General features: G+C 33.7%; 5 protein-coding genes and 4 pseudogenes across 6 annotated transcripts; 2 read left to right on the top strand and 7 right to left on the bottom strand.

Annotated features, from left to right (window-relative positions):
* Positions 1 to 7,020: 7,020 nt before the first annotated feature.
* LOC120208539 lies at positions 7,021 to 7,693 on the bottom strand (annotated as a pseudogene).
* An 8,427-nt stretch (positions 7,694 to 16,120) lies between these two features.
* Positions 16,121 to 49,044, top strand: LOC120208551 (phosphatidylcholine:diacylglycerol cholinephosphotransferase 1-like). 2 transcript variants are annotated; one of them, XM_039207785.1, is made up of 6 exons: positions 16,121 to 16,548; positions 18,785 to 18,922; positions 19,282 to 19,587; positions 30,619 to 30,628; positions 39,656 to 39,669; positions 48,997 to 49,044. In XM_039207785.1, exons 1-3 carry the CDS (start codon positions 16,162 to 16,164, stop codon positions 19,567 to 19,569), a joined length of 813 nt encoding a protein of 270 aa, XP_039063716.1. In that variant the 5' UTR covers positions 16,121 to 16,161; the 3' UTR covers positions 19,570 to 19,587; positions 30,619 to 30,628; positions 39,656 to 39,669; positions 48,997 to 49,044. The 2 variants fall into 2 exon arrangements, with proteins under 2 accessions (XP_039063716.1, XP_039063715.1); XM_039207784.1 differs by lacking the exons at positions 30,619 to 30,628; positions 39,656 to 39,669; positions 48,997 to 49,044 and having other exon boundaries at positions 19,282 to 19,805.
* Positions 19,858 to 21,901, bottom strand: LOC120208553 (annotated as a pseudogene).
* On the bottom strand, positions 27,413 to 28,473 carry LOC120208538 (probable disease resistance protein At1g12290). Its single transcript, XM_039207775.1, has 2 exons — positions 27,885 to 28,473; positions 27,413 to 27,762 (listed from the first exon to the last, which is right to left on the bottom strand). The coding sequence occupies exons 1-2, from the start codon at positions 28,471 to 28,473 to the stop codon at positions 27,413 to 27,415; spliced, it is 939 nt and encodes a 312-aa protein (XP_039063706.1).
* On the bottom strand, positions 30,752 to 33,614 carry LOC120208537 (annotated as a pseudogene).
* LOC120208536 (probable disease resistance protein At1g12290) lies at positions 39,394 to 42,927 on the bottom strand. The gene is made up of 3 exons (XM_039207774.1): positions 42,871 to 42,927; positions 42,641 to 42,731; positions 39,394 to 42,167 (listed from the first exon to the last, which is right to left on the bottom strand). The coding sequence occupies exons 1-3, from the start codon at positions 42,925 to 42,927 to the stop codon at positions 39,406 to 39,408; spliced, it is 2,910 nt and encodes a 969-aa protein (XP_039063705.1). The 3' UTR covers positions 39,394 to 39,405.
* Positions 47,727 to 48,989, top strand: LOC120208535 (phosphatidylcholine:diacylglycerol cholinephosphotransferase 1-like). Its single transcript, XM_039207773.1, has 3 exons — positions 47,727 to 47,925; positions 48,192 to 48,328; positions 48,686 to 48,989. Exons 1-3 carry the CDS (start codon positions 47,727 to 47,729, stop codon positions 48,971 to 48,973), a joined length of 624 nt encoding a protein of 207 aa, XP_039063704.1. The 3' UTR covers positions 48,974 to 48,989.
* A 400-nt stretch (positions 49,045 to 49,444) lies between the features above and the next one.
* LOC120208534 lies at positions 49,445 to 50,739 on the bottom strand (annotated as a pseudogene).
* Positions 50,740 to 54,057: 3,318 nt separating this feature from the next.
* On the bottom strand, positions 54,058 to 56,751 carry LOC120208532 (probable disease resistance protein At1g12290). Its single transcript, XM_039207772.1, has one exon. It carries the CDS (start codon positions 56,749 to 56,751, stop codon positions 54,058 to 54,060), a length of 2,694 nt encoding a protein of 897 aa, XP_039063703.1.
* Between the last annotated feature and the right edge of the window lie 382 nt (positions 56,752 to 57,133).

Genomic DNA, 57,133 nt, shown 5'->3' with positions numbered 1-57,133 from the left:
TGAATCAATTCTGAACGTTGGGGATGATTAGTGGAGTCAATAGAGTCGTTATTGTGTGAAAACAATTAATTTTCTAGGTGGGAGCGTCTCATGCATCGATGCATGACCTTTATGCATCGGTGCATCAGTGTAAAATTTCTAATATTTTGACCGTTGGACTCCTAGTGCATCGGTGCACTAAGAGTGCATCGATGCATGAAGTGCATTCGATGTTTGAAAAATAGCCTGGTGCATCGATGCATGTCTTGTGCATCGATGCATCAAATGCATTCGATGTTTTAATTAAATCAGAGTGTATCGATGCATGGAGAGTGCATCGGTGCATTGAATGCATTCGATGTTTCAATTTATTCATTGATGCATCGATGCATGATATTGATGCATCGGTGCATGCCTTTGAAAAATTGATTTAAGGCTTGATTTTGGTTCAAAATACTTTGTGAAAATTGTTTCAAAAATAGTTTAAGTACAAATCACAATTTTACACATTTAGTAAGGATTAAAATTGATCTTCAAAGACTTGGAGTAATAATTGGATATTCGATAAATTGAATCGAATATAAATTGTAAAATCATTTGTAAAATCTTAAAATTCATTTAACTTAATTTGTTATATCGAAATATCAAAAATGTTTTCAACAGTTTGAAATTTCCATGACATTTCAAAAAGTAAAAGTTTTGAAAAGGTATTATGACACCTCAAATTCGTATCAGGGTCGGGTACGGGTTGAGGGTATTACACGACCCGACTTGAAATAATATAAATATTATTTTTATTCAATAAAAATAGGGATTTAATTGAAAAATAATATTTAGAGGAGTATTATTGTAATTATTCCTAAATATATAATGTAAAATTATATTTTTTTGGGTCGGGTCGAATCAAATATTTTTCATCCTAAACCCGAACCCGACTGACCCAAACATCGCCTTTAAAAAAACTCGAAATTTTTAAAAAAAATCCAACTCAATTGGGTCGAATCGGGTCGGAATTCGTCGGATTCAGGTCCCAAGCCATCCCTAGAGGTACGTACGTTTTTTAATTTTTATTATTATTTTTATTTATTTGTTTATATAAATAAAAATAATAAAAAATATTGAATAAAAAATTAATTAATAAAATAATAAAAATAGGGAAGTCACGTCCTAGGGGATGCGCCTTCCAAACCAGGTAAAATTCTCTCTAGGGTATGCGTATGCAAGGGGATGCGTATGCAAGAGGAAATCTGACAATTATATTCTCTCTCATCTTAAGGCAATTTTCATCAAACGCGCTTCATTCTCTCTCCTCTAAAAGGGTGTAAGATAGGAAAATATTTGAGAAATGACGACTAATCGAGAATATTTTGTTTTTAGGATGAGTTTTGGGAAAAAACCCAATTTGAAACCACAAACCCATCGTTTATCATGGATAGAACTCATAAGCAAAGAAAGAAAACTGACTTCGTGTTCATCCTCGGAAGCTGATGACATCGACAGTCTAACATCATTGACTTACTGTGTCTGGACATCAAAGGTAGCAACATCGACAGAGTTTGAACCCAGAAGATGCAACGAGAGCGATTCAAGTAGGACACCATCAAATAGATGAAAGCTTAAGGGCCTTATTCAAGTAACAGTGACGGTGAAGACTCATATGTTTTCTTAAGATAGAGCAAAAGAAACAAAACTTGTAACGATTGTTGTTAAGAAAGAAGGTGATCGACATTATGGCTATAATCGAGATGTGAAAAGGGGAGACATGAGAAGATCTCTTATGCCTAACCGACAGGACTTGATGAGAATATTCTTTAATATCGATGGCTTGAGCAGGATTTTGAATCCATTTTCAAGATGTTAATAACTTAATATTATTGTGTGAGGTCTGCTTATATTTCCTTGTTTGTATTTGATAGTTTCATATTCATATAAGATTGTTCTTACGGGTTTTGTTGCAGAAAAGGTAAAATTTTTAATGGGTTTAAAGGTTGAAGATAAAGAAAAATTTATTGGAGGGGCATAAAGAGAGACACACAAGAGGGTTGATTTTTTGCAATAATGCAGTCGAAAAAAAATTGTTGAAATAGTGTATCCGAGAGATTATTTGCTCGAATTGGGTAAATACTACAATATACAACGGAGTCGCATTGGGCTCCCCATGTGTCCTCAATGTCGCATGGAACACCATGTGACTCCCCCTCTAAACGTAGCAATTATTGTGCCTCCACCTCTCCAAACACCAAATTTTAGTCTTTCCAATTTTAGCCTTCCCAATTTTTTTCATCTAAACACTAAAACTTAAATAAAAATCAAATATGAACAAAATATGAGATACGCATTGCACTTCATGTGTCTCCCTCAAATTTATATTAGAATCGCGTTGTAGTCTATGCATCTTACACTATATTGTAGCAAATATCCTATTTCATAAAATATTCCAATTGTTCATTATTCGAGTCAATAAAAAAATTCAACACATTATTTAAAAATTTACCCGGTAGAAGATTTTTGTTCGCAAAAGAAGTCGTGAAACTTTGATGCTACCTTGCTAGTGCCATATTGATTAACTATGCAAAAATAAAGTTATTCGGATTCGAGTACGAGATACATAAATATATCCATGTACCAGCTATATGTACTTGTTTTAAAATTTTATTTTTGTATATCTGAAAAATTATCCGAGGATCGTATCTGTACAACCGTATCCAAATATATTGGTAGGAAGTACTTAAAAATTAAACCTTCAATAAAAAGTATTGAAAAATTAGATTCATAACAACAAATAAATATTAGAAAATATTGAATTTTAAAAAGTATGCCTCCAATAATAAATATGGAAAAAATAGAACATATTGACAAAGTTTGAGCCTTTAATAATAAATTTTAGAAAAAATATTGGAAAAAAATAGAATTTTTTTACAAATATTTAAAAAATAAATTATAAAAATATTTTTTCCTTTTCTTTTTGTATTTTAGTTCATCTCGAGAATTAACAATTGAATAAAAATTAATTAAGAAAATAATAAAAATTGAGCATTTAATAATGAATGTTAGAGATGTCTGAGCTGGACGTTAACCTATTGATTGAGATGTGATAAAATTTAATTTCAGAATCTTAAATGACTATATAATTCAAACAAATTTTATCATATCTAATTCAGCAGGTTAACGTCAAGTTTAGACTATCGTTAATATTTTAACGAAAAAGAATGAGTTTGAAACATATAAATAAACAGATGGTCATTTTGTAACTTTTAATAGTAGATGAACTCAACAAAATAATGTCTTATAATCGAGGACAATTTCGAAAGAAGATTTGTGTACTTCAAAAAAATAATTTTAAAACTTACTTTAATTTAAAATAGAAAATGTTAGGGAAAATATAGGAATTAGATAATTAAGTAGGCAAACCAGAGTTGGTTTTATTGGAAGAAAATATGGGGATTGGTATTGGGAGCAAAATATTAAAAGCTCAAACGATAGTAGGTCGAAAGACATTAAAGGTCATGATGAAATTAAATTCCCATTTATTTTGTATAGGTATATTAATGAATTGGTCTAGTAAAAAAAATGGTTGTCCCTTATTCCCATATGTAATGAGGTAAGGGGGAGATAATATAGTAGATTGCCCCAACACTAAATTGAAAGCAGCTTCCGTAGGTATATCATGATGAAATTAAATTCCCTTATTATGGTTAGGTATATTAATGAATTGGTCTAGTAAATAGCCTTTAATTAGCTATCATCCAACAACCATAATAAAGCTCATTGTTTGACAAAGTTTAGGTGAATGCAGTTTTCAAACATTTATATGACTCAACCATATTTTATTTTATTTTCTTGGTACGTCACTATTGATATTAATGTAGTATTATTTTTCCCATTATAGTTCCAAAATTTATAGTATTTCTGTTTAGTTTGTTTCCCTTTCACTTGGATCAGAATCCTTAAATGAGTGGCCATGAAATTTAATACAATTATTATAAATATGAGTAATATAGGAACTTAATTAGGTGTAAAATATAGGGATAGATGCGTAATTTTGTGTGAGATCTACAAACATTTAGGAAGTTAATTTAATAATTTGGAGGAAATGAAATTAGTTCATAAATATGAAAATTTAAAATTTTCGAGAGATCCGGTCGCACTCTAACACCTCTCTTAATCTATCCCTAACACCTTCCAAACCTAATTCAACTTGAGTATTCTTAAGTAGCGAAACTGTTATTAGCTTTCAAATCCGAATATGTATATTATTAGTGAATGTTAATGAAGAAAAAAAATGGAGAAATAGTGGAGGATATGTATATTACTAGCGACGACGCGAATATCCCTAGCTATAACTTCACATGCCAATATTTTTGATAAATTACGTGTTTAATACTTAAACTATTAATTTTAGTTTTTTTTAGTATCTAAACTTTCAATTATTTTAAAATCATATATAAAGTTCAGTTTTTGTTTTATTTTAGTATCCTGCCGTTAAAATTTTTAGCTTTTGTTAATTTTAGTACCCCGTTCAAAATTTAACGTTAAGTTTTGAAAAAAAATAAAATTTTAGGTACTAAAATAGATCAAAACTAATTGTTTAAGTACTAAACAATTTAAGTTTTTAATGGTGAGATACTAAAATGGAATTAAAACTAAATGTTAAGTATGATTTTAAAAATAAATTAAAAGTTTAGATGTCAAAACAGACTAAAACTTATAACTTAAGTACATAATACATAATTTACCTCTTTTTTTAAAAAAAATGCGCCGCAATATTGATGGAACAAAAAAGGCGATGATTTTTCATTAAAAAAAATGCTTGAGACAATATTTTTAGCTTGATTATTTTAGTACTTAATTCAAGTAATTAGTAAATTTAATGTTTTGTTAAGTTAATCGACTATTAAAAATTATAGAATGTCATCTAACTATAGAAAGTTGCTTTTTTGAGTAATTCAAATATTAAAAGTTACAAAATGATCATCTGACTATTCATTATGTCCCAAACTCTATCATTTTTCGTTAAAAAATTAACAGTTATTCAAGCTAGACGTTAACATGTTGGCTGAGATATCATAGTCATTTGAGATTAAGAAATCAAATTTTTATCATATCTCAGTTAGTAAGTTAACGTCTAACTCAGACTGTCATTAATCTTTTAATGGAAAATGATGAGTTTAAAACATAATGCGTAGTCGGGTGACCATTTTGTAACTTTTAATAGTTAAGTACTCAACAAAACAACTCCCTATAGTCGAGAGACTATTTTTTAACTTTTAATAGTCAAAGAATTCAACAAAGCAATATTTTATAATCAGAAAACCATTTATATTCTTTACCCATTTTGTAATTAGTATTAAAAGATTTTAAAACCTAAATGCAAAAAATGAAGTAACTTTGAATTGATTTTTCTTTAAAGACCCCTTATCAAATTAACTGGAATTTGACAAACTGGATCAAGTGTGTTTTCATGTTTTTATTATTATGTTAATATTGATGTTGTCTAATCTTTGTCACAAATAATTATATTTGTTTGTAACTTTTTTTTTATTACTATTTTATTAATATTTTAAATAATTCCATTGTCTTACTTTATGAATGAATGAATTGCTCATTTGCTCCATATATATATATATATATATATATATATATATATATATATATATATAGGGGTGTTCAAAAATATCCTAGCCGGTTATTCTAATTCGACGATCTGAATTAGAAAAATGGGTATTTTTCTAAAAAAAAAATCCGATCGGGCCCGGTACCCGACTCAAAATTTTTTCGGTCGGGCACGAATCACAAAATTTCATTTTTATGGGTACTCGATTACCTAAATACCCAGTTATATATATATATATATATATATTAATATTACATATTTAATTATTAATAATTTTATATATTAAATTAAACTAATAAAATTAAAAACCCCACCCACCAATAATTGTATGTTCAATAATTAATATAATAGCTGACCCTTTATTCCCATATGTAATGGGATAAGGTAAGATAGTAGGCTGTCCACAACATCATGTTGAGAGCAACTTCAGTGGGAGACCTTCGAATTATGAAATACCCTCCATGGGACTCGATCCCACGACCTCAAGGTTAAGAACCTTGCGCTCTATCAACTGAGCTGGACGGTCATTTCAATAATTAATATAATATTTTTTTAATAATATAAGTTTTTTTTTTTAAAAAAATTAATAATTTAAAAATTAAAAACCGGGTACCCAAATTACGGATATCTGCCCGGATACCGAGGATCTGGAATTTTTGGTGAGTGGAAGAAAGCAAATGAAACTGAAAACAATAGAGAAGAAATCAAAGTTGCACAAAGGAATTGGTGCAAAATAAAGGATGCGTTTTTGGTTTCGTTTTGGAAGGAAAGTACTGAATTTGTGGTATGAGATTACTGCAGACTGCAGAGAAAACCCTTCAACAAACAATAATTAAGGGATCCAAAGTACGGATTTTTGTTCTCTTTTTGCCCTTTTTCTGTTGTGCTACAGTGGATTGGTGAGGAAAGAGGAATCTTCCTACGCAACTAGTTGGTCTGTGCATGGCCCCATGACAGGACATGAAGACGACTTAGAAAAATCATGCAGACCTGATGAGAACCAATACAAACGGGAGCTGTTTGATTGAGAAGAAAACAGTAATCCGCTCTAACACTTCCCTTGAAGTTGATAATGTGGTCTCCTTGCATTTGGGCTTCACAAATTCTTCTACCTCAGGTGATTCATTAGTTCTTTTTGATGGAGGGCATTTCATAATTCGGAGGTCTTCTACGGAAGTTGCTCTCAACTTGGTGTTGGGGCAGCCTACTATCTTACCTCGTTTTATCCCATTACATATGGGAATAAGGGACAGCCTTTAATAAGCATGCACTCAGAAGAGAGTTGATAATGTGACCTCCTTGCATTTGGGATTCACTAATTTTATTGAATTCATTCAACAACCCTTCACAAAACCAATACCCCACTAATGCCTTCTTAGGAATAGGATAATCTTCGGGATACAGACAACAATATAGCAAACAACATTTCATTGTGGGAGACAGATAATCATAACCATTTTGGGTAACATCGATCGCTTCAACTTTTCAATTGCATATTTCCATTCCCCAGGTGTTGTCTTGCAAGCCATGGCTCGAGCGATCGTAATCAGTGCAAGAGGTAGTCCACCCCACTCTTTGGCTACTTGTTCAGCTAGATTTGGAATATTTGGATGGCTGTTAAAGGTTTCATCTCCAACTTTGTTCTGAAATAATTTCCAAGCCTCTTCCGGTTTCAGACACTCCACTTTAATTTTCTTTCGAGCTTCCATTTTCACCACAAACGTCCGACGACCGAGTAGTGAAAGTAAGTTTGCAACCATTTTCTTGGCTTTGTTTTGGAATCCCAACTTTGTTCAAATCCACCATCTCCCATAAATCATCCAATAATACATTGAGTTTTTGTTGTGCAACACCCCATATATATCCTCAGCTTTCTGCTCAACATTTTTTATTCTTCCATGATTCATCCGAAAAACCAATATTTCCACCAATCTTATCTTGAATCCTTTCAACATTGTAATCTTTAGACACCATAGCCCAAATTACAATGTCGAAACCCTGTGGTGTGGTGCTGAACTTGTTGGTGATTTTGGTCAAGAGTATTGTCTTTCCAACCCCTCCGATGCCGTATAGGCCAATGATCCCCACATCTTCATCCATGATGCAGCTCCAAACCTTGTCGGGTGTGGATTAAAGAGTAACAGTCTTCTCGTCAGGTTTTAATACCACTGAAGCTGCGGGCTGAGTCTCCGCTACCCTTGAAAACCCCTTTACTCATGTGATCCTTTATGTCTTGATGCATTTTGGCCACCTTTTTCCCAAACTTGTAGGTAAACAGGCAATTCTTGGAAACGCAGCCGCCGAGACACAAGTTATTTATTTGTCGAGGGGCATCTGCATTCAAATTTTCCTCCTCTGTTATCATAGTTTCCGTTTCTGAAAGCCATAGCCGTACTTGCTCGAGTCGTTGGTTATTTGCCTGAACCTAGCCATCGGATTTCTACCTCAAGTCGATAACTCAGCTCATATATGAGGGTTCATCTCCGGACTACTAGCTGGATTTGTCCTTCTAATACGACCTCAGTTCGGGTACATAAGCCCGAGACACATTCCAGAGGGATATCGGGTAAAACATAAAGTCCCAAAGCACAGATTGTACCAATATGTGTTATTCATTTTCTCTTTAGTTCTTGTGATTATCGGGTAAATTTTTTGATCTGCCGAAGATTTCAAAACCGGAACTAACCAGACTTTCAGCTTACTCTCTGCTTCTTTTTTGCAGATTTGTAGTTGGCTTAGAGAGGCGACTTGCGGGCAAAACTATTTAAAACATACCTTGCAAGATGCATTAGGAGACCATTCCATGTATGATTATGTGCAGTGAAAAATCGAGTTTTAGGTACATTTATTTCACGAGGCAGAGTTAGAACTCTGGATCGCTATAGGATTATTATATGTTTAAACACCAGGACTCATATACAGCAGGAGAAAACAATGTAATAAACACGACACAAACACATTTAAACACGATAAATGCTTAATATATGTATCATATTCATAGTGAGACCTTTCATAATTTACAACATAAACAATCAAGAAACAAGATGAAACATCAGGACTCATATACAGCAGGGCTTATCATGATGCCCTCCATTTTTGTGTGATATATGACTAACTATTCATTGTATTGCTTCATATCTCGCACGAATCCAAATACCCGAAAATCGCATACCGGTTGTTCGCGACGTTGTCGTACATGAAGTCCCTTACGAGCCTGCAATCGGCGTAAATCAAAAACAAAGAAATGATGACAGAGATAACCATTGAGAAGCAGAAAGGAACGACTTACAAGGGTATGAATTGCATGAAGAATGCAAGCTAAGGGAAAGGCAATTCCAGATATTCCATGATCTTCAACACCGCTTCTGATTTAATATATGATCTGAAATTCCATCAAAAAATTTAATGATTAAAGACGGTAAACCAAATCGAGTCGGAAAGCTTAACAACTTAATGACCGGCGATGTACTACTACATGTCTACATGTCCATAAGCCGCTATTATCCTTTCCGGTTGTCCATAAATCTCGAGATTAAGCGGACGATAAAAAGAAACAACAATATTGTGCTTACGATACCGACACAATACGATTCCGGAATAGTACCTTGTCGTTTGCGGTTTATGACATGAATCATTTTACCTATCTTTTTCAACAAGAACAACACTGGAAATATCATCAGGAGCTCTTCCAGATCTCCTCAGTAGCTTCTTCCCTGCTTCACTTTGAAGAGCTTCGAACAATATTCTCCTATTAACATTGAAAAGGTGAAAAATTCTAGTTGTTGAGAATAAGAAAGTATTGGTACTATCAAAAACAATTTTTTTAAAAAAAACACAAGTTTAATTTTTAAAAGTCTCGATTTCAAATAATTTAGTGACATGTTAATGATTAAACATGATTCGAGGAGTCGCCACCAACCTTTGATTAGGGTGTGATTGGGCACCAAAAAACGTATTTATCATTTTAAAAAATATTCATTTTAATTAAAAAAAAATTTGTAGTATGCGTTACCAAAAAGTCAAGTTCAGGAGTAAGTTACGCGTGGGGGAAAATTAACAACCCGCAGCGCCCTAAATTGGTAACTAGTCGATTAATTAGTTGTCTTTGCAATGAAATTTAAGAATTCGATTCTAATTTAATTTAGGATCCCATACACATAAGGGTTTTGGTTTTCGGGGGAGATGAAGTTGGGTGGAGCTTCATCAACGGAAAAGGGCGACGGTCGACATGAGTTTAGGGGTTCAAATGAAGGCTTTCAAAGTTTTGAGGTTATCTCAAAATGTTATTTTTTAAAATAGGCTAAACTACTTTAAATACTATTGATCTTTAAGCGCGGACTCGAAAATGTCACTGACGTTTTAATTTTGTCAATTTTAACACTGATGTTTATGTTTAGCTCCAATTATACCATCCAACCATTAATTCATTACGGCACGATGACATGACATGACATCTCTATGACGTGACGGTGATAATGTGACTCCCTCATCAAAACGACATCGTTTTGGTGCAACCATTTTGATGCTTAAAAAATCCAAAACGATGTTTTATTAGAGTTATTTGATTAAAAATTGCTTCTCATGAGATTTGAATGCTAACTTAAGAACTTGTTATATTCTCAACAAAATTAATATATATATGTTAAATAGTATTTGTATATTTTCATCTTTCTTATCAATCCAAATCCATAGACGTTTCAGTAATGCTAATCAATTGCTTGTCAAAATGCCAAGCTCAAGATTTTCAACAGCCAAGCTCTAGCTTTCCAAGATTTTTTTTTTACACTGAAAAAGCATCAAGCTTTATAGAGGGCAAAGATCAACGTATAAGATGGCAAACAAAATTCGTTCAGACTGATCAGAATTGCTTTCGTAGCTATCACCAGTGCCATAATTGTTACCACCACCATAACTTCCTTGGCCTCCATAACCACTACCACTGCCAATATCCCATTTTGAACATGTCTGCACTGCTTGTATGGGGTTTTTATTATTTGAAGATAAAGGAGATAGAGAATTCATATACATATATAAAGAGGAAAGCTTTGGTATCATATTATGTGAGATGACAATGGAAAAAGCAAAAATATAATTTTGCACACATAATACGTTAGCCGAAGGGTTCTTGATCAATATCTTTCTTAACAAGAACGTCGAGTATTGAATTGAAAATCTTCAAGGAAGATTGGGTATTCAACCTGGAAGCCAAATCAAAATCTTGAGTTTGGCATTTAGTCGAATAGTTGATTGGCATCACTGAAACGTCTATGAATTTGCGAGGAAGATGAAAGTATACCACTATTATTTAACATATATATTAGTTTTGTTAAAAATAGAATAAATTCTCAAGTTAGTTTGGTGGTTGGGTACTTAGCATTGGTTCAAATCTCATGAGAAGCAATTTTTAATCAAATACCTATAATAAAACAACTTCGTTTTGGGTTTTCTAAGCATCAAAACGATCGCATCGAAACGATGTCGTTTTGATGAGGGAGCCACATCATCACCGTCACGGCACAGAGATGAAATGTCATCGTGTTAAACATAAACGTTAGTATTAAAATTGACAAAATTGAAACGTCAATGACATTTTCAAGTCCGCGCTTAAAAAGATCAGTGGTATTTGAAGTAATTTATAATTTTAATTTTTAAATGTTAAATAAGATTTTTAAAATTACTAGATTGTGACACGTGTGACTTAACAATGAAAATTATTGTCGTTGACGGCTCGAACATCTAAAATGGTAACGTTTGTATCATTAGGCACCGAAATGAATCAAAAAATAGTTTGGGAACTTATTCGAAAAAAGTGGTATAATTTGAACACTTATTTTGATATTAAACCTTTAAGTAAAGTCAAAGCTTCGAATCTTAACATTATGAATAAAAAATTAAATTGAGAGAGACAAGTCCGTAATAAACTTACACAATATCTAATCTAAATTAGTATCTCAATAGATCAAACACCGATAATTATATAAAAGTATATTAATAAAACTCCAACTATAACACTCATTGATGTACTTGTGGTTATTGAATGAGGTAGTACAAGATGGCATTTTGTGCACCGCACATATGGTTCCCCAATAATGCCCCCTTATTTTTGTAGATGGAACCTCATCATTTGTCTGTACAACTTCAGAGTTTTTTCTTAATTAATATTAATTGATTTGCGTCGTATAATTAATTTGAGTGAGTGAGTATTTTAGCGAAGATTTTTTATATGTATAAAACTTTAAATTCAAAACATACTTAATTGAAAGTAAGTTGTTTATTATTCGAACCAATCCCGTAAGTAGGAATGAGAAAATTTTGATAACAATAAAGAGCAATTCAACTAATTACTAACGATTGCCATGACTGCGCAACATTGATAAAGTGCACTAATCATTCAACCCAGATTTTACTACTAATCGCGAGTGACCATCGCGTTGGCCACCACCTACATGATTGATGAGTTCCAAGTTTTCCATTGCTCTTGAAGACAAATATGGTGGCCGTTTGGCTGAAAATCAACCAAAACCCCATAAATCTAGCACTGACCCACTCGCGGATGTACGTAAATATGTCCGTCCAAAAATTTGAATTTCTTTATATTAGTTGTTCACTTTATTAAATGTGTCAATCCTAAAATTTTATTGTGCACACCCTTGAATTCAAATTTCTTTATATTAGTTGTTCATTTTACTGAAAGTGTTTATTCTGAAATTTTATTTGTGTTTGTCCCATACGGAATTTTTTTATTATTAATACATATGTGCTCGCCCTGAAAAATATTCCCGGATCGCGCCATTGCATTGAACGTTTCATGTTCTTGTTCTCCGATTTTCATTGTCTAATGTTGGATGGAGCCCGAACAAACATATATTGTTCCCTGTCTCAAGGGAGGTCTCTCCGCCATTAAGGTCTTCAAATGGAGGTTTTGATCGTCATATATCCACCAAAAATCAGAGGAAAACTTTTCCCCTCTTATTTAGTGACCAAAACATAAATGAGGTTAAAATGGAGTGATAAAAATTATAATTTACCCTGTTTTAAACATTGGAAAGCGACATATATCCATTTTTAAAATAACCTCTCTTTTTTAAAAATAAAACAAATTAAAAGCCAAACATTAGAAAGCTACGTGGAATCTTGCTCTTTTCACTAGAAACAATCTCACCTTTTTTTATTAAAGTTTGTGTCGATTTATATATATTAGATTTTTTTTAATTTTTATTAGCTTACGACGATATCATTGTGATGTTGATTATCGACCATCCATTCTCTTTTTTTTAAATTTTTTAATAAGAATATTTTTATATTTGTGATATATTTTTCTCTTCGATCGTTTGACTGCTCTTTTCGCTTCATGTTTTTCAGAATAGAATTTGACGATTCAACGACCTATCAAAATGACACTTATTTATAATCTTGCTGATATTTCTTGCTCTGAAGTCAAGTTTGTCTACACACCTTCTTTTATTGATTTTCTATCTTTTCATCCTATTCTATTTTCATTTTCAATTTTCAATTTTTTCGTTAGATCATAATATGATTTCACTTTTGATTGTATTTGATTCTTTTTAATCGATAGAATCAAAATGGGATATATAAACGAAAGTTCTGTTTATACGAAAAATCTTTCGATTAACCAACTAGTTACGAAATTATGTTGATAGCCTCTACTTGTGTCCTAGCCCGTCTGAGAGCTAAAATTGCCTCAATAGTTTGCCTCTTGCCTTAAACTTTCCTCAAGTTAGCTTCCTCTGTTTCAAGAGCTTGTTGAGCCTCTTGTGGATCAATGCCACTACCCTTCTCTGCATCATTTAATAAAATAGTGATTTCATTGTTGCCTATTCTAGCAAAACCACCCATCAGAGCCATCATTAACCATTGGTCATTAAGGTGTATTCTCAAAACACTATATCTACAGCTGTGGCAATAGGCGCGTGATTTGGTAATACATCAATTTGTCCTCTATTAATAGATAAAATGATTTCTATCACTTATGAATACCAAAAAAATCGATTAGGGGTAAGTACGCAAAGATTTAAGGTCATTTCTTCAATTTGTTCTCCATTTCTAAGTTTCTTACCATGCTAGGTTCTGATTTGCGGTTCTCAGTGGTCTTTCAATAGTTTAATCTCTTTTTTAGTTCGTCTACGGATGCAATTAAATTTATTCGTATCTATTTATCGTTCGAGTCTTTTGGTTGAGGTTTTAACCTTTTTCATATATGATTTTATGTGATCTAAAGTGACTAGTTTCTTGTTTCAACATTATTGAAAATGTCCAAATTATATATTTAATTTAAGATGCTAGTTATAGACCCTTATTATAATTTTGAATATTTTTACATTTTAATAAAACTAGGAACTTTAAAAAAAAAATGTGATGGTTTTATTTAATTTTTTTTGTAATGCTAATTAGGTCATGTATTATTAATATTAATAGAAGAATATGTTAATAAAACTAGGATCTTTTCAAAAAAATGTGATGATTTTATTTAATTTTTTTTTTGTAATGCTAATTAGGTCATGTATTATTAATATTAATAGAAGAATATGTTAATAAAATTAGTATATTTTATATTTAATCCTCGTTACTTATTCATTCAATTAATTTAATTTTATTTAATTTTTATTATTAACTTAAATCTGATTTTTCCCTCGAATTCTTAAAATAAAAATCATTAAATTTAAACAAAATACATTTTTGCCTGCATATTCATGTAATATATTCTCCGTTTTTATAATCCAATTTTTTTATTGATTTGAATCAAGATAGGTTGCATCAAGCTTCAATAGGGGTAAAGGTTTCTTTGATACATTCAAATATACTGAGTTGTTCGATGATCAAGTGATCTTGTTCAATAAAAAAGTTTTTCGATAATAAGGGTAACTAAAAATGGATCGATATATTATGATAATTTAAAGACAAGATAGATTAGTTTCACTCTAAAAACACAACGATGATATCGTTAAATTCGATGGGAGAAAATATATCAAATATTAGAATTTAAATTTTATAAATATATGGTTTTATTCATGTTATGGTATGATATAATATTGTATTAATAATATTGAAAGTTTTTTTACCAAAAAAATAATATTCAACGTTTGATAAAATATCAAAAAAAATCATATATTTATTTAAATATTTTAGTTAATTAATTGACTGTTTTATGTCTATATAAATTTATTTATTAAATCAAACGAATAAAAAACTAACAAAAAAAAGTGAGAAAGTTACACTAAAGTCCACGAAAATATGCACTTTGGATTCCCCGAAAACGGAATCCATGATCATTGTTTTTATTTTATGGGATAATGACCTTTCGGGTCCCCTAATTTTACAAATTTAATTATTTTAGCGAGTAAGCTTTTAATATATATTTTTAATTCTTAAACTTTTATTTTTTATCAAATTAATTCAAATATAATATAAAAATAGTCTTATTTTATTCTTATTGAGACACTGACGTCAACTATCTCATCGTTTTCATCACTTCATCGAATTTAAAAAATATATATTTTTGAAAAATAAAAAGTAAAACAAACATTTCATTAAGGATGAAATAATTAATATTTTAATGACATGATAAAGAGAAAAAAAAGATTATTGATGATAGTTTAAAGACGTAATTATTGTTTTATCATATTTGAATTAATTTGTTAAAAATAAAATTCTGGATTTTATACTCATCAGGGATAAAATTCTTCTTCTCCTCCTTTAAGTAGAAATTATTCAAAAAAAGAAATGTATTAAAAGTTTAAGGGCTAATGTAACTAAACCAATAAAGTTGGATGCCGAAATGGTAATTTTACCCATTTTTATATTTTATAATAAAAACTTTTAGAAGTGTTTATAATATGATTTCTATAGGACTATGATTCGATTCTCTGTTACATTTATTGGTGCACCGTGTATAATAAAGCAACACATATTGGAAAATCATTTTGTAATTTTTATTAATCGAGAGACTCAATAAATGATTTTGTAATTTTTAATAATCGAGAGACTCAATAAAATATCACCCTATGGTATGAAAATCATCTATTTACTTTACTCTTTTTATAAGTACACTTTAATGAAAAATGTTTGTTGAATTAATTTTTTTATACGTTATAAACATTTTTAAGCTATAATATATATTCTAAATACTCTCAATTGTTTAATAATGAACCCTCAAATATCTTACAATCGTTGTTGCTCGAACCCGAAACCTCTAATGATAACAATGATTCTTTTAACTATCGAAACGTTTGATTCGAAATACAGTGACTCGAGCATTTCAAGATCTTACGTTTATTTTCAATTTAATCCTCCATATTCACTCATTAATTGATTAGAAGAGTCACATTAGTTTATCGCAATAAAAAGGCCAAAATAGTGGACAAAGAAAATTTTAAGATCTATATTAGAAATATGAATATAGTTTAGGGGCTAATATTTTATTATACCAAAAATAGTTTACAACTTTGTTGTCAATAGTTCCTTGTAAACCCCGCCATTATATTTTTCTTTGTTGTCACTTTCTGCTTTCATTTCTCCAAATCTCCTCTCTCCGACCAACATTAGCAGCCATGACCGCCGCCGAGGCAACCGTCGCCACGACAACCCTTCTCAGCCCCCGTCACAAGCGTTCCGGCAGAGCTAACGGAAAAGGAAACGGCGTTAAAGTCACGGCAAGCAAGAAAACCGGCGTTCATCACGCCGACGGTGACATTTCTCACGGGAAGGCATCGTTCATAAAATGGACACTGGAAGACGTCGTTTATGTCGCGAAATATCACCGGATACCCTGCTTTTTTGCGGCGGGGCTGTTGTTTTTCATTTACGTGGAATACAGGCTCCGGATGGTGCCGGACTCTTCACCGCCGTTTGATCTGGGGTTCGTCGTCACACGCTCCTTCCATCGCGCATTGGCTTCGTGGCCGGAACTTAATTCCATTTTAGCCGCTCTTAATACGGTATGCGACTGTTCATTTCCTTTTCCTTTTGAAAAGTTTAGATCGATTCGATTCCGAATATAATCAGAGATCACGAGACGACTATGAGATATCCGGAGATCTCAAACCAAAAACAACAAGAAAATGTGGGTTTTGTTTTTGAACTCAATTTGCTGAGTTCAATTCGTGGCCCCTGAAAGTTCTACAATTGAGCTCGGACCACACAAAATACAAATGAGCGCTCTAAGCTACCTTCAAAATACAAGAAATCAGCGATCTTCCTTTAAGAGAAGTAACAGCCTACTGCAGCTCCTGATCCCATGCCATAACAGGCCTAGGAATATTACACAATCTCAAAACTTCCGCTCACACCTCCTTCAAGTACGGGCAGGAAAAGAAGATATGATCTCGAACCTCACATAGGCAGCAGAACACACTAGAATTGTCATCAACAATACCCCAACGCAACAATCTATCCTTCGTGTTAAGCCGTCCCAAGACCGCAAGTCAAACAATAACCGAGTGCCTAGGGACCCTAAGAGGAAACCATATCAACCTATGCCAGGGAACAATGCTACCCTTAGCCCTTATCTCCGACCAAAGCCAAGAGGGAGTAATCATGTTCCAGTTCGACACACCACCAAGGAGGGGAAAAGCTTGCTCTCTGCATTTAAGGACCCTTCTCATAGGCCAACTAAAATGACTTTTACTCTCAACTTGCTATAAACTTGTCCCCTTTAGCACATAGCAATGAATCCAAGCAACCCACAAGGATCCCTGTCCAGCCAAGATATCTGGCATAAGGGGAAAAAAGCACAAATATTCCAGTACTTTAAATCTCGCAACCCCAAACCCCTCTACTTTAGAAAAATAAACCTGAGCCCAGCTGACCTTTGCACCCGCAGCCGAGGAATCAGACCCCTTTCGGAGAAACCGTACACAAAACTGCTCGATGCGTTTAACAACCACTTGGGGAAGAATGAGCCGCCGACACCAAAAATTAACAATGCTAAAAATAATCGAAAGAACAAGCTGCAAACGACCTGTATAGCTAAGGTGAAGATGACCCTAAAGTCCCAATTTGGCTTTAATCTTCTCAATAAGGGGATAACAGTTCTTCTCAGATAATTCTGAACTCCTAGATACCTAACAAAGAGATGACCCATCTTAAACCCGAAAAGAACCGGAATCTCTTCCAACTGTTCAGCAGTGATTCGTGTAGCAAAAAGCTCACTTTTGACAGCATTAAGCCTCAACCCAGACCACAAATAAAATTGCACCAACACACACTTAATCCCAATAACAGAACTAAGAGAGCCCTTACAAAAAATAAGTAAGTTATCAAACACAATCGAGACGACAAATAAAATCCCTACCTGATGCTCCTACCACCCTTAAAAAACCCAACAAGACTGCCATTTAGAACAATCGAGAACCTAGGAGTGGTCAAACAAACTGCAACCCATCCCCTAAACTGATCAAGCATACCCAAAGCCTCAAGCACAGTCAAAATAAAATCCCAACTCAACGTGTCAAAAGCCTTATGAAGGTCAACCTTCAGAGTACATCTAGGCGAAAGCGACTTACGAGAATATACCTTTCACAAAAGTAGTTTGATTAAAAACAATCATATTAGGAAACAAAGGGTCAAGTCTGCCAACCAAAATCATAGTAACAGTCTTATACACGAAAGAGCAGCAAGAAATAGGTCTAAAATCCTTAGGCAAACACGGATTAGAGACCTTAGGAACAAGGATCAGAGCAGTGGCATTAAAAGAAGGCAACATACACGTGAAAGAGAAGAAAAACCGAATAACAGAAACAAAATCCTCTCCCACAACAGGCCATGCAACTTTGAAAAATAAAGAAATATACCCATCAGGTCCAGGAGCATTGTCACTTCTCCGACTGAAAATAGCTTCTTTTATTTCAGAAGCAAAACCTCCCGACAAAGAGACTCAGAATCACCAGCAGGCAACACACACTGGAGCAAATCCTTACAAAAAATTTACACTAACCCCACGGACCTCTGGATCAAGCGTGCCCACTAGGTTAGTGAAAAAATCAATAGCAACAGCAGACATACCCTCTGGATCAGGCGTGCCCACTAGGTTAGTCTGATGTAATTGCATGCTAAAAATATCTAAAGTTTTCTATAAAAATTAACATGAAGTAGAAATGTGATAATCTGAAGAGGTAAGGGCGTTAATTTTTGCTAGATTAATGGTCTGATGAACTCTGCTTATATGTTTGATAGGTGTTTGTTGGGATGCAATCAGTGTATATAATAGGGACCTGGTTAGTTGAGGGTCGACCAAGGGCGACGATTTCTGCTTTGTTCATGTTCACTTGTCGTGGGATCCTTGGTTACTCCACGCAGCTCCCATTACCTCAGGTTAACTCTTAATCTATTTCTGTCACGACCCGCCAGTTGACTGAATATTTTCATTCTCCCCGTAGCATCGCATAGCAACGTGCTCGCGATTCGGTATTGTCTTGTTTGAGCACCTACTAGTGCCTTAAAGCTTTGCTACCCTAGGTTTGGTTTCGGGTTCCAACCTTGGGTGGCTAATTCCGAAGAGCACAATACCAGACCGTCTGCATAATGCTATCCGGTTGGGAAAACAAGACTATCTGATTGGTCAGCTGCTTGTGTTAAATTTCATGGTTTGAAATATTCTGATCTGAAACATTGGTATACATACATATGGTTTTGATATAAGCGCTAACGTTTGAAGCTTTGATGAATGGCAGGAATTTGTAGGGTCAGGGATGGATTTTCCTGTAGGGAATGTCTCATTTTTCCTCTTCTTCTCCGGCCACGTTGCTGGATCGGTGATTGCTTCGTTGGACATGAGGAGAATGCAGAGATGGGAATTGGCATGGTTATTCGACACACTCAATGCGCTTCAAGCCATGAGATTACTCGGTACAAGGGGTCACTACACGATCGATTTGGCGGTTGGCGTCGGTGCCGGGATTTTATTCGATTCGCTCGCGGGCAGGTATATAGAGAGCAGGAAAAAAGCTGCTCTTACGTGAGGTACCAATGAAGTAAGCGTAGTCAATAGGGAGGAACTAGTAATAGTATTGTCAATGAACATGTTCTTAGATCTTCGAATTTTGAAGAAAAAGATACTGCTTTTATAATCAGCTTCTGTGCACTTGTGTTTGATGATATCCTTCCAAATGGTGAATGTTATTAAACTAGAGTACTCCATCTATTGATATGATTTTAGTTCGAGTCTTGGGTTGTAGTACTACTAGATACTTGATGAGAGTTCGATTTTTTTTCTGTTCTTAACCGAATCAAAGATTCTTGGTTGGACATGTCAAACCGGATAAACAATTGATTTTCGCTTCAATTGATCGGTCCAATCCTCTATTGTTTTGTAACACTGTTGATGACTCCATTATCTACATCCTATACAACTAACATTTCATTTTAATCTTGAGAACTACAAGGAGTAATTTAAGATGCATAAGAGATGCAACTGGCTAACAACTAGTCCTCAGCATTGGAATCAATAGGACATGAGCCGTCATTGGCCAGAGGGTTGTACAGGTGCGAGTTCATGTCCATGCACCCCATAACCAGATCAAGATTCAAGACTGCAACGATCGCCCTGCAAATGGAGTCAAGGATTTACGAATTTTCATATATGAACTTGATGCTTCACCTTATGAGGAAGAAAACAGATGAAATAACACAGGTTTCTTTTTTACTTACTCCTTCCTTGGACAAGTTACCAATCATCACACATCTATCCACAACAATACTTGTGTCTGGAAATATTGCTGTCACATGCACCTTCTTTACTCTGCTCCCCTGCTAGCCCCTGTTACCACGATATTCGGATTAAGGTGTGCGTGTCGAATCGAATACGAGTATATTCAAAATTTTCCAAACTTTCATGCATTTCGAGAGCTTAGAAGATCATATTTTCATGTCCATATCGAAATATGCATCAAATACAAACATATTTTACCTGGTTAAAGAATTCAGTTGGTCTGTTTTGCCATGCCTTTGGAACTTGAAACTGTAGTCTGTAAGGACCATCCCAATCAACTCCATTTTGTGAATGAGAATATCAAGTTCACAGCTGCGAAATGAAACTAGAGAAGATGATGACAAGTGATCGATCGGAAATCAAAAGGAAAAAGAAATCGGAAATTCGCAAGAAAGAAAATTGAAAACTATGAAACATACATACCATGCTTACGAATACATATTTGTATGGTGTATATTGGACTATCAGCTTTGCCTCTAGCTTTCCTCAGCATTTGTCTCGGTTCACCACCACACATGATAGGCTGATTGAAACCTCCTGCAGAGTTACAAATTCATCAAGTCATAGGCTCATATCGGACTCTGATTTTTTGAGTTCAAATCATTTCATGTTTGAGTAATTTTGGGTTTTCGACAGGTTTGTGTTCTTTTCGTCACCGAGCAATGGACTGTACTTCTTATCACATTAGTAAAGGCAAAGGGACAAGAGTATGAGAAATTACCATTAAAATCAATCCCAAAGTCTTCATTTGGAGCAAGTTCGCTTGAGGCTGGATTGTAGAAAAGCTTCAGCTTCTCTCCCTGTCATTCAAAAAAGACTAAAGAGTATAGCTCAAGCAACATGACATCAAAACGTAGCAATGGTGCACTTACGGAAGTCGGAGGAAGACCGTTCATCGTCTTCCAATAAACAGGAGCCTTCCCCAGTTCGAACATCGCCCACGAAGGAAGCGTATACCTGAGAGGCACATTTAAGTTCAACATGTAACATTAACACATTTGGAGAGGATGAATTCCTCCATTTTCCACCCCTACAAGTTCTTGGCTTGCCGTAAACGACAAGCAAGACATCCCGAGAACTTCGAGGTCTTGGGTTCAAATCTCACCATACAACTTTTTGTAAGAAAAAGGAATCAATAGAAGTAAGTTGGGAGTCCATACTCTTTAATATCTTCCATGGGACCTTTTGTAATAGTAGCAGCATCACTAATTCTCCCACTAATCTTGACTGATCTCTTCAACTTTGGAGAATTACTGGGCAATGAGGCACCCATAAAGCTACTAGCTGCATTGAAAAGCACACAACTTTAGACATGAAAATAACCCTAATTTTATGCCACCTACGAATCATAAAATTTTAGGAGGACGGAATTAAATCATCAATAAAAAAATATAAAAAATAATTAAACTATATGAAAATTTAAAAATTTCAGTAGTGATCATCCTGAACTCCCCTCGACCGATCCATGAATACAAACACTGTACCTCTCAATCGATTGGATGATGAAAAGGGTTGAGTTGGAGATGTAAAGACAGCTGCCATTTTCTTCCAATGGAGAATACCCTTTTGTTCCCAAGATACAATGATGAAAAAGGAGAGAACTTTTGGTTAGAAAAGGTGAAAGAATTGAATTAGTATATAGAGAGAAAATCTGGGAAATAATATCTAATCCATGAAGATGACAGTGGAAGATTATTTAGGAAACTCAAGGGCTAAAACAAAAAGATAGCACAGAAATAACTGGATTTCATTCAGGACCGAGTCAAGATTTTAATTCAGGGACAAAGTATAACTAATAATAGAAAATAGGGACAAAATCAAAATAAATCAAAATTTAAATATCTACATTGGTAACTATCTCTATTTTTTTAATAGTAAAAAAAAATTGGGGGAGGGGCAGTGGCCCCCGGAGCCATGGAACGATCATTCCTCATCACATCACCAATTGCTCAAAGTCAATCCTTTTGATCATGGAACTTATATTTGGAAATTATTTCTAAATTTATCGAATATAAAATGAACTATTATATTTTTTTCCAGAATTTATATTTGAGTAATTGTGTTAACATGATGTGTGTACGTTATTATTATACTATAAAATTATAAACAAATATTATTTTATAATCACACAAATTATTAAAAAAAATAAAAAAATATATTTCTAAAAAGATTATTATAGTTCTTGTCATCACTACAATAAAATAAATTTTTAGTAGCGTTTTTTAGTCCTATAGCAGCGTTTTTAAGCGCCACTAAAAGCTTTCCTGGTTGGCGATAGTAAAAGCGCCGCAAGAAGCCTTGGTCAAAGCAGCACCACAAAAGTTAGCGGCGTTTGTGAACACAAAACGCTACAAAAGGTCATGTTGATTTAATTTATAAAAATTTAAATTCTCAAGGACTCAATGATAATTATAAATTAGTTAAAAATTTAAAGATTTCTTATTTAAAATAAAGGGTAAACTATACAAGTAGACCACCTAAATGTTGTCTCATTTCATTTTGACCAATATTTTTGAAATTTTGTCAATCAGGTCATTCAACTATTTAAATGCATTCAATTAAGCAACTTGCAATTAATATTTAACAAAGAAGTTGATGTGGCAGTTAAAATATTTGGTATAATTACACATTTGATCGCTGTTACTTATACATATATATATATTATCAATTTGGTTCTAATTTTAATAAATTAAAATAAACTTAACCCTCAAATCTTAATTTTAAAAGATTTTAAAAGGTACGGCATATTCTATATTTAAAACGAAATAATTTTTTACTAGAAATTCTATTTATGGTTCTTAGAAGCATCCCGTCAATGGTATCATAACCTCTTTTGATTGTAAGGAAAATATAGTTGATTAGCCCATGCATATAAAATTCACTGGACAAAATTTTTATCCTACTACTATTTGTAAATGACATTCTACTAAAAAAAGGTGATATAATATAACCTGTAAAACTAAGAAATTTTTATCTAGTAAATTTCTAATAGAAAATGTGACATATATTTTTTTTCACGTTTGACAAAATCTTCCTTTAAAATTTTAAAAACTCACCTCCTACCATAAAAATTTATGTTCATCTTTAATAAAAGTTTACATTGATAAGATTCTCGATGGACTTAACATGAAAAAAATTTCACTAAAAGATTGACCTATATCAAAAGGGCGATAAATTTAGTTTGCTTTAAATTTAATATCATAAATTATTGCTTGAGTTATTCAATTTTTTAGAAAAAAGATTTGTTATAAATATAAAATATATCATAACTTTTAAAATTAAAATAAATTAAAATAAAAAGTTGAATTTTGGTAATTATACATGGCATCATTTGATTTGAGGGCTAAGTTTATTTTAATTTATTTAAATTAGGACTAAATTGATAGAATATAAAAGTAACAATGACCAAAATGTGTAATTATACCAAATATTTTAACTGCCACATAAGCTTTTCCCTTAAATATTAACGGCGAGTGACTTAATTGAATGCATTTAAATAGCTGAGTGACCCGATTGACAAAATTTCAAAAATATTGGTTTAAATGAAAAGGGACAATAATTAAGTGGTAACTGGTATAGTTTACCATTTATTTTAGTTAATTTATCTTTAAATTTTTAACTAATTTATAATCATACGTTGAGTCATTTAGCATTTAAATTTTTATAAATTAAATTAATGGTGCTCGTCGTTAGTGATGTTCATCGCTGCTCGTCGAGCGTAGAAGAATCATCATGGGTTTAAGATACCTTTTTTACTAAAATAAAATATTTAATTTATTATTTTTCTCCATAAAATTTTAGATCGAAATCTTAAAACAATCAATTTCATATGCCTTAACTATGCAAATTATTGCAGTTTGGCTTAATACCTAAAATGGCTCAAGTAGTATACTGACATTCTCACTTTGACTCTTTTTATATGAACTTACCGAACAATCTCGTTGATAAAAGGAAGTGTTTACAATGTGATTCAATCATGTTTCTCTCCGTATAAAAAATATATATTGAAAATTGTAAAAATAAATTCTAATAAAATCCTAAACAGGTTTTAAAAAATTATTTAAAAATAATAAAAACAACTAAAAGTTTAAATTTTTTAATTGTTTTTATGATTTTTATTTTTTGAAAGATAAATTAAACATAATTATATATATATTTTTAAAATGTCATGCCATGATAAATTAAATGGTCTTACCTTATACCATTTTTCCTGACCGTTAAGAACAGAGTGAGCATGAGTAAGTTATGAAACTGACGTTGGATTTTATTTTTAGAAAGTATTTTAAAAATTCAGAGGTAAGATATTATAAAATTTTAAAGATACAAATATAAAATTAATATATAAAATATAAAAAGAATTTAAAGTTCTTTTAAGGATCGATCCATTCACGATGAGGTTCACAATTGATTTATTCCGTCAATCAGCTTGAAAAGAGGGGATAAAAGCATTTCGAGTGGCTTCATTCTCCCATTAAGTTTTTAACGACAGGTACTAAAATGAAATGAAAACTAAACGTTAGGTATGGTTTTGAAAAAAATGAATGTTTAGGTACCAAAATAAATCACAATTGATAGTTTAGGTACTAAACGCATTAATTTTTTAACGGCGTGGCACTAAAATGAAATGAAAACTAAACGTTAGGTATGATTTTGAAAAAAATATGAAAGTTTAGGTACTAAAATAGACCAAAACTGATAGTTTAGGTACTAAAGGCATTAAATTTTTAAAGACGGGTACTAAAATGAAATGAAAACTAAACGTTGGATATGGTTTTGAAAAAAAATGAAAGTTTAGATATCAAAACAAATCACAACTGATAGTTTAGGTACTAAATGCGTTAGTTTTTAACGATAAAGTACTAAAATGAAATGAAAACTAAATGTTAGATATGGTTTTGAAAAAAATTGAAAGTTTAGATACTAAAACTGACCAAAACTGATAGTTTAGGTACTAAACACATTAAATTTTTAACGACGAGTACTAAAATGAAAACTAAACGTTAGGTATGATTTTGAAAAAATTGGAAGTTTAGGTACTAAAACAGACCAAAACTGATAGTTTAGGTACTAAACTCGTTAATGTTTTAACGACATTGTACTAAAATAGAATGAAAACTAAACGTTAGATATGATTTTGAAACACTTAAAAGTTTAGGTACTAAAACATACCAAAATTGATAGTTTAGGTACTAAACGCATTAAGTTTTTAACAACAGTTACTAAAATGAAATGAAACTAAATGTTAGGTATGATTTTGAAAAAATTGAAATTTTAGGTACCAAGACAAATCACAAATGATAATTTAGGTACTAAATGCGTTAATTTTTTAACGACAAAGTACTAAAATGAAATGAAAACTAAATGTTAGATATGGTTTTGAAAAAATTAAAAGTTTGTAGTTTAGGTACTAAACACATTAAATTTTTAACGACGAGTACTAAAATGAAAACTAAACGATAGGTATGATTTTGAAAAAATTGAAAGTTTAGATACTGAAACAAACTACAACTAATAGTTTAGGTACTAAACGTGTTAATTTTTTAACAGTGGATATTAAAATGAAATGAAAATTAAACGTTAAGTATGATTTTAAAAAAATTAAAAGTTTTAAGTACTAAAACGGAGTAACCCAAAAATTAATCAAGTCAAATAAAAATAGTATTGATAATTTGACTAAATTTCAAGTTCAAATACATAAATTATATATATATATAAATATATTGTTTACCCTAAATAAAAAATTGACATTGTTTCACTTCAATAAACGTGCTTGAAAAGATGGCATAAAAGCATTTCGAGTGGCTTCATTCTCCCATTCTACCTGTTCCCACCAGTATGGGTATCCCCTAATGGTGATGTGATTCCCTTTTGCACTGTCAGAGTTGAGAGGAAGCTTCTTCAGTTTAGGTACTAAAACAGACCAAAACTGATTTTGAAAAAAATCAAAACTAAATGCATTAGGTATGATTTTGAAAAAAATTGAAAGTTTAGGTACTAAAACAGACCAAAACTGATAGTTTAGGTACTAAATGCATTAAGTTTTTAAAGACGTGTACTAAAATGAAATCAAAACTAAATGTTAGGTATGATTTTGAAAAAAATTGAAAGTTTAGGTACCAAAACAAATCACAACTGATAGTTTAGGTACTAAACACGTTAATTTTTTAACGGGGTACTAAAATGAATGAAAACTAAACGTTAGTTATGATTTTGAAAAAATTGAAAGTTTAGGTACTAAAATAGACCAAAACTGATAGTTTAGGTACTAAACACAATAAATTTTTAACGACGGGTACTAAAATGAAATGAAAACTAAATGTTAGATATGGTTTTGAAAAAAATTGAATGTTTAGGTACTAAAACAAACCACAACTGATAATTTAGGTACTAAACGTGTTAATTTTTTAACGGCAGGTACTAAAATAAAATGAAAACTAAACGTTAGATATAGTTTTGAAAAACTTAAAAGTTTAGATACTAAAACAGACCAAAATTGATAGTTTAGGTACTAAACGCATTAAGTTTTTAACGACGGGTACTAAAATGAAATGAAAACTAAACATTAGGTATGATTTTGAAAAAAATTGAAAGTTAGGTACCAAAACAAATCACAATTGATAGTTTAGGTACTAAATGTATTAATTTTTTAACGACAATGTACTAAAATGAAAACTAAATGTTAGATATGATTTTGAAAAAAATGAAAGTTTAGGTACTAAAACAAACTACAACTAATAGTTTAGGTACCAAACGTGTTAATTATTTAACAGTGGTATTAAAATGAAATGAAAACTAAACATTATGTATGATTTTGAAAAAATTAAAAGTTTAAGTACTAAAACAGACTAAAACTAATAATTTAGGTAATGGATTTTTAATTTATCCAAAAACTAATTAAGTCAAATAAAAATAGTATTGATAATTTGACTAAATTTCAAGTTCAAATACATAAGTTATATATATATATATATTGTTTACACTAAATAAAAATAGGGATGAGACGATCTAAGGAAAAATATTTTTGTTTCAAAAATTTGACATTGTTTCACTTCAATAAACAAGTGCAAGGAAAAATAGGGATGAGACGATGAGGTTCACAATTGATTTCTTCTGTAAAAAGGCTCTTGAAAAGATGGCATAAAAGCATTTCGAGTGGCTTCATTCTCCCATTCTAGCTGTTCCCACCAGTCTCTTTCTCCCTTAATGGTGATGTGATACCCTTTTGCACTGTCAGAGTTGAGAGGAAACTTCTTCAGTTTAGGACAGTCCTCTATATAAATACGTTTCAGACATGGGAAGGGTAAGGCATCCCAGTATATGCTCTTCAATTCTGGTAGGAAGAGTAAATAAAGTGTTTGAAGGTTCAGAAATGGTGTAGGGTATGGATTTCCCACCTCATCTGCAACATCTCTGAGTCTTCCCTCGCTCAGTATTTCTTCCATCTCTGAACAATTCCATATCCAAAGATACCTTAGATTTGGAGCAAGAAACAGCCAGGTAACGTCCTTCAATTTGTAACAACTAGAAATTCTAACTTCCCTCAATGAGGCATAAACTGAAAGAAACCATCATTGATCACCTGCAGCTTATTTTGGCTAAGAAACAAAGTCTTAAGGTTAGGGCATTTAGGGGTTCCTCCGAGATCTTCAATCTGATTTTGCATCACCGACATTCTTTTTGCACCTTCCCATGCCTTAACATCTGGCTCCTCTAGTAATTGAGCCCCTGCTTTTACAAAGAAACTCTTCTCTTTCTCTTCCTCTTCAGGCTCGCATGCTATCCACAAACCCATGTCTCGGATCACATCATGCATCTTCACACATTCTTCTCCAAAAAATGATTCATCCACTCTTTCCAATAAAGAAGCCCTAAGAAGAGAGTTGATAATGTGATCTCCTTCCATCTGGGCTTCACTAATTTTATCTGATTCAAACAGCCCTTCACAAAACCAATACTCCACTAATGTCTTTGTGGGAATAGGATAATCTTCAGGATACAGACAACAATATAGGAGGCAACATTTCATTGTGGGAACCAGATAATCATAACTGAGTTTTAAAAGCGGATATACCGATTTTTCCATTTTGGATAATCTGGATTGCTTCAACTTCGTAATTGCATGTTTCCATTCCTCAGGTGTCGTCCTGCAAGCCATGGCACGACCGATAATAACCAGTGCAAGAGGCAACCCACGACACTCTTCGGCTACTTTTTGAGCTAATTTTGGAATATCTGGATGGCTGTGGAGAGTTTCATCCCCAACCTTTTCTTGGAACAATTTCCAAGCCTCTTCCAGTTTCCAAGCCTCTTCCAGTTTCAGACAAAATCAAGATTTTAATTCAGGGACAAAGTATAACTAATAATAGAAAATAGGGACAAAATCAAAATAAATCAAAATTTAAATATCTACATTGGTAACTATCTCTATTTTTTTAATAGTAAAAAAAAATTGGGGGAGGGGCAGTGGCCCCCGGAGCCATGGAACGATCATTCCTCATCACATCACCAATTGCTCAAAGTCAATCCTTTTGATCATGGAACTTATATTTGGAAATTATTTCTAAATTTATCGAATATAAAATGATGTGTGTACGTTATTACTATACTATAAAATTATGAACAAAGATTATTTTATAATCACATAAATTATTAAATAAAAATAAAAATATATATTTCTAAAAAGATTATTATAGTTCTTGTCATCACCACAACAAAATAAACTTTTAGTGGCGTTTTTTAGTCCTATAGCAGCGTTTTTAAGCGCCATTAAAAGCTTTCCTGGTTGGCGATAGTAAAAGCGCCGCAAGAAGCCCTGGTCAAAGCAGCACCACAAAAATTAGCGGCGTTTGTGAACACAAAACGCTGCAAAAGGTCATGTTAATTTAATTTATAAAAATTTAAATTCTCAAGGACTCAATGATAATTATAAATTAGTTAAAAATTTAAAGATTCCTTATTTAAAATAAAGGGTAAACTATACAAGTAGACCACCTAAATGTTGTCTCATTTCATTTTGACCAATATTTTTGAAATTTTGTCAATCAGGTCATTCAACTATTTAAATGCATTCAATTAAGCAACTTGCAATTAATATTTAACAAAGAAGTTGATGTGGCAGTTAAAATATTTGGTATAATTACACATTTGATCACTATTACTTATATATATATATATTATCAATTTGGTCCTAATTTTAATAAATTAAAATAAACTTAACCCTCAAATCTTAATTTTAAAAGATTTTAAAAGGTATGGCATATTCTATATTTAAAACGAAATAATTTTTTTACTAGAAATTCTATTTATGGTTCTTAGAAGCATCCCGTCAATGGTATCATAACCTCTTTTGATTGTAAGGAAAATATAGTTGATTAGCCCATGCATATAAAATTCACTGGACAAAATTTTTATCCTACTACTATTTGTAAATGACATTCTACTAAAAAAAAGGTGATATAATATAACCTGTAAAACTAAGAAATTTTTATCTAGTAAATTTCTAATAGAAAATGTGACATATATTTTTTTTACGTTTGACAAAATCTTCCTTTAAAATTTTAAAAATTCACCGCCTACCATAAAAATTTATGTTCATCTTTAATAAAAGTTTACATTGATAAGATTCTCGATGGACTTAGCATGAAAAAAATTTCACTAAAAGATTGACCTATATCAAAAGGACGATAAATTTAGTTTGCTTTAAATTTAATATCATAAATTATTGCTTAAGTTATTCAATTTTTTAGAAAAAAGATTTGTTATAAATATAAAATATATCATAACTTTTAAAATTAAAATAAATTAAAATAAAAAGTTGAATTTTGGTAATTATACATGGCATCATTTGATTTGAGGGCTAAGTTTATTTTAATTTATTTAAATTAGGATTAAATTGATAGAATATATAAGTAACAGTGACCAAAATGTGTAATTATACCAAATATTTTAACTGCCACATAAGCTTTTCCCTTAAATATTAACGGCGAGTGACTTAATTGAATGCATTTAAATAGCTGAGTGACCCGATTGACAAAATTTCAAAAATATTGGTTAAAATGAAAAGGGACAATAATTAAGTGGTAACTGATATAATTTACCATTTATTTTAGTTAATTTATCTTTAAATTTTTAACTAATTTATAACCATACGTTGAGTCATTTAGCATTTAAATTTTTATAAATTAAATTAATGGTGCTCGTCGTTAGTGATGCTCATCGCTACTCGTCGAGCGTAGAAGAATCATCATGGGTTTAAGATACCTTTTTTACTAAAATAAAATATTTAATTTATTACTTTTCTCCATAAAATTTTAGATCGAAATCTTAAAACAATCAATTTCATATGCCTTAACTATGCAAATTATTGCAGTTTGGCTTAATACCTAAAATGGCTCAAGTAGTATACTGACATTCTCACTTTGACTCTTCATCCGTCAATGAGCTTGAAAAGATGGCATAAAAGCATTTCGAGTGGCTTCATTCTCCCATTCTACCTGTTCCCACCAGTCTTGGTATCCCCTAATGGTGATGTGATTCCCTTTTGCACTGTCAGAGTTGAGAGGAAGCTTCTTCAGTTTTGGACAAAAGCCTATATCAATACGTTTCAGACATGGGAAGGGTAGGGCATCCCAGTATATGCTCTTCAATTCTGGTACATATAATAAATAAAGTGTTTGAAGGTTCAGAAATGGTGTAGGGTATGGAATTCCCACCACATCTGCAACATCTCCGAGTCTTCCCTCGCTCAGTATTTCTTCCATTTTTGCACACCCAATTATCGAAAGAGACCTGAGATTTGGAGCAAGAAACAACCAGGTAACGTCCTTCAAATTTTCACAATGTGATATTACAACATTCCTCAATGTGTGGAAGCCTGAAGTGTAATTAGTACTCGGAGAACCCCTGGTATGCAGTTTTTCCATTTTCATCTCCTCCATGTTTCTACAGCCATAGATATCTAACCTCTCCAGACGCTCCATGTTTTCTAAACATAAAACATTAAACACATTTGTCTCCCTGAAATCCCTCAACTCTAGTTGTTCGGTGCTGCATCGAAACAAGTGGTGGCTTAGAAAACTTTGTAGAGCAGACATGTTTTGTATCTCTGGTATCCTTAGTATATTCAGATGTTGCAGACTTTTCAATTCCTCTATAAGCCTCTCATTATCATTATCCCAATCCAGAACATTGTCTTCCTCGTGATAATCACTTATTGGCAGATCCCCCAACCTGAATATTTGCATCTTGGAAAAACTAGATATCAAATTCTGTGGGATTCTTTCGAGATGAAACATGTCACTCAAGTCCAACATTTTCAGTTTGGTTAAGAATGTCATTTCCATTGGCAACTCTCTTATACCAGTTCCAGATAGATCAAGACATTCTAGAGAAATCAATTCTGAAATTCCCTTTGGTAGTGCTTTTAAATCTCTGTTACTCGACAAATCCAAAACAGTTAGATGAGGCATAAACTGAAAGAAGCCATCGTTGATCGCCTGAAACTTATTTCGGCTGAGAAACAAAGTTTGAAGGTTAGGGCATTTAGGGGTTCCTCTCATAACTTTAATCTGATTATGCATCATCGACATTCTTTTTCACCTTCCCAGGCCTTAACATCTGGCTCCTCTAGTAATTGAGCACCTGCTTTTACAAAGAAACTCTTCTCTTTCTCTTCAAGCTCGCATGCTATCCACAAACCCATGTCTCGGATCACATCATGCATCTTCACACGTTCTTCCCCATCAAATGATTCTTCTGCTCTTTCCAATAAACATGCATAGATAAGAGAGTTGATAATGTGGTCTCCTTGCATTTGAGCTTCACTAATTCTATCAAACTCATTCAACAACCCTTCACAAAACCAATACTCGACCAATGTCTTTATGGGAATATGATAATCTTCAGGATACAGACAACAATATAGGAGGCAACATTTCATTGTGGGATCCAGATAATCGTAACTGAATTTTAAAAGCGGAAATACCTTATCTTCCATTTCGGGTAACGCCGATCGCTTCAACTTCTCAATTGCATATTTCCATTCCCCAGGCGTTCGCTTGCAAGCCATGGCACGGCCGATCGTAATCAGTGCAAGAGGCAGCCCACCACACTCTTTGGCTACTTGCTCGGCTAATTTCGGAATATCTGGATGGCTATCGAGGATTTCATCTCCAACCTTGTCTTGGAATAATTTCCAAGCGTCCTTGAATTTCAGACACTCCACTTTAATTTTATGTCGAGCTTCCATTTTGCCACAAACCCCTTTTAATCGAGTGGTGAAAATTAGTTTGGAACCATTTTCTTGGGTTGGTTTTGGAATCCCAACTTTGTTCAAATCCACCCTCTCCCATAGATCATCCAATAATACAACAAATCTCTTGTGGCGCAAGACTCCATAGATATCTTCAGCTTTTTGGTCAACACTTCTATTTTTCCAAGATTCATCCGAAAACCCAATTTTCCCACCAATCCTGTCTTGAATCTTTTCAACATTGTAATCTTTAGACACCAGCGACCAGATCACAATGTCGAAACCCTGTGGTGTGGTGCTGAACTTGTTGTTGATTTGGGTCAAGAGTGTTGTCTTTCCAACGCCTCCTGTGCCGTAGAGGCCAATGATCCCCACATCGTTGTCCATGATACAGCTCCATACCTCGTCGATGGTGGATTCAAGAGCAACTGTCCGATCCTCAGGTCTTACTACAACTGAAGATGCTGGCTGAGTCTCTGCTACCCTATCAAAAACTCCTTTACTCATGTGATCCCTTATGTCTTGAAGCATTTTGGCCACCTTTTTCCCAAACTTGTAGGTAGACAGGCAATTCTTGGAGAGGCAACCGCCCAGACACAAGTTATTTATTTGTTGAGGGCCATCTGCAATCAGATTTTCCGCCTCTGGTAGCATAGTTGCCGCCTGTGAAAGCCATAGATCAACTTCATGGAGTCGCTTCAGTAGCCGTTGTTCTTCCAGATCAACCTTCCATTGCACGTCATCCCTTCGAACCTTCAGTTCATCAAGAGCAGCAGATAAGGTAGGAAGATTTTCTTTAAGCTTGCACACGTAATTAGCCTGTCCGACAGTGGAATCCCAGCCTCGGATGAGGATATTCTCGAAACTAAATTGTATGGAGAAGCAATTTCCCATGACTCTGGTAAATACTTGGGGACTTCAAAATCAAACTAGACTTCCTGGTGAGAGGATCTGGAATTCGATGGTTGAGAAAAAAACAAGCAAGTAAGATTGAACACACACAGAAACAATCTAGAGATTAATTTTTGTTATGGAGGAAAGGGGAAACAAAAACAAGAAAGAAGAAATCAAAGCTTCAAAAAGAAATTGCTTCAAAATAAAGGATGCGCTTTTGGTTTTGGTTTGGAAGATGAGTACTGAGTAGGCAAAGGATTTGTGCTATGAAATTACTGCAAAATGCAGAGAAAACCCTTCAACTAAAAGCAAATATGGAATAAGAATAATGGGAATTTGTAATTGTGCTCTAGTAGTGGATTGGTAAAAAAAGATGAATTTTCCTTTAGAAATCTTTAGGTAGTGATTGGTCTGCGCATGGGCCCATGCGTTTCTCTTGGCATGATAGCAAAGACGACTAAGAAAAAAATAAAGTCTTGGCACTTCACTTTTTCGAGATGTCGTAAAGCATAGTTGATTGGCACTTTTCTAAACTAAACGTGATCCACTCAGTAGAAACGGATAAACACTTGCTCTCGCACTTTCCTTGATGCTTCAATAATTGCGTTTGATTACATTGAAGTAGGGAGTCCCAATTATTTGCAGAAAACCCTAAACCCTCCCCCGAACTAAATTGATTCAATTTTTTGAGATAAAATCTGAACCTGATCCGATTTGAAATAACAAAAATATTATTTTTTAAATAAAAATAGGGATTTAATTGAAAAAAATAATATTTAGAGGAGTATTATTGTAATTACTCTTAAATATATCAGGTAAAATTATATTATTTTCGGGTCAGGTCGGATCAAGTATTTTTCATCCTAAACCCGAACTCGACCGACCCAAACATCGCCTTTAGAAAACCTGAATTTTTTATAAAAAAATCCAACCCGGTTGGGTCGAATCGGGTAGGAACCTGTCGGATTCGTATCTCATGCCATCCCTAGAGGTACACACGTTTTTAAATTTTAATTTTTTATTTAATTGTTTTTATATAATTAAACAAAAAAAATAAAAAATTAATAAAATAATAAAAAAAGTGTTAAATCAAAAAATATTTAGAAAAGGACGACTTGAAAAAAAAATATAAACCCTCTACCCAAACCAAACCCGACCTGTCTTTTTGAGATAAAATCTGAACTGACCCGATTTGAAATAATAAAAATATTATTTTTATTCAATAAATATAGGAATTTAATTGAAAAAAATAATATTTAGAGGAGTATTATTGTAATTATATATCATGTAAAATTATAAAAATAATATATTTATTCAATAAATATACCATGCCATTCCTAGAGGTACACACGTTTTTGAATTTTAATTTTTTTATTTAATTGTCTTTATATATTAAACAAAAAATAATAAAAATTTGAATAAAATATTAATTAATTAAATAATAAAAAATGAGGAAGGCACGTCTCAGGAGATGCGTCTTCCAAACAAGGTAAAATTCTCTTTAAGGGATGCGCCTTCAAGGAGAAATCTGACAATTATATTCTCTTTCTTCTTAAGGCACTTTTCACCAATCGCGCCTCTTTCTCTCTCCTCTAAAAATATGTTAGATTAAAAAATATTTAGAAAAAGTTTAGGTGATTTTGGGTAAAAAAAACCCAGTTTGAAACCACAATCCCATCATTTATCATAGAGAGAACTCATAAGAGAAGAAAGAAAACCAACTTCGCGTTCATCCTCAGAAGCTGATGGCATCGACAATGTAACATCATGGACTTACTATGTATGGACACCAAAGGTAGCAACATCGACATTCGACAGAGTTTGAACCCAGAAGATGCAACGAGAGCGATTCAAGTGGGACACCATCAAATAGATGAAAGCTTAAGGGCCTTATTCAAGTAACAGTGATGGTGAAGAAGCATATGTTTTCTTAAAATAGAGCAAAATAAACAAAACTTGTAACGATTGTTGTTAAGAAAGAAAGTGATCAACATTATGACTATAATCGAGATGTGAAAAGGAGAGACATGAGAAGATCTCTTCTGCCTAACCGACATAACTTGATGAGAATATTCTTTAATATCGATGGCTTGAGCAGGATTTTGAATCCATTTTCAAGATGTTAATAACTTAATATTATTGTGTAAAAAATATATCATGGTAAAACCAACTGGTAGGAAGTACTTAAAAAATTAAACCTCCAACAAAAAGTATTGAAAAATTAGATTCATAACAACAAATAAATATTAGAAAATATTGAATTTTAAAAAGTATGTCCCCAATAATAAATATAGAAAAAATAGAAAGTATTGACAAAAATTGAGCCTTTAATAATGAATGTTAGAAAAAAATATTGAAAAAAATTAGAATTTTTTTACAAATATTTAAAAAAAATTATAAAAAAAAAATTTCCTTTTCTTTTTGTATTTTAGTTCATCTCGAGAATTAACAATTTAATTGTCATAATGGGGTATGAAACTTTCAAACTTTTAAAAATATTAAACTCTTATTTTTTTATCCAATTAAATCTATAATTTGAAAAATCAAATTAATTGAAACTTAGAATTGTTAAATTGAATCAATTGAGCATTTTGAGTAACTTTGACAGTTAAGTTTTAACAATTATCTCTAAGATATTATTTTCATGTGACACACAACGGTAGTACCATATAAAATTTATAAAAATGTTTAAATATAATTTTATTTAAAAAATATTATAATTCTAAAATAATTCTATTTTTAAAAAAATATTAAAAATAAATAAATTTTTAGATATATCACTAGATAAAATTGTGATGTGATATTAGCCACCAACTAATAAAAAATCCATTAGATTTACCAATTATCGTTTGTCAAATGGATGAATCGATAAAATTTAGAAATATAGGGACTAAATTGGGTGTAAAAAATAGGGATAGATGTGTAATTTTGTGTGAGGTCTACAAACATTTAGGAAGTTAATTTAATAATTTGGAGGAAATGGAATTAGTTCATCAATATGAAAATTTAAAATTTTCGAGAGAAACGATCGCACTCCATCACCTCTCTTAATCTATCCCTAACACCTTCCAAACCTAATTCAACTTCAGTATTCTTAAGTAGCAAAACTGTTATTAGCTTCGCCTCATCTATAAGCATATCCGAATATGTATATTATTAGCGAATGTTAATGGAGAAAAAAATGGTGAAATAGTGGCGAATATGTATATTATTAGCGACGAGACGCATATCCCTATCTATAACTTCCCCTGCCAATATTTTTGGTAAATTACGTGTTTAATATTTAAACTATCAATTTTTGTTTGTTTTAGTATCTACACTTTCAATTATTTTAAAATCATACATAAATTTTTGTTCATACATTTAACGTTATGTTTTGAAAAAAATTAAAATTTTAGGTACTAAACTAGATCAAAACTAATAGTTTAGGTACTAAACGCGTTAAATTTTTGAGGTACTAAAATGGAATTAAAACTAAACTTTAAGCATGATTTTAAAAACAATTAAAACCAAAATAGACTAAAACTTATAACTTAAGTACAGAATACATAATTTACCCCCTTTTTTAAAAAAAATGCGCCGCCAATATTGATGGAACAAAAAAGGCGATGATTTTTCATTAAAAAAATGCTTGAGACAATATTTTTAGCTTGATTATTTTAGTATTTAATTCAAGTAATCTAAAATGATCATCTGACTATAGAGAGTTATTTTTTTGAGACCTTCAAATATTAAAGGTTACAAAATGGTCTTCTGACTATTTATTATGTTCCAAACTCGTCATTTTTCGATAAAAAATTAAATGTCGTTCGAGCTAGACGTTAACATGTTGGCTGAGATATCATAGTCATTTGAGATTATGAAATCATATTTTATCATATCCCAGTTAGTATGTTATCTTCTAACTCAGATTGTTAGTAATCATTTAATGGAAAATGACGAATTTAAAACATAATGCGTAGTCGGACGATCATTTTGTAACTTTTAATAGTTGACGACTCAACAAAACAACTCCTTATGGTCGAGAGACTGTTTTGTAACTTTTAATAGTCAAAGAACTCAACAAAGTAATATCTTATAATCAGATGATCATTTATATACTTTACCCATTTTTTAATTAGTATTAAAAGTTTTTTAAACCTAAATGCAAAAAATGAAGGAACTTCGAATTGATTTTTTTAAAGACCCCTTATCAAATTAATTCGAATTTGACAAACCGGATCAAGTGTGTTTTTATTATTATGTTAATATTGATGTTGTCTAATCTTTATCACAAATAATTATATTTGTTTGTAATTTTTATTTTGTATTATTTTATTAATATTTTAAATAATTCCATTGTTACTTTTATGAATAAATGAATTGCTCATTTGCTCCACATATATATAGGGATGTTCAAAAATATCCTAGCCGGTTGACCTAATTCGACGATCTGAATTAGAAAAACGGGTATTTTTTTAAAAAAATATATGATCGGGCTCGGTGCTCGACTCAAATTTTTTTGGGTCGGGCACGATCACAAAATTTCATTTTTCTGGGTACTCGGTTACCCAAATACCCAATTATAATTTTTTATATAGATTATAATATTACATATTTAATTATTAATAATTTTATATATTAAATTAAACTAATAAAATTTAAAAACCCCACCCACCAATAATTGTATGATTAATAATTAATATAATATTTTTTAATAATATAAATTTTATTTTTTTTAAAATTAATAATTTAAAAATTTAAAACCGGGTGCCCGAATTACGGATACCCGCCCGGATACCGAGGATCTGGAATTTTTGGTGAGCGGAAGAAAGCAAATGAAACTGAAAAATATATATAGAAGAAATCAAAGTTGCACAAAGGAATTGGTGCAAAATAAAGGATGCGTTTTTGGATTCGTTTTGGAAGGAAAGTACCGATTAGGGAGAGGATTTGTGGTATGAGATTACTGCAGACTGCAGAGAAGACCCTTCAACAAACAATAATTAAGGGATCCAAAGTACGGATTTTTGTTCTCTTTTTGCCCTTTTTCAATTGTGCTACAGTTGATTGGTGAGGAAAGAGGAATCTTCCTACGCAACTAGTTGGTCTGTGCATGGCCCCATGACAGGACATGGAGACGACTTAGAAAAATCAGGCAGACCTGATGAGAACCAATACAAACAGGAGCTGTTTGATTGAGAAGAAAACAGTAAACCGCTCTAACACTTCCCTTGAAGTTGAGTTGAGGGTTTTGATTTGTTTGAAGCCACGTTTCAAATTCAATTGTTTGAAAGACTTCTCCACCACATTTACAAGAGCTGTTATGGCCATTGTTGATAAAAATCTCTAAAATTTGGAACAGATTCTGAAAGCCGAAGCTTTGCTAAAGTTAAGCTTCAAGTTAGAACAAGATTTGGTGGAATCCTCTAAAATTTGAAGAAAATTATAAGTTCGAGTTAAATGAATGTAGCTAATTATATTGAGTTTGTTGATGAATTTATATATTATATGCATTGTTTAATAAAGATTATGTAGATTACTAAATTTCAAGTTCAAATACATAAATTATATATATATAATTTATGTATTTGTTTACACTAAATAAAAATAGGGATGAGACGATTTAAGGAAAAATATGGCATAAAAGCATTTCGAGTGGCTTCATTCTCCCATTCTAGTTGTTCCCACCAGTCTCTTTCTCCCATTATAGTATTGCTTGTAGGCTTGACCATGGTATAAGGTTAGACCATTTTTCCTGACCGTTAAGAACAGTGTGAGCATGACTAAGTTATGAAACCGACGTTGGATTTTATTTTTAGAAAGTATTTTAAAAATTCAGAGGTAAGATATTACAAAATTTTAAAGATACAAATATAAAATTAACATATAAAATATAAAAAGAATTTAAAGTTTTTTAAGGATCGATCCATTCACGATGAGGTTCACAATTGATTTCTTCCGTCAGGCTTGAAAAGATGGCATAAAAGCATTTCGAGTGGCTTCATTCTCCCATTCTAGCTGTTCCCACCAGTCTCTTTCTCCATTAATGGGGATGTGATTCCCTTTTGCGCTGTCAGAGTTGAGAGGAAGCTTCTTCAGTTTTGGGCAGTCCCCCATATAAATACGTTTCAGACATGGGAAGGGTAGGGCATCCCCCCAGTATATGCTCTTCAATTCCGGTAGTCTATATAGACCAAGTGTATGAAGGTTCAGAAATGGTGTAGGGTATGGAATTCCCACCACATCTGCAACATCTCCGAGTCTTCCCTCGCTCAGTATTTCTTCCATTTTTGCACACCAAGATATCTGAAGATACCTTAGATTTGGAGCAAGAAACAGCCAGTTAACGTCCTTCAATTTGTTACATCTTACAATTTTAACTTCCCTCAATGTATGGAAGCCTGAAGTGTAATTAGTACTCGGAGAACCCCAGGTATGCAGTTTTTCCAATTTCATCTCCTCCATGTTTTCACAGCAAAAGATATCTAACATCTCCAGACGCTCCATGTTTTCTAAGCATAAAACATTAAACACATTTATCTCTCTAAAATACCACAACTGTAGTGCTTCGGTGCTGCATCGAAACAAATGGTGGCTTAGAAAACTTTGTAGAGCAGACATGCTTCGTATCTTTGGTATCCTTAATATATTCAGATGTTGCAGACTTTTCAATTCCACTATAAGCTTTTCATTATCATTCCCATCCAGAACATTGTCTTCCTTCGGGAAACCTCCTATATCCACGTTAGTCCCCAACCTGAATATTTGCAACTTGGAAAAACTAGATATCAAAATCTGTGGGATTCTTCTGAGACCGTCCATGTTACTCAAGTCCAACATTTTCAGTTTGGTCAAGAATTTCAACTCCATTGGCAAATCTGTTATACCAGTTACGGATAGATCAAGACATTCTAGAGAAATAAATTGTGAAATTCCCTTTGGTAGTTCTTTTAAATCTCTGTTCCACGACAAATCCAAAACAGTTAGATGAGGCATAAACTGAAAGAAGCCATCGTTGATCGCCTGAAACTTATTTCGGCTAAGAAACAAAGTTCGAAGGCTAGGGCATTTAGGGTTTCCTCTCAGAACTTTAATCTGATTTTTCATCACCGACATTCTTTTTACAGCTTCCCATGCCTTAACATCTGGCTCCTCTAGTAATTGAGCCCCAGATTTTACAAAGAAACTCTTCTCTTTCTCTTCAAGCTCGCATGCTATCCACGAACCCATGTCACGGATCACATCATGCATCTTCACACTTTCTTTTCTACAGAATGATTCTTCCTTTCTTTCCAATAAAGAAGCCCTATGAAGAGAGTTGATAATGTGATCTCCTTCCATTAGGGCTTCACTAATTTTATCTGATTCAAACAGTCCTTCACAAAACCAATACTCAACCGATGTCTTGATGGGAATATAATAATCTTCAGGATACAGACAACAATATAGGAGGCAACATTTCATTGTGGGATCAAGATAATCATAACTGAATTTTAAAAGCGGATATACCTCATTTTCCATTTTGGGTAATCTGGATTGCTTCAACTTCTTGATTGCATAATTCCATTCCCCAGGTGTCGTCTTGCTAGCCATGGCACGACCGATCGTAACCAGTGCAAGAGGCAACCCACAACACTCTTCGGCTACTTGTTTAGCTAATTTTGGAATATCTGGATGGCTGTGGAGAGTTTCATCCCCAACCTTTTCTTGGAATAATTTCCAAGCCTCTTCCAGTTTCAGACACTCCACTTTAATTTTCTTTCGAGCTTCCATTTCACCACAAACCTCCAAAGATCGAGTAGTGAAGATAAGTTTAGAACCGTTTTCTTGGCTTTGTTCTGGAATCCCAACTTTGTTCAAGTCTACCCTCTTCCATAAATCATCCAGTAACACAACAAATCTCTTGTTGCGCAAGACCCCGTTGATATCTACGGCTTTCTGATCAACCCTTTTATTCTTCCAGAACTCGTTGGAAAAACCAATGTTTGCACCAATCTCATCTTGAATCTTTTCAACATTGTAATCTTTAGACACCAACGCCCAAATTACGACATCAAAATCATTAGGTGTTGTGCTGAACTTGTTGATTTGGGTCAAGAGTGTTGTCTTTCCAACGCCTCCTATGCCGTAGAGGCCAATGATCCCCGCATCTCTGTCCATGATACAGCTCCATACCTCGTCCATTTTGGATTCAAGAGCAACTGTCCGATCCTCAGGTCTTACTACAACTGAAGCTGCTGGCTGAGTCTCTGCTACCCTATCAAAAACTCCTTTACTCATGTGATCCCTTATGTCTTGAAGCATTTTGGCCACCTTTTCCCCAAACTTGTAGGTAGACAGGCAATTCTTGGAGAGGCAACCGCCGAGACACAAGTTATTTATTTGTTGAGGGCCATCTGCAATCAAATTTCCCGCCTCTGTTATCATAGTTTCTGCTTTCGAAAGCCATAGCTGAACTTGATCGAGTCGCTTCAGTTGTCGCTGCTCCGCCAGATCAACCTCCCGTTGCACATCATTCTTTTGTACCCTCAGCTCTTCGAGAGCAGTAGATAAAGTAGGAAGAGTTTGTTTAAGCTTGCACGCGTAATTAGCCCGTCCAACAATGCAATCCCAACCACGAATGAGGATATTTTCGAAACTACATTGTACCGAGAAGCAATTGCCCAGGATTCTGGTAATACTTGGGGCTTTCAAAATCAAACTAGACTTCCTGATGAGAGGATCTGGAATTTGATGATTGAGAAGAAAAACAAGCAAGTGAAATTGAACACACACAGAAACAATCTAGAGATTGATTTTTGTTAGGAAGGAAAGGGGAAACAAAAACAAGAAAGAAGAAATCAAAGCTTCACAAAGAAATTGTTCCAAAATAAAGGATGCGCTTTCGGTTTTGGTTTGGAAGATGAGTACGGAGTAGGCAAAGGATTTGTGTTATGAAATTACTGCAAAATGCAGAGAAAACCCTTCAACTAACAACAAACATGGAATAAGAACAATGGGTATTTATCTTTTCTCGATTGTTCTTTAGTAGTGGATTGGTAAGAAAAGAGGAATCTTTCTTTAAAAATTGCAACTCGTTTGGTAGTTATTGGTCTGTGCATGGCCCATGCATTTCTTTTACAGACATGATATGATAGCAAAGACGACTAAGAGAAAGTAAAGTCTTCGCACTGGTTGGTCCTGTTTCGATCCAGACATCGCAGCCGTAGCCCCGCACCGAGCTTTCCCCTCCTAGAAGAAATGCCCTTAAGACCACCGTTGGTTTCACTGTCATTTTTCTGTTGAACCTGCAAAATAAGAACAAAAATCCGCTACCCTTTTGTGTGTCTCTTTTGTGTCCCTCCAATAATTTCTTTTTCACGTGTAATTTTTATTTTATAGCAAAATTTATATAATCTTCCAAAAAGAAATACTTTTCTATATTACTTCTTCAAGCTCCAAACCCATTGGAACATCTTTTACTTTGTCTGCAACAAAACCCATAAAAAAAGTTCTCGAAACCCAACGACGTATCCTCTGCCAGCGGATTAGATCTTTTACAATGGACAAATCAAGTCAACTTATCCATTTTTTCGAAACGAGCTTAATCAACGATATTGATCAACTCCTAATGTTATTTGAAGGGTCCCCCAAAAATCACCCTAAAAATAAAATATTCTCGATCAATCGTAATTTTTCAAATATTTCCTTATTTAATACACTTTTAGAGAAGAGAGAAGATTTTTCCTTGAAGGCGCGGATTTTCTAAAAATTTCACACACTTCACCCGACTTAACTTGAATAGAAAATTTCACACCCTACTTGATTTGATCAGACTCGAAAAATATAAACTCTTCACTTGAATCAAATTCGACCCGACTTGAAATAATAAAAATATATTTTTATTCAATAAAAATAGGAATTTAATTGAAAAAATAATATTTAGAGGAGTATTATTGTAATTATTCTTAAATATATAAGGTAAAATTATATTTTTTTGGTCGGGTCAGATCAGATATTTTTCATCCTAAACCCGAACCAGACCGACCCAAACATCGCCTTTAAAAAACCTGATTTTTTTTTTAAAAAAAATATCCAACCCGGTTGTGTCGAGTCGGGTCGGAACCCGTCGGATTCGGGTAACTCTAAAAAGTTACAGTCAAGATAGTTTTGTTTTTAACCGAAATTATTACCAATGATTTAAAGTTTGAGTAGACATGTAATGTTTTAAGTTAAAACGTGCCAAAAATTAACCTACCGCCGAAGTCATCATCAAGATATTCTTGATTCTCTTCAAACTCGCATGCTATCTACAAACACATGTCACAGATGACATCGTGCATCTTCACAAATTCTTCTACCTCATGTGATTCATTAGTTATTTTCAATAAGCATGCACTTGTGTTTGATGATATCCTTCCAAATGGTGAATGTTATTAGACTACTCCATCTATTGATATGATTTTAGTTCGAGTCTTGGGTTGTAGTACTACTAGATACTTGATGAGAGATTTCGATTTTTTTCAGTTCTTAACCGAATCAAATATTCTTGTTTGGACATATCAAACCAGATGAACAATCGATTTTCGGTTCAATTGATCGGTCCAATCCTCTATTGTTTTGTAACACTGTTGATGACTCCATCATCTACATTCTATACAACTACCATTTCATTTTAATCTTGAGAACTGCAAGGAGTAATTTAAGATGCATAAGAGATGCAACTGGCTAACAAGTAGTCTTCAGCATCGGAATCAATAGGACACGAGCCTTCGTCTACATGGCCAGAGGGTTGTACAGGTGCGAGTTCGTGTCCATGCATCCCAGAACCAGATCAATGCTGCAACGATCGCCCTGCAAATGGAGTCAAGGATTTACGAATTTTCATATATGAACTTGATGCTTCACCTTATGAGGAAGAAAACAGATGAAATAACACGTTTCTTTTGTACTTACTCCTTCCTTGGACAAGTTACCAATCATCACACATCTATCCACAACAATACTTGTGTCTGGAAATATTGCTGTCACATGCACCTTCTTTACTCAGCTCCCATGCTAGCCCCTGTTACCACGATATTCGGATTAAGGTGTGTGTGTCAAATCGAATACGAGTATATTCAAAATTTTCCAAACTTTCATGCATTTCGAGAGCTTAGAAGATCATATTTTCATGTCCATATCGAAATATGCATCGAATACAAACATATTTTACCTGGTTAAAGAATTCTATTGGTTTGTTTTGTCATGTCTTTGGAACTTGAAACTGTAGTCTGTAAGGACCATCCCAATCAACTCCATTTGTGAATGAGAATATCAAGTTCACAGCTGCCAAATGAAACTAGAGAAGATGATGACAAGTGATCGATCGGAAATCAAACGGAAAAAGAAATCGAAAAGTTTGCAAGAAAGAAAATTGAAATCTATGAAACATACATACCACGCTTAGGAATACATATTTGTATGGTGTATATTGGACTATCAGCTTTGCCTCTAGCTTTCCTCAGCATTTGTCTCGGACTCTCGGTTCACCACCACACATGATAGGCTGATTGAAACCTCCTGCAGAATTACAAATTCATCAAGTCATAGGCTCATATCGGACTCTGATTTTTTTGAGTTCAAATCATTTCATGTTTGAGTAATTCTGGATTTTCGACAGGTTCGTGTTCGTTTCGTCACCGAGAAATGGACTGTATTTCTTATCACATTAGTAAAGCTAAAGGGACAAGAGTATAAGAAATTACCATTAAAATCAATCCCAAAGTCTTCATTTGGAGCAAGTTCGCTTGCTGCTGGATTGTAGAAAAGCTTCAGCTTCTCTCCCTGTCATTCAAAAAAGACTAAAGAGTATAGCTCAAGCAACATGACATCAAAAAGTAGCAATGGCGCACTTACGTAAGTCGGAGGAAGACTGTTCATCGTCTTCCAATAAACAGGAGCCTTCCCCAGTTCGAACATCGCATACAAAGGACGCGTATACCTGAGAGGCACATTTAAGTTCAACATGTAACATTTACACACATGGAGATGATGAATTCCTCCATTTTCCACCCCTACAAGTTCTTGGCTTGTCGTAAACGACAAGCAAGACATCCCGAGAACTTCGAGGTCTTGGGTTCAAATCTCACCATACAACTTTTTGTAAGAAAAAGGAATCAATAGAAGTAAGTTGGGAGTCCATACTCTTTAATATCTTCCATGGGACCTTTTGTAACAGTAGTAGCAGCAGCACTAATTCTCCCACTAATCTTGACTGGTCTCTTCAACTTTGGAGAATTACTGGGCAATGAGGCACCCATAAAGCTACTAGCTGCATTGAAAAGCACACAACTTTAGACATGAAAATAACCCTAATTTTATGCCACCTACGAATCATAAAATTTTAGGATGACGGAATTAAATCATCAATAAAAAAATATAAAAAATAATTAAACTATATGAAAATTTAAAAATTTCAGTAGTGATCATCCTGAACTCCCCTCGACCGATCCATGAATACAAACACTGTACCTCTCAATCGATTGGATGATGAAAAGGGTTGAGTTGGAGATGTAAAGATTGGTGCATTTTCTTCCAATGGAGAATACTCTTTTGTTCCCAAGATACAATGATGAAAAAGGAGAGAACTTTTGGTTAGAAAAGGTGAAAGAATTGAATTAGTATATAGAGAGAAAATCTGGGAAATAATATCTAATCCATGAAGATGACAGTGGAAGATTATTTAGGAAACTCAAGGGCTAAAACAAAAAGATAGCACAGAAATAACTGGGTTTCATTCAGGACCGAGTCAAGATTTTCATTCAGGGACAAAGTATAACTAATAATAGAAAATAGGGACAAAATCAAAATAAATCAAAATTTAAATATTTTTTTAATAGTAAAAAAAATTGGTGGAGGGGCAGTGGCCCCCGGAGCCATGGAACGATCATTCCTCATCACATCACCAATTGCTCAAAGTCAATCCTTTTGATCATGGAACTTATATTTGGAAATTATTTCTAAATTTATCGAATATAAAATGAACAATTACATTTTTTTTCAGAATTTATATTTGAGTAATTGTGTTAACATGATGTGTGTACGTTATTACTATACTATAAAATTATGAACAAATATTATTTTATAATCACATAAATTATTAAATAAAAATAAAAATATATATTTCTAAAAAGATTATTATAGTTCTTGTCATCACTACAACAAAATAAACTTTTAGTGGCTTTTTTAGTCTTATAGCAACGTTTTTAAGCGCCATTAAAAGCTTTCCTGGTTGGCGATAGTAAAAGCGCCGCAAGAAGCCCTGGTCAAAGCAGCACCACAAAAGTTAGCGGCGTTTGTGAACACAAAACGCTACAAAAGGTCATGTTAATTTAATTTATAAAAATTTAAATTCTCAAGGACTCAATGATAATTATAAATTAGTTAAATATTTAAAGATTCCTTATTTAAAATAAAGGGTAAACTATACAAGTAGATCACCTAAATGTTGTCTCATTTCATTTTGACCAATATTTTTGAAATTTTGTCAATCAAATCATTCAACTATTTAAATGCATTCAATTAAGCAACTTGCAATTAATACTTTTGACAGTATTAAGCCTCAATCCAGACCACAAATAAAATTGCTCCAACACATACTTAATCCCAATAACAGAACTAAGAGAGCCCTTACAAAAAATAAGTCATCAGCACAATCGAGACCACAAATAAAATTGCTCCAACACACTTAATCCTCGCCTGATGCTCCTACCACCCTTAAAAAACCCAACGAGACTGCCATTTAGAACAATCGAGAACCTAGGAGTGGTCAAACAAGCTGCAACCCATCCCCTAAACTGATCAAGCATACCCAAAGCCTCAAGCACAGTCAAAATAAAATCCCAACTCAACGTGTCTAAAGCCTTCTGAAGATCAACCTTCAGAGCACATCTAGGCGAAAGCGACTTACTAGCATAACCCTTAATTGATTCATGTGTTCAACAATATACCTACCTTTCACAAAAGTAGTTTGATTAAAAACAATCATATTAGGAAACAAAGGGGCAAGTCTGCCAACCAAAATCCTATTAACAGTCTTATACACCAAAGAGCAGCAGGAAATAGGTCTAAAATCCTTAGGCAAACACGGATTAGAGACCTTAGGAACAAGGATCAGAGCAGTGGCATTAAAAGAAGGCAAAATACACGTGAAAGAGAAGAAAAACCGAATAACAGAAACAAAATCCTCTCCCACAACAGGCCAGGCAACTTTGAAAAATAAAGTATACCCATCAGGTCCAGGACCCTCGTCACTTCCCCGAATGAAAATAGCTTCTTTGATTTCAGAAGCAAAACCTCCCGACAAAGAGACTCAAAATCACCAGCAGGCAACACATACTGGAGCAAATCCTAACAAAATATTTACACTAACCCCACGGAACTCTGGATCAGGTGTGCCCACTAGGTTAGTGAAAAAATCAATAGCAACAGAAGACATACCTTCTCAGGCGTGCCCACTAGGTTAGTGAAAAATCAACAGCAACAGAAGACATACCCTCTCAGGCGTGCCCACTAGGTTAGTGAAAAAATCAACAGCAACAGCAGACATACCCTCTGGATCAGGCGTGCCCACTATGTTAGTCTGATGTAATTGCATGCTAAAAATATCTAAAGTTTTCTATAAAAATTAACATGAAGTTAAGTAGAAATGTGAAGATCTGAAGAGGTAAGGGCTTTAATTTTTGCTAGATTAATGGTCTGATGAACTCTGCTTATATGTTTGATAGGTGTTGTTGGGATGCAATCGGTGTATATAATAGGGACCTGGTTGGTTGAGGGTCGACCAAGGGCGACGATTTCTGCTTTGTTCATGTTCACTTGTCGTGGGATCCTTGGTTACTCGACGCAGCTCCCATTACCTCAGGTTAACTCTTAATCTATTTCTGTCACGACCCGCCAGTTGATTGAATATTTTCATTCTCCCCGTAGCATCATAGCAACGTGCTCGCGATTCGGTATTGTCTTGTTTGAGCACCTACTAGTGCCTTAAAGCTTTGCTACCTTAGGTTTGGTTTTGGGTTCCAACCTTGGGTGGCTATTCCAAAGAGCACAATACCAGACCGTCTGCATAATGCTATCCGGTTGGGAAAACGAAACTATCTGATTGGTCAGCTGCTTGTGTAAAATTTTCATGGTTTGAAATATTCTGATCTGAAACATTGGTATACATACATATGGTTTTGATATAAGCGCTAACGTTTGAAGCTTTGATGAATGGCAGGAATTTGTAGGGTCAGGGATGGATTTTCCTGTAGGGAATGTCTCATTTTTCCTCTTCTTCTCCGGCCACGTTGCTGGATCGGTGATTGCATCGTTGGACATGAGGAGAATGCAGAGATGGGAATTGGCATGGTTATTCGACACACTCAATGTGCTTCAAGCCATGAGATTGCCCGGTACAAGGGGTCACTACACGATTGATTTGGCGGTTGGCGTCGGTGCCGGGATTTTATTCGATTCGCTCGCGGGCAAGTATATAGAGAGCAGGAAAAAAGCTGCTCTTACGTGAGGTACAAATGAAGTAAGCATAATCAATAGGGAGGAACTAGTAATAGTATTGTCAATGAACATGTTCTTAGATCTTCGAATTTTGAAGAAAAAGATACTGCTTTTATAATCAGCTTCTGTGCACTTGTGTTTGATGGTATCCTTCCAAATGGTGAATGTTATTAAACTAGAGTACTCCATCTATTGATATGATTTTAGTTCGAGTCTTGGGTTGTAATACTACTAGATACTCGATGAGAGAGTTCAATTTTTTTCCGGTTCTTAACCGAATCAAAGATTCTTGGTTGGACATATCAAACCGGGTAAACAATTGATATTCGGTTCAATTGATCGGTCCAATCCTCTATTGTTTTGTAACACTGTTGATGACTCCATCATCTACATTCTATACAACTACCATTTCATTTTAATCTTGAGAACTGCAAGGAGTAATTTAAGACGCACAAGAGATGCAACTGGCTAACAACTAGTCTCAAGCATCGGAATCAATAGGAAACGAGTCGTCGTCTACATGGCCAGAGGGTTGTACGGGTGTGAGTTCGTGTCCATGCATCCCAGAACCAGATCAAGACTGCAACGATCGCCCTGCAAATGGAGTCGAGGATTTACGAATTTTCATAAATGAACTTGATGCTTCACCTTATGAGGAAGAAAACAGATGAAATAACACAGGTTTCTTTTTTACTTACTCCTTCCTTGGACAAGTTACCAATCATCACACATCTATCCACAACAATACTTGTGTCTGGAAATATTGCTGTCACATGCACCTTCTTTACTCAGCTCCCCTGCTAGCCCCTGTTACCACGATATTCGGATTAAGGTGTGCGTGTCGAATCGAATACGAGTATATTCAAAATTTTCCAAACTTTCATGCATTTCGAAAGCTTAGATCATATTTTCATGTCCATATCGAAATATGCATTGAATACAAACATATTTTACCTGGTTAAAGAATTCAATTGGTCTGCTTTGCCATGCCTTTGGAACTTGAAACTGTAGTCTGTAAGGACCATCCCAATCAACTCCATTTGTGAATGAGAATATCAAGTTCACAGCTGCCAAATAAAACTAGAGAAGATGATGACAAGTGATCGATCGGAAATCAAACGGAAAAAGAAATCGGAAATTCACAAGAAAGAAAATTGAAATCTATGAAACATACATACCACGCTTAGGAATACATATTTGTATGGTGTATATTGGACTATCAGCTTTGCCTATAGCTTTCCTCAGCATTTGTCTCGGTTCACCACCACACATGATAGGCTGATTGAAACCTCCTGCAGAGTTACAAATTCATCAAGTCACAGGCTCATATCGGACTCTGATTTTTTTGAGTTCAAATCATTTCATGTTTGAGTAATTTTGAGTTTTCGACAGGTTCGTGTTCGTTTCGTCACCGAGCAATGGACTGTACTTCTTATCACATTAGTAAAGCTAAAGGGGCAAGAGTATGAGAAATAACCATTAAAAGCAATCCCAAAGTCTTCATTTGGAGCAAGTTTGCTTGCTGCTGGATTGTAGAAAAGCTTCAGCTTCTCTCCGTCATTCAAAAAAGACTAAAGAGTATAGCTCAAGCAACATGACATCAAAAACGTAGCAATGGCGCACTTACGGAAGTCGGAGGAAGACCGTTCATCGTTTTCCAATAAACAGGAGCCTTCCCCAGTTCGAACATCGCCCACGAAGGAACCGTATACCTGAGAGGCACATTTAAGTTCAACATGTAACATTAACACACTTGGAGAGGATGAATTCCTCCATTTTCCACCCCTACAAGTTCTTGGCTTGCCGTAAACTACAAGCAAGACATCCCGAGAACTTCGAGGTGTCTCGGGTTCAAATCTCACCTACAACTTTTTGTAAGAAAAATGAATCAATAGAAGGAAGTTGGGAGTCCATACTCTTTAATATCTTCCATGGGACCTTATGTAACAGTAGCAGCAGCACTAATTCTCCACTAATCTTGACTGATCTCTTCAACTTTGGAGAATTACTGGGCAATGAGATACCCATAAAGCTACTAGCTGCATTGAAAAGCACACAACTTTAGACATGAAAATAACCCTAATTTTATGCCACCTACGAATCATAAAATTTTAGGACGGAATTAAATCATCAATAAAAAAAATATAAAAAATAATTAAACTATATGAAAATTTAAAAATTTCAGTAGTGATCATCCCGAACTCCCCTCGACCGATCCATGAATACAAACACTGTACCTCTCAATCGATTGGATGATGAAAAGGGTTGAGTTGGAGATGTAAAGATTGGTGCATTTTCTTCCAATGGAGAATACTCTTTTGTTCCCAAGATACAATGATGAAAAAGGAGAGAACTTTTGGTTAGAAAAGGTGAAAGAATTGAATTAGTATATAGAGAGAAAATCTGGGAAATAATATCTAATCCATGAAGATGACAGTGGAAGATTATTTAGGAAACTGAAGGGCTAAAACAAAAAGATAGCACAGAAATAACTGGGTTTCATTCCGGATCGAGCCAAGATTTTAATTCAGGGGACAAAGTATAACTAATAATAGAAAATGAGGACAAAATCAAAATAAATTAAAATTTAAAGATCTAAACTGATAATTATCTCTATTTTTTTAATGGTAAAAAATTTTTGGAGGGCAGTGGCCCCGGGGCTACATGGCTCCGTCACTGATTTCATTTCATCTCATCTCAAAATCTCTAATCTCCACATGATCACCTTATCACTTCATCTTTGTCCTTTTCTTTTATTTGGATAACATCATTTCATAATGGAAAAAAATGGGAAAACCCATAAAAAAAATTCAATTGAGGAACGATCATTCCTCATCACATCACCAATTGCTCAAAGTCAATCCTTTTGACCATGGAACTTATATTTGGAAATTGTTTATGAATTTATCGAATTGAGTTATATTTTTTTCAGAATTTATATTTGAGTAATTGTGTTATCGTGATGTGTACATTATTATTATACTATAAAATTATAAATAAATACTATTTTATAATCACACAAACGGTTAAAAAAATATTTTTAATAAGATTATTATAGTTCTTATTTGTCACCACTACAACAAAATATACTTTTTGTGGAGTTTTTTAGTCCTATAGTAGCGTTTTTAAGCGTCACTAAAAGCTTTCATGGTTGGCGATAGTAAAAGCGCCGCAAGAAGCCCTGGTGAAAGCAACGCCGCAAGAAGCCCGCGGCGTTTGTGAACATAAAACGCTGCAAAGGTCATGTTAATTTAATTTATAAAAATTTAAATTCTCAAGGACTCAATTTATAATTATAAATTAGTTAAAAATTTAAAGATACCTTATTTAAAATAAAGGATAAACTATACAAGTAGACTACCCAATTATTACCTCTTTTTATTTAAATTGATCTCTTCCGTCAAATGGCTTGAAAAGATGGCATAAAAGCATTTCGAGTGGCTTCATTCTCCCATTCTAGCTGTTCCCACCAATCTTGGCTTCCTTCAATGGTGATGTGATTCCCTTTCGCGCTGTCAGAGTTGAGAGGAAGCTTCTTCAGTTCAGGACAAAAGACTATTTCAATACGTTTCAGACATGGGAAGGGTAGGGCATCCCAGTATGTGCTCTTCAATTCTGGTAGTCCCCATAGAAGAAAAAAAATTTATTTTATAAGTAAGATTTTATTTGAATTTTTTTAATTCAAATAGAGTTGTTCGAGTTTTATTTTAAACTTAATTGTAAATATTTCTAATGTTATGGTAATTAATGATATTAATTTAAACATATTTTTATAATCATACACTATATACCTATATATTTCTTTCATATTTTTTCATACGTCACATACATATATCATGCAAAGTTGATATTTTTCACATAAACTTTATTAGAATTTTTTTTACATCAAGTAAAGTAAATATTTTTTATTAAAAAGCTAAAAGGTAATTATAAAGTAATAAATTTTCTAATTACTCTCAATTATTTGAAAATAAACATTCAATCATTCTTGCGGTCGTCGATGTTCGAATCTATGACCTCTAATAATATCAACAATTACCGGTGAGGCAAGTTTGTTTGTGCAGTAAAGTAAAGATTTTTAATATCAAATTAAGTAAAGAAATTGGAGACGTTATTTTGAAGAAGTTGGAGGTGTCAAAATCTAAAGGGGGGGTCCATCTCAGATGTATTGAACTTTTTGTTATTTAATAGCACCCCACTTCTCCCTAAACGCATTAAATTTTTAACGACGGTTATTAAAATGAAATGAAAATTAAACGTTAGGTATAATTTTGAAAAAAAAATTGAAAATTTAGGTACTAAAACAAACCACAACTGATAGTTTAGGTACTAAAAGTGTTAATTTTTTAACGGCGGAGTACTAAAATGAAATGAAAACTAAACGTTAGGTATGATTTTGAAAAAATTAAAAGTTTAGTTACTAAACACATACCAAAACTGATAGATTAGGTACTAAACGCATTAAGTTTTTAACGACGAATATTAAAATGAAATAAAAACTAAACATTAGGTATGATTTTGAATTTTTTTGAAAGTTTAGGTACTAAAACAAACTACAAATGATAGTTTAGGTACTAAACACATTAATTTTTTAACGACGGGATACTAAAATGAAATGAAAACTAAACGTTTGGTATGATTTTGAAAAAAATAAAAAATTAGGTACTAAAACACACAAAAACTGATAGTTTATGTACTAAACGCATTAAGTTTTTAACGACGGATACTAAAATGAAATGAAAACTAAACGTTAGGTATGATTTTGAAAAAAATTGAAAGTTTAGGTACTAAAACAAACCAAAACTGATAGTTTAGGTACTAAAGACATTAATTTTTTAACGGCAGGATACTAAAATGAAATGAAAACTAATTGTTAGGTATGATTTTGAAAAAATCAAAAGTTTAGGTACTAAAACAGACAAAAACTGATAGTTTATGTACTAAACACATTAAGTTTTTAACGACGAGTATTAAAATGAAATGAAAACTAAACGTTAGGTATGATTTTGAAAAAATTAAAAGTTTAGTTACCAAAATAAATCACAACGGATAGTTTAAATATTAAATGCGTTGATTTTTTAACGAAAAGGTATGTCAGGCTGAAAAAGATGGCATAAAAGCATTTCGAGTGGCTTCATTCTCCCATTCTAGCTGTTCCCACCCGTCTCGGAATCCCCTAATGGTGATGTGATTCCCTTTTGCACTGTCAGAGTTGAGAGGAAGCTTCTTCAATTTAGGACAACTGTTTATTTCAATACGTTTCAGACATGGGAAGGGTAGGGCATCCCAGTATATGCTCTTCAATTCTGGTAGGTCCCATATACCAAGTGTTTGAAGGTTGAGAAATGGTGTAGGGTATGGAATTCCCACCACATCTGCAACATCTCCGAGTCTTCCCTCGCTCAGTATTTCTTCCATGTTATCACACCCAGCTATCCCAAGATACCTTAGATTTGGAGCAAGAAACAGCCAGGTAACGTCCTTCAATTTTTTACATTCTACAATTCTAACTACCCTCAATGTGTGGAAGCCTGAAGTGTAATTAGTACTCGGAGAACCCCTGGTATGCAGTTTTTCCATTTTCATCTCCATGTTTTCACAGCAACCGATGTCTAACATCTCCAGACGCTCCATGTTTTCTAAACATAAAACATTAAACACATTTGTCTCCCTAAAACCCCTCAACTCTAGTTCTTCGATGCAGCATCGAAGCAAGTGGTGGCTTAGAAAACTTTGTAGAGCAGACATTCTTTTTATTATTATCCTTAGTCTATTCAGATGTTGCAGATTTTTCAATTCCTCTATGAGCTTTTCATTATCACCCCCATCCAGAACATTGTCTTCCTCGGGATAAAAACGTAGCGGATTCCCCAACCTGAATATTTGCAACTCGGAAAAACTAGATATCAAATTCTGTGGGATTCTTCTGAGATACATGCCAGTCAAGTCCAACATTTTCAGTTTTGACAAAGATTTCAACTCCATTGACAACTCTCTTATACCGGTCCGAGATAGATCAAGACATTCTAGAGAAATCAATTCTGAAATTCCCTTTGGTAGTGATTTTAAATCTATGTTCCACGACAAATCCAAAACAGTTAGTTGAGGCATAAACTGAAAGAAGCCATCATTGATCACCTGCAGCTTATTTTGGCTAAGAAACAAAGTTCGAAGGCTAGGGCATTTAGGGGCTCCTCTCAGAACTTTAATCTTATTTTTCATCACCGACATCCTTTTTGCACCTTCCCATGCCTTAACATCTGGCTCCTCTAGTAATTGAGCCCCTGCTTTTACAAAGAAACTCTGCTCTTTCTCTTCAAGCTCGCATGTTATCCACAAACACATGTCTCGGATCACATCATGCATCTTCACTTGCTCTTCCCCATCAAATGATTCTTCCGCTCTTTCCAATAAACATGCACTAAGAAGAGAGTTGATAATGTGGTCTCCTTGCATTTGAGCTTCACTAAATCTATCAAATTCCTTCAGTAGCCCTTCACAAAACCAATATTCCACCAATGTCTTTGTGGGAATATTGTAATCCTCGGGATACAGACAACAGTACAGGAGGCAACATTTCATTGTGGAAGACAAATTATCATAACTGAATTTTAAAAGCGGATATACCTCCTTCTCCATTTTAGGTAACGTCGATCGCTTCAACTTTTCGATTGCATATTTCCATTCCCCAGGTGTTCTCTTGCGAGCCATGGCACGACCGATCGTAATTAGTGCAAGAGGCAGTCCATCGCACTCTTTGGCTACATGTTCAGCTAGTTTCGTAATATCTGGATGGCTGTTGAGGGTTTCATCTCCAACCTTGTCTTGGAACAATTTCCAAGCCTCTTCTGATTTAAGACACTCCAGTTCCAAGTTCTTTTGAGCTTCCATCTCGCCACAAACCTCCAATGATCGAGTAGTGAAAATAAGTTTGGAACCATTTTCTTTGCTTGGTTTTGGAATCCCAACTTTGTTCAAATCCACCCTCTCCCATAGATCATCCAATAATACAACAAATCTCTTGTGGCGCAAGACTCCATAGATATCTTCAGCTTTTTGGTCAACACTTCTATTTTTCCAAGATTCATCCGAAAACCCAATTCTCCCACCAATCCTGTCTTGAATCTTTTCAACATTGTAATCTTTAGACACCAGCGACCAGATTACAATGTCGAAACCCTGTGGTGGGGTGCTGAACTTGTTGTTGATTTGGGTCAAGAGTGTTGTCTTTCCAACGCCTCCTATGCCGTAGAGGCCAATGATCCCCACATCCTTGTCCATGATACAGCTCCATACCTTGTCGATGGTGGATTCAAGAGCAACCGTCCGATCCTCAGGTCTTACTACAACTGAAGCTGCTGGCTGAGTCTCTGCTACCCTATCAAAAACTCCTTTACTCATGTGATCCCTTATGTCTTGAAGCATTTTGGCCACCTTTTTCCCAAACTTGTAGGTAGACAGGCAATTCTTGGAGAGGCAACCGCCGAGACACAAGTTATTTATTTGTTGAGGGCCATCTGCAATCAAATTTTCCGCCTCTGTTATCATAGTTTCTGCTTTCGAAAGCCATAGCTGAACTTGATCGAGTCGCTTCAGTTGTCGCTGTTCCGCCAGATCAACCTCCCGTTGCACGTCATTCTTTTGTACCCTCAGCCCTGCAAGAGCAGCAGCTAAAGCTGGAAGAGTTTCTTTAAGCTTGCGCACGTAATTAGCCCGTCCTACAATGCAATCCCAACCACGAATGAGGATATTTTCGAAATTACATTGTACAGAGAAGCAATTGCCCATGATTCTGGTAATACTTGGGGCTTTCAAAATCAAACTAGACTTCCTGGTGAGAGGATCTGGAATTTGATGATTGAGAAGAAAAACAAGCAAGTGAAATTGAACACACACAGAAACAATCTAGAGATTGATTTTTGTTAGGAAGGAAAGGGGAAACAAAAACAAGAAAGAAGAAATCAAAGCTTCACAAAGAAATTGCTCCAAAATAAAGGATGCGCTTTTGGTTTTGGTTTGGAAGATGAGTACAGAGTAGGCAAAGGATTTGTGCTATGAAATTACTGCAAAATGCAGAGAAACCCCTTCAACTAACAACAAACATGGAATAAGAACAATGGGTATTTATCTTTTCTCGATTGTTCTTTAGTAGTGGATTGGTAAGAAAAGA

The sequence above is a fragment of the Hibiscus syriacus genome, unplaced genomic scaffold (assembly GCF_006381635.1).
Source record: "Hibiscus syriacus cultivar Baekdansim isolate YM2019G1 unplaced genomic scaffold, ASM638163v2 tig00016571_pilon, whole genome shotgun sequence".
In the NCBI taxonomy this organism is placed as follows: Eukaryota; Viridiplantae; Streptophyta; class Magnoliopsida; order Malvales; family Malvaceae; genus Hibiscus; species Hibiscus syriacus.
The sequence above is the reverse complement of the archived record's forward strand: the minus strand, read 5'-3'. Positions and strand labels throughout refer to the sequence as shown.

Coding starts and splice junctions, on each gene's coding strand:
- LOC120208538 (XM_039207775.1), bottom strand. CDS start 28,473: ATGGCTTGCAGGACGACACCTGAGGAATGGAAACATGCAATTACGAAG. Junction 27,763..27,884: donor GCTGCAGGTGATCAATGATG/GTTTCTTTCAGT, acceptor GGAATTGTTCAG/AGATGGAAGAAATACTGAGC.
- LOC120208536 (XM_039207774.1), bottom strand. CDS start 42,927: ATGGGTTTTGTTGCAGACAAAGTAAAAGATGTTCCAATGGGTTTGGAG. Junction 42,732..42,870: donor TGGGTTTGGAGCTTGAAGAA/GTAATATAGAAA, acceptor CTTATTTTGCAG/GTTCAACAGAAAAATGACAG. Junction 42,168..42,640: donor TGCGGGGCTACGGCTGCGAT/GTCTGGATCGAA, acceptor ATCAAATTCCAG/ATCCTCTCATCAGGAAGTCT.
- LOC120208535 (XM_039207773.1), top strand. CDS start 47,727: ATGAAAATAGCTTCTTTGATTTCAGAAGCAAAACCTCCCGACAAAGAG. Junction 47,926..48,191: donor TTCTCAGGCGTGCCCACTAG/GTTAGTGAAAAA, acceptor TATGTTTGATAG/GTGTTGTTGGGATGCAATCG. Junction 48,329..48,685: donor CGCAGCTCCCATTACCTCAG/GTTAACTCTTAA, acceptor GATGAATGGCAG/GAATTTGTAGGGTCAGGGAT.
- LOC120208551 (XM_039207785.1), top strand. CDS start 16,162: ATGACCGCCGCCGAGGCAACCGTCGCCACGACAACCCTTCTCAGCCCC. Junction 16,549..18,784: donor TTTTAGCCGCTCTTAATACG/GTATGCGACTGT, acceptor TATGTTTGATAG/GTGTTTGTTGGGATGCAATC. Junction 18,923..19,281: donor CGCAGCTCCCATTACCTCAG/GTTAACTCTTAA, acceptor GATGAATGGCAG/GAATTTGTAGGGTCAGGGAT.
- LOC120208532 (XM_039207772.1), bottom strand. CDS start 56,751: ATGGGCAATTGCTTCTCTGTACAATGTAATTTCGAAAATATCCTCATT.